Source organism: Xenopus tropicalis, chromosome 3, assembly GCF_000004195.4.
Source record: "Xenopus tropicalis strain Nigerian chromosome 3, UCB_Xtro_10.0, whole genome shotgun sequence".
Taxonomy (NCBI): Eukaryota; Metazoa; Chordata; class Amphibia; order Anura; family Pipidae; genus Xenopus; species Xenopus tropicalis.
Genome location: NC_030679.2, coordinates 125,389,412 through 125,460,156, shown reverse-complemented (window position 1 = coordinate 125,460,156; position 70,745 = coordinate 125,389,412). Strand labels below are relative to the sequence as shown.

Sequence of the window (70,745 nt, the reverse complement as noted above, 5' to 3'; positions counted from 1 at the left end):
TTAAACTATGGACTATCCATTCCCTTCACGTATACAGGTATTTCTAGTTATCAGTGAGAGTTAGGCTGGGTTCCCAGTGGAACCCGACGCAGTGGAGCTGCCGCACCGTAACTGTGCGTTACATCTCATTTAGTGAAGCATACAGTCAATGAAAAGCTTCATGGTCACTCAACGTGTTCGTTTATGCACTGCGTGCATTGGGCTTTATTCTTATAGCAGAGAAGTAATTAATTATGACTGTTTGTGAATTGGGACATTTAAACTTGCTTTATTTTTTATTTTTTTTATTCCCATTTAAATTTAGTAGGAGTCGGAGTCGGTTCATTTTTTGCCGACTCCGACTCCGGGTACCAAAATTGCCTCCGACTCCTCGACTCCGACTCCACAGCCCTGCTAAAAATCCCATTGGAATGAATAGAAAGTGGGTGTTTCTGTGGTAAAATCTCACATTTTCATAAGTTTTTTGATATGCGGGACAGATTTACTCTGATCCTCCATGCAACAGCACGAGATATTGCTCTGACCGGATGCGACAATATTGCGTTGGATGCAGGTGTAGCATGGATGAAAATGTACATGTAGTTTACACATTCGATTTTTGTATCTATCCCAAAATATTTTGACAAGCGCGACTATATGCCATTTGTTGCATGTGTTATGCCAATCTGAAAACTTTCATGCAGTTTAGCCCTAATATGAACAAATTCTGTTACAGCGCCACCTGCTGGGCAGTTTCCAAACATGAATTAGTGGCAGAAGCTGTCAGGAGAAAGAGGGCTGATCTGATGTTCTTCTGGTTGGGAAAAACATTCAAAACCTCAGATAACGTTTCTCACGTATTTGCTAACCAGAAGAACATCAGATCAGCCCTCTTTCTTTCTCCCGACAGCTTCCTATACCACTTCATATCTGGAAAGTGACCAGCAGGGGGCGCTAATGCATTCATAGTAACAGTACTTTTAACCCTTAATTTTTTGGAATTAAAAAAAAAATGAGTGTAAATTGCAAAAGTGCTTAGAATAGCACTCATCAATGTTACATCAACTGATTTTAAAGGTTTACTAATCCTTTAAAAAGAATTTTGGTGCCATGGTTGGTTTGTTATATCAAAACTCGTACCACAAGGTGCAATATTTGTGTATATTTGCTCTATGTTGCCATGTTGAAGGGTGGTTCATAACTTTTAGTATGTTATAGAATTGTTAATTCTCAGTTTCAGTTGGTCTGCATTTTTATTTGTAATAATTTTTTAATTATTTGCCTAATTCTTCTATTGCTCTGTACAATTTTATTATTATTGTTATTTTGTGTTACTGATCTTTCTGTTCAGGTTTCTACTATTCATCTTCCAGTCTCTCATTCAAACCATTCTCACTCTCCGGTTGGTGGGGTAAATAGGACCCTAGCAACCAGATAACTGCTAAATCCAAACTGGAGAACTCCTACAATTATTAATGCAAAATAATTATCACCCAAAACAAACAATAGTGGCAGCAGTGAAATGTGTCCTTCTATGAGCCAGTAGATGTCAGTGTTCACTCTTATTCTACATTCACAATATTTCTGCCTACAGGGTATAATATGAAAGGATTTAATTACATATGCAGTACTTTGCAGCTCATATCACAATTATCCTATTTAATTAAATTAGTTATATTTTTTTTCAGTATCATATTGGTGATACTGTCGTTCTCCAGCAACCCTTCCCCTAATGTCCGTCCGTACTTTCCGAGTCTTGCCCTCTTATGATTGCACCACCACCCCAGGTAAATCATGGCAGTGCCACTTACGCAGCATGTTAGGGCTCTGGCACAATAATCTCCCCGAAATACCATCCCACCGGCAAAAATGTAAATCGCCAGTGGGATGGCATACGCGGCGGCGAGATTTCAGTGAAATCATGGAAGTTGCCTTGAGAGGAAACTTCCGCGATTTCACTGAAACCGTGCTGCCGCGAATGCCATCCCACTGACAATTTACATTTTCGCCGGGATGGTATTTCGGGGAGATTAGTCGCCCGCGTATCTCCCCGTGTGTCAGAGCCCTTATGAGACAGCCCACTGTTTAAGTACAAGCCAGCAAGGCTCTAGCAGGCATTGGGTTAAAACATGTCAGTCAGTCAGTCAAACCTATCCAAACGTGCCCACTCTCCTCTTACTGTAATTGTGTTTCCCACCTCTACTCCTCATCCCTATTAGTCATTCAGTCTCCCATAATCCACCTCTCCCCATTCTATCTTCCCAGCCCAGTGGTGGGCAAACTGCGGCTCTTGAGCCACAAGCGACTCTTTAGGCCCTTGAATTTGGCTCTTCCAGGTGCGGGCTCGCACGCACGTACAGTGCAAGCACATTTTCGTTGCCCGTAGCAAAAATCAGCAGGAGGGGGTGGTCTTTGGGCTACGGGAGACGCGGCGCAGGCGGGGGGCGGGATACGCAGTGCAGGGAAGGCTCACTGGTTTCATGTACGAGTGAGCCAGTCCAGTCTGCAAAAAATTTGTCTCTCAAAAGAAATTTCAATCACTGTTTTGTTGATATTTGGCTCAGTTGAGTAATAAGTTTACCTACCACTGTCCCAGCCCGTCCTCTCCATGTAACACAGACACACACACATCTGCTGCCTTTTCCCCTTGTCACACCTGCCCTATCCTCATCTCAATCTGCCCTGACCTTTTCATGGCTGCTTTGGAAAACAGAAAGAAACAGATATAACCAGTACATCCAGCTATGACACAGTCACAAGATGTTGGTATATATAGTTTATGTATGTGAGTGTATAGATAGGTTGGTATGGATCTATATGTGTGTGTGCTGGGTTTTCTTTCTCAACTCAACTTAACTATGTAACTATATATATATATATATATTTTTTATTTTATTTTAAAGTGGCAAATACAATGTCTTCCATGATAATCAGTAAATAAGTGTGCAAAATGGAGCTCTGCCTGTTGTGCTGATATCCAGTGTTGGTCTGGCCCACCAGGATTCCAAGAAAACTGCCCAAGGGGGCAGTGGACCTTCTGCTCCTTACCATTTTCAGGGGGTTCCCTATTTCTCTATAGAGACAAAGAGGCTAAATGGATGAAGAATAGAATATAGTATGTACAGACTAGGAGAATATAGATGTCGTGTGAGGATAGGAGATATAATAGTTTGGAAAGTGGGCCCAACGTCTAAGGTTTTATGGTGGGCCCCAGGTGTGTTCCGTGTCTCATTCCCATTAGACTGAGACTCAGGAGATGCATTTGATTGGGGGCTGCAGGGGTTTCAGCACATCATGCATTACTCCATTAGCCCACCACTCCAACTGGCACTACTTCAGTGTCTAGGAGGGGAACTAAGTCTTGAGGTTTTAGTAAAGGATAAGTAAACCTTTCAAATAAGTGAATGTAAAATTGATGAGAGTGCTGTTCTAAGCACTTTTGCAATTTTCATTTTATTATTCCAAGATATTAAGGGGAATGTGTCCTGTTAAAATGAATGAATTTAGTTACAAAAGCTCCCCCTGCTGGTCAGTTTACGACTATAATCTAGTTGAGGAAGTTGTCGGGAGAAAGAAAAAAGCCTGTTGTGACGTTTTTCTGGTTGGAAAAACATTAGAAACTTCAGGCAACTTTCCTCACATCTTTCCTAACCAGAGGAACATCAGATCAACCTTCTTTCTTTCTCCCAACAACTTCTTCAACTAGATTACAGTCACAAACTGACCAGCAGGTGGTGGTGTTGTAACAAAATTCATTCATATTAACAAACCTCATTCCTCTTAATAATTCAGAACCTCAAAAAACATAATAAGGAATCTAAATTGCAAAAAAAAAAAAAAATAGAATAGCACTCTCATCAATTTTACATTCACTTATCTTAAAGATTTTACTTATCCTTTAAGTTATATATATGAGAGAAAGAGAAAAGCATCTACAGAGCAGGCAGTAAGGGCTCATTTATCACTACAGGGCAAGGTGCACAGCGCAAAGGATATTGCAAGCTCTTGTGTTTTTGGTGTTTTGCACCATGCCCTGTGGGTGAGTGTTCATAGGAAAAACAGAGTGCCTGTATTCCCCCCATAAATACAGCACTGCGTCTGTTTGCCAGTTACTGTACGTATTCATAAAGGGCAAATGTCCCCCATCACACCCCTTAACTTCCTTGTCATTCAGATGCTCAATAGGAAACGCTGGTGGATATGGTGCAAAGCACAAGGGGCAGAGCACAAATTAGACTGAGGCTTAGTGGCCCACAACTCACATTTTAACCTGCTTGGACCCGCTACCCAACCCGCAACAGCCTTGACTGTTAAGATTAGACCACCGTTAAATACAAAGTGCTTTTGCTGCAAATCGGAAGTGATATCATCAGAAGTGGGCAGGGGTAGAAAAAACATAAAAAAAAATGTTTAAAGGGGTAAAATATAGATAAGATCAGATATAGACTAGACCCGCAGCCCTACCAGTGACCCGCACACCTGCGACCCATAGAACCGCATCTATACCCTCATCCCAAAATCCAACCCGCACAGTGCCCACTTTTTTTGTGGGTACCCCCGACCCACTGTAGGACTCTAGCCTGGGCACAAGCTGTTACTGTGCTCTGGCCTTTGCCTCTGGGGCACATGAAAAAGACACCCCAAAGGGGGGGTACACCTTGTAGATATTTGTTTCTGTTGAGATTTATAGATGATGGGCCTATAGTTTGTCTGTCTATAGGGGTACCCAAAAAGGAGCCAGTGATCTGCCAGTAGGTGTTTTCCTGCTGGGCAGCTCAGCTCTATAAAACAAAGGGAATTCGAGGATGAAGCTCTTCATTATTATAATAATTATATCAGTACTGTATCCTCTGTCAGCTTGATGTAATTAAATGTAATTTTCCATGGCACTGTAACAGCGTTCTGACAGAAGAGGTGGCAGATCTTCCCAGGGCCGGGGACCTCTGGTGACGCCATTTCTGTTTGATTCACGCAGCTAGAAGGCAGACTTGGGAATGTGCAATATGTGATGGCTGAGGCATATACTGCAAGCTGACATTCTGCTGGAATCATTTGCTTTCTGTCAGCCTCAGAACCGCGCGGTACAAGCACAGACGCTCTAGTGCCTCTCACGCTGCTGTCATTAGTTCTTTGCAGATGTCACATTGTGTCCCTGATTTCCTTTCTCTTCATCTTCAGCATCAGTTCCATTGTGGTCTCGCAGTTCGCTGTAAAATTAGACTGACGCGCAGCTGTTATATTTTTCAACTCAAAACATTGTTTTCTTCTCATCAGTATGTACATTGGGATTCTCACACTTTGCTTGAAGGGGGTTCTTTTCAGCATGTGTCTGAATTGCAGTTGAGATGGAAGCACAATGGAAGTAATACTATGGGCCCTATTAAGTGTCAAAAACTGCATGTTTTTCTGTTTGGTATGGAAAATGCTATCCTCACAATTTATTAGGTTTATAAATAATTGCCTATATTTCCCCCAAAGGGATCTTTTCTCTATAATTATGTATATTCTGACTCCCAAAGTGGCTATAGCTTTTCCTTGATGCTGGTACGGTTAGAAGAACCATCCCTTAACTGTACCTGTATTCCCACTGCAGCCTGATTAGTAGATATTTTTATATTTCTTTCTCCACCCGTCTTGCTGTTTTTGGTCCATGGGTAGAACTGATAGTTTTTGAGTCCCACTGATCTTACTGCCTTAGGCACGGGCCTAACCACAGAGAAGACAGACCCTGCAGCTGCTAGGGGACCTTAATGTTATATGGGGCTCATTAGGGCACTGACTGACAGGGCCGCAATCAGGGGGGACAGGTAAAATCTTCTTCCATAAGGGGGCCTGGCTGCATCATGAAAGTTACTTAAATTTTATTACATTTCTTGTGCCAGGATCTCTATTCTGCAAAGCTGGAGTAACCAGTTCAGTGGCACATTGACCTTGAGGTTACCTTTGTACTTGCCAATGTAAAGTTGTAATCTTAAATCGTTCCACCCCCAGTCCCCTTTCTCTGCTCCACTTCTATGACCCCAAACACAGCCTACTCTCCAAATCTGATTTTTTTTGCCTATTTATGGCGCAGACTCACCCCCGCAATGGCACAACCAGGCCCATCTTTACCCCACTCCTTAAGTAATTGACAGGTTAGGTGTCCACAACCTTTTTGTGCCTGTGAACCACATTCAAATGAGCTGGGGAGCATAAAAAAGGGTTTCAAAATAAGGGCTATGACCTGGCTTTTATACAACCAAAACTTGTCTCTTACACAATTAAAAATTAAGCACCTGCTTTGAGGCCACTGGGAGCAGCATCTAAGGGGTTGGGGAGTAACATGTTGCTTATGAGCCACTGGTTGGTCCAAGAGGAAAGGTGGCAACCCTACACATGGTGCAAGTATAAACATGTACTTTATTTAACTGACTTTAGTAATCCTGTGCTTCATCTTGCTCCGTATCACTGTATCATGATTGTAAATGAGCCCTAAAATCTCTTTAAACCTCTGGTCTATCTGTTGTACTGGATACATTGTCCTTGCCTTTCTAGTTAATGATCTCAGCTTCTGTAAAAGTTTTTGGTTGCTACTTACCCTGACCTTTTCTCACACTGGGTCTGGTATCTGCTATAACTCTTGGCCCTGGGCAAAAATTGGATACTGCCAGAGCAATGGATATCCATTAGAGATAATTACAACATAAATTTGATGCATTCCTCCCCCTAATGTGATTTTTAAAGTGCCTGTTGATATCTGGGCATTTTTTATCCAGATATTGGTCAGCAGGCTGTTGGACAAGATCCTACATGGCCTAATAAGCTGCCAACTAGGTATTGAGAGGCCAAGTTGGCAGCTTTAATGGGCCCGTGTCCAATTCCAAAAATGGAAAAAAGAAACCTTGCTCTAAGCTCTATGGTTTTTCACCCAAAGTTCACTTTTATCCTGGCATTTAAACCTACTGCATTCTGCCAAAATTATTAGTCCTTGATTCTTGAGGTGCAAACATTTGCACCTGATTAGCACATTGGTGGGCACAAGTTGTGGAGGTAATAACGTAACATTGGGCATTACTGGGCGCCCTTTTGTTACTTGCCCTACAAGAGACCTTTAATTACTACAGTATCTGCCCCTTTGCTTGAAGCTCTCTGATCATCTCATGCATTTGTCATTTGGGTCAATAGGACATCTGTTCGAAATGACTGCTTCTATTTTCCAAGGTGGCTATTTGCCCTGACCAAGGAGTGGAAAAAAATTATTTGTGAGCCCTGCGACTGCAGCTTATTAAGGAACAGAGTTTTTATTGTGAGGTTTTGTTTCATAATTATTCCTTATAATCACACCCATGTGTGTGTCTGCTCTGCTTCTAAAGGGAAACAGCAAAATGATGTAAGCTTGTGTTTTTGCCTCAGTTCAACTACTGTATTCTGTCTAATTGTGTTACTGTAGGGCAGTGATCCCCAACCAGGGGCTTGAGAGCAACATGTTGCTCCCTGTGGCCTCAGAGTAGGTGCCTATTTCTAAATCTCTGGCTTGGAGGCTAGCAGTCCACCTGGGGCTACAAAATAGCCAGTGGCACCCCCAAATAACTTATTTCATGCTTGTGTGGCTCCCAACACTTTTTACATCTGAGTGTGGTTCATGGGTAAAAAAGAAAATATATTTATTAATTAGGGATGCACCAAATCCACTATTTTGGGATTCGGCAAACCCTGAATCCTTTGCAAAGGATTCGGCTGAACACTGAACCAAATCTGAATCCTAATTTGTATATGCAAACAAGGCAATGGAGGGGTTAATGAGAAACATTTTCAACTTCTGTGTTTATGTGACAAAAAATCATGTGATTTTAAGAATTTGTATTCGGTTCAGCCAGGCACAGAGGTTCAGCTGAATACTGCTGCAAAGGCCGAATCTTGGCCAAAACCCATAACTGAATCCTGGATTGGGTGCATCCCTGTTATCCATCCCTATTATCCATCCCTATTATCCATCCCTATTAACCATCCCTATTATTAATACTACTTTTATGACCCAAGAACGTGTCCAGCCCTGGCCCCAGCACACCTGCTGCACCCATGTTTCACCCTGGGGAGGGAGTTGGATCTGCATTCTGTAGGTTATGCAGAGAATGAAAAAGAAGGTTTAACTGTTGCCAAGAGGCCTATTAAAACAATATTGTAATTGGACAAACATGACTTTTCTGATTAGCTGGTCCGAAACTTTTTTCCGCATCTCAACCGAGAGCTAGTGCCTGATCATCAAATCTAACAACACTGGCGCACTTCCAGGGTATAAATATAGAGCTGGGGCTGGATTGCACCGCTCAGCGCTACCTTGATTATGTTGTGTTGCCCTGATGAATATCTTTTATTGAATCTGGCCTTCTGCCACCACATGTCTGGAATTTACCATGATGAAGAGGGCTATTACTCTTAAGCATTTTCTTCCGGCTTGATGAGATTTGGTAGTGTTCTCTTGCCTTGAATGCCTGCTTCCTTACTGGAAAGGAGAATGCTATGGAAAGTACCCAGAGAAATAGCTGGAGTACAATGAAAAGCAAAGAAAAAGTCTTTTCCCAGGAGAACAGAAATAGTAATAGGAATGAGTTCTGTAAGTGTTTATCCTTTGCTGAACATCAACAAAAAGTATCATACAAATGTCTAACACCTGAAAGCTGGCTACTGACATGCCAAAAATAACTGTACAAAGTGTATGGTGAAAAAAAGAGCAGTATGTGTGTAAACTGCATCAATTTTGAAAATAGTACAGGTATAGGACCCGTTATCCAGAATGCTCGGGACCAAGGGTATTCCGGATAAGGGGTCTTTCCGTAATTTGGATCTCCATACCTTAAGTCTACCAAAGAATCAATAAAACTGCAATTAAATCCAATAGGATTGTTTTGCATCCAATAAGGATTATTTGTATCTTAGTTGGGATCAATTACAAGGTACTGTTTTATTACTACAGAGAAAAGGGAAATCAGTTTTAAAATTCTGAATTATTTGATTAAAATGGAGTCTATGGGAGACGGGCATTCCGTAATTCGGAGCTTTCTGGATAACGGGTTTCCGGATAAGGGATCCCATACCTGTATAGCAAAAGAAATTTATATTGAAAAAATAATGATAAATATAGACTCACATAACAAACCTCAGTCCAGGTCACAGGCGAAGCCATGTAAACAGCAATTCAAGTAAAAAAGTCCCAAAAATCAAAATGTGAAAAGATAAAAAGTTACAACAGCAGCAAAATAAAAATTAACTTTTATTAGGACATATGAGGCCTAACGCGTTTTGTGCCTAAAAGGGCACTTACTCATAGGCCCACCAACCCCGGCAGATATCCAGATCTGAAAATAACATTGGCCAGTGCAATGGCAGGTAAGGCAGTCAAAGATTTGAAAGTGAAAGGTGCCCATACTGTCTGCAGTAAATGCAATAAAATCACTACAATCCAATATAATCATTTGTTTTTTATTTATTTTTTAAACAGAAACCGAAAATGCAATAAAATGGCTAAAAACTCAATAAAATGACTAAAAAGGCACTAAACTTGCCAAAAATGTAATATAATCACTAAAACAATATACAAAAGGAATTCCCAGCCACGACCATGTCCCACTTACGTATTAACAAACGGTAACCCCCCTGTGGACAGGCAGCAGTCATGTGGCAGGGGGGGTCCACAGGGCCCACCAGCTGTTCTCAGCCAGACCCTGGACAACGTGGCATCACTACCAGAAAGCTGAAACAATTCAATGTGAACAGTTTTTATTATTATTTATTTTTAATTCTGTTTTTTTCTGCTATTTACTATTCTGCAACAATTTATAGTGAAGCTAGATATCCATATCAGCCCTGGTACACCCAGTGGAGTTGGCAATCAATCATTTATTACTAGTACTAATCATTACAGTTATAGGAAATAAGATACAAACTGAGTTTCTGTCATTCTGTGGGGGTTGCCAAACAAGCAGCCATTTTCCTGATTTGGTCACAAACTCTCTGGCTGCCAAAAAGTTGCCAACTCAGCAGCCTTTACTGGCCAATGTGTGGCTGCCTTTATTTAAAGCTTAAAAAAAATCATGCTGAGCAGTGTAGGAGTCTGTTGTTCCCTACCCCACTTTTGTGCCTCCCAACCAAGCCTATTTGGTGACCTTAAGCTCCAAATCCTAGTCATTCTTGATTTGCTCAAATCTTTATGAAGATGCATAAAAACATTAACAAATGCTAATTAAGAACACTTTTATTGTAGCGATCGCCTGAGGTTCCCCCAAGGATTTGCCACTTGGCCAGGACTTTAATGGCCCATCAGCAGATCTGAAGATTACATGGGAATATTACAGGTACCGTATAATATTATCATCACCCTTTGTTTTCTGTGCCTGTATTGGTAACATGGAGAGGAAACCGTTTTATAGCCACTCCTGCTATTTAATAGAAGCTGATTGTTAGTGTGAGCTGTGGGATAATGTTCTACAAGGTGGAGCTGCCTGTCGGGAAGCTTTCCTGTACCCGTGCCATGATGTGCCCGAGGCACCAAGTTCCTATAATAGCAGCACGTGTTTTGTGGCCCTGTTTATGTGTTTGACATTTCCATACGTCAGAGACATCCTACTCAGTATTGCGACACCATTGTGCCTGGCAGAGGCTTTGCATTAGAATATGACAGTAACACGAGTCACAAAAGCCGACGTTAGATATTTAGACATTTAAAGAACACTCATGGTTATGCCTTATGGTGAATAAAATAAATTACTTCCTCTAAAATTAACTATGATTTATTTTTGGGTGAATATTTACAACCACACGTCAAAACTCTCAAAACCAGAAATGCAATGAGTAATGCAGAAAAAAGGGAAATGATAACCAGTTTATTTTCATTAGATTTCTCTATAACATTAATGTTCAGCAGATTATGGGTTAATTTAGCTGCATATTTGTATCTATGGATATAAGTGGGAGCTGACCTGCTGCCCTTTCTCTATAGGTAGCTGCCTGCCATTCATTTGAATGAGAGATCTTTTGCAGACGCCTGTCATTAGGTAGGTTTCTCCTGCCGTATTTCTAAGCAATGTAATACAGGTATGGGATCTGTTATTCAGAAACCAGTTATCAAGAAAGCTCCAAAATTATCTCCCATAGACTTTATTTTAATCATTGCTAGATATAGTTAACCCTTATTTGAGGCAAAACAAACCTATTGGGTATATTTAATCATTTTTAGCAGACTTAAGATATGGAGGTCCAAATTACGTAAATATGTTTTATCTGGAACCCCAGGTTCTGGATAACAGGTACCATACCTGTATAAGAATATAGAGAAGATCTCAGGGGTCTTCGTTGAGTGATGTCTGCATCTAGTATAAATAAATTTGAAGCAACTGGACTTGTTTAGTAATCATTGAAGACGTTTCACTACTCATCCAAGCAGCTTCTTCAGTTCTGACTGGTATGGGAAGTCCTCAGCATATGTACGCTTCCACTAATCCAATTACAATGGCACTATGTAACTCTTCAGAAAGGTGACATCTGAAACTCACAGAGGTGTGAATGCTGTGGAGTTACTTTGAAAGGATTACCAAAGTATCCTGCAACTCTTCAAACAGGTGTTACTTGTTAGAGTTGCATGAATGGATGTGTGAAGAGTTCTGAAACTGCCGGGGTACAGATGTTATAACAGCATTGTATGTAGCAGACAGATGGTGTCGAAGTCCCCCGCCTCTGTTAAGGGATGGTTTCTCCACTTTGACATGAATGGCCTCTTTTACACCTCTTTCAAACCAGCGGTCTTCTTTGTCCAAAATTTGGACATTGCTATTTTCAAAGGAGTGTCCCTTGTCTTTTAGGTGTAGAAATACAGCAGAGTCCTGGCCTGTAGTGTTCGCCCTCCTATGCTGAGCCATTCGCTTAGAGAGCAGTTGCTTTGTCTCACCAATGTAAAGGTCTGTGCACTCCTCACTACACTGGACTGCGTATACAACATTGCTTTGTTTTTCCTTTGGTGTTGGATCCCTTGGGTGTACAAGTTTTTGTCTCAGTGTGTTGCTAGGTTTGAAAAACACAGGGATGTGGTGTTTGCTGAAAATTCTCCTGAGTTTCTCCGACACTCCTGCTACATAGGGGATGACTATATTGCGCCTTCTCTCTGCCTCATCTGTGAGAATCACATGGTTTACTCTATGCACATGGTTTACTCTATGCACAAAAGGCAGCTATTACCTAAAAAACAGTATATGCATTTTGAGTGACTATGACCTTTTAGCCATCTGTCCCTGGAAGGAACTGCCATGCTGCCTAACATCTGAGGCAGGGGGTAGCTTAGCACAAACCTCTGGGAAAAATCCATAAAAAAATATTTTATGCCATTAACCTGTAGGAGGCAAGGCAAAAATGGGAGAGTTCCCCAATTCTCAGAATGTATATTAAAGTATTCCTCTTTGGTTACTCTTAAGCCAGATTCGCGACTGCCAGTAGACTCACTCACTACTGAAGTGTCTTACATTAGTATGTATGAAGCCCCCAACTCAAATGTGATACATCAGATGGTTAGTGACCTATACTAAAGCTGGCCATACACAGGCAGAGTTAAGCTAAAAATCAGCCAGATATCTTTTAGTAGGGTTACCACCTTTTTAGAAAGAATTTATCGGCTGGCAAGAGGGGGAGGAGACAAAGGGGGTGGTCTGTGATCGTAAAGGGGCGGGGTGATGATGAAGGGCCTGGGGCTATGACATCATGGACAAGTTGAGGAGGATCTGGGAAGTGAAAAAGGAAGATTAGTTTTTTGCTAGATTCTGGCAACATCAGGGGCTTAAGGGGGAGGGTCAGGAGTAGAACTTAAGGGTATTACAGACTTATTGGCTACTACATTGCTGGTAAATTTATAAAACCAGTTTGGCCTTGGCAGGTATTTTACCAGGTTGCCTGTGGCAACCCTACTGGGTGGGTCTGAGAAGCTGGCAGTCCTCTCTAGATAGGCCTGAATAGGCCTCTATTATGATCTGATTGTTGGCCTGTGGGACATATATTCTGATAAGCCTGATTTGTCCCTAGACATCGGTGGTCAAATCTGGCAAACAAGCATAACGTAATATATATATATATATCTAAAGTCCTATCCCAAATAAAATGGCTGCCTCTTCTAGCTGGTTGGGGACATGGGCACTTATGGATCTGTTAATTAAAAAAAATAATTTTTTTTTTTTTTTTTACATTTTCAGGGCTAAAGTTTTTGCTGCCTTTGGTAAAGTGGCAACCACAGTGCTGTTAGTTAGGAATATATTTCATGCCGGCAGCTACTAATCTGCCACTGGGACATAAGCCTAAGGGGCACGGAGAAGGCTGCTCCAAACAAATGCCTTACTCACTCACATAGAAATTACAATTTGTGTTCTCCTTGAAAGTGACGGCGTATTCCAGCTCAGCACCGCATACAAATGGGAGTCTGTATACCGTATACATGAGAGCAGAGCTCAGCACAGACAGTAATGAGAGAACAAGCCCCATCTGAATTATTGCTCCTGTAGCACAAAGCAGCGATGGATGCGCACTGAGCTCACACCGGGGAACCGGGAATGATTGTTCTGCTTGTGCCATACATCATAAAGCTGCATTATACCAGAACCGTGACAGGAAAGTTATTGCTGTCAAATAAATGTAACGCCCCCATGGCCCCAGCTATGATAAAGCCTTTTATTTTATTACTGAAATGAAATTCTCTCATTAATGCAGTGTATTCATTACAGTTTGTGTGTGCAGAGGCAGAGTACATTATATGGGAGGTACTATATGCATTCTAAAAACATTCCTTCCTACTCCAGACTTGGGTGGGGTTGCCACCTTTTCTGGAAAAAAATAACCAGCATTCCTATCCCTGTTATATTAATAACTGGCACCAAGTCTTATTTTTACCATCTGGATCAGTAAAATAGGGGTTTGTGATCAGTGGTTCGTTTGCCTCATTGATATTATCCCCCCCCCCCACCTCAGATGGGGACCCCAAGCTTACTGTATTGCAAGTAGAATCCTCCTAACAAGAAGGGGCCCTTATAACCTTATTATCTTCTTTATCAGTCGGTATTGGTAGGCTTCCGTATTCTGCTTGGCAGGGACCATCACCCAAGGGGTCTGGTCCTACAAAGTGCTCAAAACCCTTTGGGGTAGGGTTCCCAAAATCTAAGTAGTATTGGGCCCTGTGACTTCTGATGGGCAGGGTCCAGGAGTCCTTGTTCTGTTGGACAGGGAACGATTGTATACGCAAGAGAGATAAAGTGTGTATGTGCTGGATCATTCTGTCGCTTTCTTTAATAAAGAGGTTGAGTATAATATAGCATGAGTGCTTCCATCTTACCCTGTTACATGTGGATTTGAGCCCAGATTTCCCACCCACTCCTTTTTTCCTTCAGGGGGTGTCAGTCGCCTCTCTAAGAGCTGATGATATTCAGTTTGGAAGCAGCAAAGTGTCAATCTGAAGATCATTAGAGACATAGAGGCTCAGGGGCGGAGGCTTTGATATTTATTCTATATATAAAAGTCAGAAACTTGCAACCTTTATTCATTGACAGGCATGTAATTGGCACTTTGCGGAGTGGAGGTCTCCTGGCAATACTGGGGTTTTAATGAGGATAGCTCCTTGTTGGTCAAAGGCAGTCTTTGGTTCTGTGCTTAGTGGCGAGGCTTGTTAGTGACAGCTACGTATACTCGAGATGAATGTACAAAAGGAATTCTAGATGGAAAGATGGTGTTACTCTCAGGCATCTGACTTAGATGGATATAAAATAAATTATTCTGCATGTTTTCAAAGGGAAAAAATGTCCAGTTTTCTGTTGAGGGTTAAAGGGGTTGTTCACATTCACATTTGAATTAACTTTAACTATGAAGTAGAGAGTGAAATTATAAAAACATTTGCAATTTGTCTTCAGCTATTTATATTTGTGGTTTTTGAATGATTTAGCTTTTTCTGTTAAGCAGCTCTCCAGTTTGGAATATGAGCAGCTATCTGGTTGCTAGGGTCCAAATTAACCTAGCGACTAGGCACTGATTTGTATGAGAGACTAGAATATGAATATGTGAGGGCCAGAATACAAATATAAGTAATAAGAAATGAGAATCGCTATAATATTGCACAGCAAGAGTTTATGGGCTGCCGGGGTCAGTGACCCCAACTTGAAAGCTGGAAAGAGTTAGAAGATGAAAGCTAAAAATTTTAAAAATATAAAGGATAAAAATAAAGACCCATTAAAAAGTTGCCCATTCTATAACATACTAAATATTAACTTAAAACACATCTGTTATATTCTACTCATTTTTAAAGACCCAGGGCTGGCTCCCCTCTTTGCTGAAAACAACGCACCAACCCAGGCAGGGCTGCCCCCCTTAGTTTTTTTTTAAATAAATATATTGGAAATAGTTTTTATTTTTAATGGAGAACCTGGTACTCTTAGCTTTTGACTTTACATCCCCTTCAAAGAAAGCGCTGCAACTTCTACAGCTCTCATCTATTTATATGGGGCTCTCATCTATTTATATGGGGCTCTCATCTATTTATATGGGGCTCTCATCTATTTATATGGGGCTCTCATCTATTTATATGGGGTTTTCATCTATTTATATGGGGCTCTCATCTATTTATATGGGGTTCTCATCTATTTATATGGGGCTCTCATCTATTTATATGGGGTTCTCATCTATTTATATGGGGCTCTCATCTATTTATATGGGGCTCTCATCTATTTATATGGGGCTCTCATCTATTTATGAGGGGCTCTCATCTATTTATATGGGGCTCTCATCTATTTATATGGGGTTCTCATCTATTTATATGGGGCTCTCATCTATTTATATGGGGTTCTCATCTATTTATATGGGGTTCTCATCTATTTATATGGGGCTCTCATCTATTTATATGGGGTTCTCATCTATTTATATGGGGCTCTCATCTATTTATGAGGGGCCCTTTGGTTGGGGAGGTTGGACATGACAAAATTTGAGGGCATAAAAGGTAAGGAAATAAGGTGCTGAGAGGGGGAATGGTTGATGCGATCTGGAAATAGGCAGGGAATTGGGTGGGTTGGCGGTGATATAGGCAAAGCAGAGGCCCATAATTATAAAGAGAGATCAGCAACACAGAGGGACTGGGAATGGAAGGATTTATAGGCCAGTACATTACTAGTAAATTTGTAATACCAGTGCTGACCCTAGCTGGTGATTTACTGGATAGGCTGGTCAAATACCAGCCATGTGGCAACCCTAGGCTCAGGAGCGCAAAGGGCCCAGTGAGGTCCTAGTTATTAAGCAATATCAATATTGGCCAACTTAGCAATGTTTTCTGGTTGTAAATTAAAGTTGCTGTAGGGCCCAGTAACATCTAGTTACTCCACTGGGTATTTATATGGGATTGTGAATAAAGGGGAAGTTACATGATGACATTATCCATCTAAAACAAAATTTGACAAAATATATTTATTTTGCTAGTTACCAATATCAGATTATTATGCCCAGCCAAGTGATTCCCTACTCAGCAGCAAAGCATCATCTCTGTTTAGTCCCGTGGAGTCTCTCCAGTTAGAAATGTTAATATGCGAGTGGGAGGCCTGGAGGGACGCAAAAGTCACAGCAACTGAATACGAGATGAGCGCACTACACTCAGCGTTTAGGCACCGAACACTCCAGGAATTTGTAACCAGTAAATGAGGCTGACTGACGTTTCTCTGCGGGAGGAAAGAAACCTACTGACATTCATTAGGGAGCTTATTCTCTTCTCCCTGATACAATATTTTAAATGGAGATTGTTGAGAGAATACAAGATAATTATAACTGGAGTCATTTAGAAACGCTGAAGGAAGTGAATTATGGGAATGCTAATTGTGCTCATTTGTGTGCATATATCTCCAATGTCTCTTTGTTGGGGAAATGGCATGTTTGATGGTCACTTATATACACTCGCTACTAGTTATATTAAATAAAAACTTTTTTGCCAGTCGTTGGCAGAATTTTGTCATTGAAACTCATATTAGAGGCCCAACTTATAGTCCGAACCAGTCAAAGAGATTTTGGAAACATTGGTATATGGGTCATCCAGTTATAGCCCCAAGATCTTAGACTGCACATAGGTTTATACCCAGTATCTCACCCTAACTGACCTTCAAGCAGGGCTATTAGGTGTATCTAGAAAAGAAAATACGCTTGCCCCCTTACTGGCCTTTAGCCTGAGCCCCCTGTCACTGCACTACTCTAAGCCATGTAACTGTGTATAAAAGTGGTCATACATGAAAAGATCTGCTTCTTTGGTGAGGTTAACTACAGGATCTTTGCCATTAAACAAGTGAACTTGAATGTAAAAAAATAATGTAAAATGAATGTAAAAATGAATAAAATGTATCCACTAAATATGGCACTATATACCATCAAATCACTAGAAACGCATAAAAATAGATATGTAGAGCTCTCTCTCTATTGGTTAAAATGAAGGAGGTCTGCCACTTCTGCTCTATGTGTCTTTTAAACGTTCTACTACATGAAAGGTCTGATGGTGGGCTCCCTGTCCAGCTGTTTAACTATGGAAATTCTTTTGTATGCTGGAGCTGTTGCTCATTTTCTCCTCATTGCTGTAACTCATAGCAAATCATCAGGGGCCTGTCAGTAGAAGACAGATATATGGCTTTGTAGAACCATAATGTGCCAGTTCTGCTGCACATGTTAACATGAACCATGCCAGGAGCAAGAATACCTGTAATGTGGGTATAGAGTATGTTTGCACTTGAGCTGCTGTCTCTGTCCCAGTGGATCTTAAAATAAACATAAATTCACTATAACATATGATTTGTTGGTATAGGCCTTGGGGAGAACACACAGGGGGTCAGTTATGTAGCCCCTCAGTGCTCATTCAGAGAGCACCTCTTTCCTGGGTCTGGCTGCGTTCTGTATCTTGTGCCAGATAAAAAAATCTGTGAATCGTTGGCGTGTTGAGGCCATGCCTGTCCTTAGCGCCTGCCATGGACACGTCTGAATGACATAGGTCCAACCCAATCCCCAGTGCTAAAAAGCAGCAGAACTAAGCAGTAAGCTTATACCAGTAAAACTAGATATACTTTGATTTGTAGTGCAGATGAAAATCCACAAACCTACAAGGTTTAACTGTTTCTCATTAATACACATACAGTGTTATTCACTATCTTTCAGAGAGACCAGCCAACCACTATCATATGTCAGAAGCATGAGTAACCATCACTGATCCTGTGTGTTCATGTCTAAACCTCTCCATGATTTCTTTGGCCAAGCTAGTGCCGGTCAGCTAGGGCTCGGAGTTCACCATCAGCTGATTCAGGGCAAAAATAAGTTCACAATAATCATTCTTTGTTCCAAACAAGACAACATGCACCTTCTCCAGTGTTTATTCATGCCCCGAGGTTAAGGCATCACATGCTTCTTGCTTTCATGAGGCCTGCAGATGTTGGTTATAATATTATCAGCTGATCCTCCCAGTGCTACCTCCTTACTCCCTAAACACTGTATTGCTTAGAAGCCTTGAGTAAAAGCTGTAAGACCATAATACATTCTAAAGAATATGAGAACCACAGGCCCCCTGAGCACTTCCAGAGCTGTGTATTAAAGGGCAAGTACTAACCAGTCAGGTGCTTTTATTATTTCATCAGCATTAAACTGATCCATGCTTATTGCTCCCTGGTTGCTCTAGGCTACTATATATATATATACAGGTCCTTTTCAAAAAATTAGCATATTGTGATAAAGTTCATTATTTTCTGTAATGTACTGATAAACATTAGACTTTCATATATTTTAGATTCATTACACACAACTGAAGTAGTTCAAGCCTTTTCTTGTTTTAATATTGATGATTGTGGCATACAGCTCATGAAAACCCCAAATTCCTATCTCAAAAAATTAGCATATTTCATCCGACCAATAAAAGAAAAGTGTTTTTAATACAAAAAAAGTCAACCTTCAAATAATTATGTTCAGTTATGCACTCAATACTTGGTCGGGAATCCTTTTGCAGAAATGACTGCTTCAATGTGGCGTGGCATGGAGGCAATCAGCCTGTGGCACTGCTCAGGTGTTATGGAGGCCCAGGATGCTTCAATAGCGGCCTTAAGCTCATCCAGAGTGTTGGGTCTTGTGTCTCTCAACTTTCTCTTCACAATATCCCACAGATTCTCTATGGGGTTCAGGTCAGGAGAGTTGGCAGGCCAATTGAGCACAGTAATACCATGGTCAGTAAACCATTTACCAGTGGTTTTGGCACTGTGAGCAGGTGCCAGGTTGTGCTGAAAAATGAAATCTTCATCTCCATAAAGCTTTTCAGCAGATGGAAGCATGAAGTGCTCCAAAATCTCCTGATAGCTAGCTGCATTGACCCTGCCCTTGATAAAACACAGTGGACCAACACCAGCAGCTGACATGGCACCCCAGACCATCACTGACTGTGGGTACTTGACACTGGACTTCAGGCATTTTGGCATTTCCCTCTCCCCAGTCTTCCTCCAGACTCTGGCACCTTGATTTCCGAATGACATACTTTGGACCACTGAGCAACAGTCCAGTGCTGCTTCTCTGTAGCCCAGGTCAGGCGCTTCTGCCGCTGTTTCTGGTTCAAAAGTGGCTTGACCTGGGGAATGCGGCACCTGTAGCCCATTTCCTGCACACGCCTGTACACGGTGGCTCTGGATGTTTCTACTCCAGACTCAGTCCACTGCTTCCGCAGGTCCCCCAAGGTCAGGAATCGGTCCTTCTCCACAATCTTCCTCAGGGCCCAGTCAGCTCTTCTTGTTGTGCAGCGTTTTCTGCCACACTTTTTCCTTCCCACAGACTTCCCACTGAGGTGCCTTGATACAGCACTCTGGGAACAGCCTATTCGTTCAGAAATTTCTTTCTGTGTCTTACCCTCTTGCTTGAGGGTGTCAATGATGGCCTTCTGGACAGCAGTCAGGTCGGCAGTCTTACCCATGATTGCGGTTTTGAGTAATGAACCAGGCTGGGAGTTTCTAAAAGCCTCAGGAATCTTTTTAAGGTTTTTAGAGTTAATTAGTTGATTCAGATGATTAGGTTAATAGCTCGTTTAGAGAACCTTTTCATGATATGCTAATTTTTTGAGATAGGAATTTTGGGTTTTCATGAGCTGTATGCCACAATCATCAATATTAAAACAAGAAAAGGCTTGGACTACTTCAGTTGTGTGTAATGAATCTAAAATATATGAAAGTCTAATGTTTATCAGTACATTACAGAAAATAATGAACTTTATCACAATATGCTAATTTTTTGAAAAGGACCTGTATATATATAGAGAGAGAGAGAGAGAGAAACTGTAACATCTGTATAACTTCACAAATCAAATCATATGAAAGTCCTCTGGTTTGTTGAATAGGTACTGTCTTGTAACGCAAATATTCTTTTTGTCACTGCTATAAATCCAATATCCAATATGTATCTGACAGTTTTTATTGCAACAAAGAAATCTTAGCCACCTCTTTTCACATCTCTTTAATCAAATTCAATTCATGTAAAGCAATTTCTAAGCATCTGATCAAAAACCAGCGGGACTGATTTACTAACACAGGGGCTGACTGGATAATGTATTTCTATACTGGTGGAGAATGCGGCCCGTGTGCTGTAGCCCCAGGATAGGAAGGTTTGAGTGAAAGTTTCTACACTGTTATTTAGTAATAATAGCAATTACACTGTACAGTAGATTCCCGACACGTTATCTTTCCAAAGCAAAGAGAAAGAACCCCTATTTGCTAAAAAGTTTTGGCTTGAAGTGAGGTTTATCTCACCAGGGGGAGAGGGTTCCTGCTATGCACCATCTTACTTCCAGGCCTATAACTCCATGCTGTGTGTGTTTGTACATAGCTGCTGTGCCTGCCCAAGCGTGTATTTATTATTAGGGCAATGGAGAGTCTTCTTCTCTCAAAAGGTAGTGATGCTGACAATTGTTTGCAACTGCAGTCAGTCTTAAGCAACACACAGTAATTCAAGGAATTTTGATGACCACTCGTGCTCCTTAGCAGTGGCCATGCCCCATGTACCTAGCATCCAAGAGTTTTTTTAAGCCATCAAGGCTACCATTTGTTCTTCAAACCAGCCTAGCCTTCTTTCTCTATAGGAACGAGTCAGGCTAGACTCGATCAATCGATCGTCGCACAGTGGATGCTGCTCCTTCCTTCGCCGTATTGCCGTACTTCAATTGACAGGAAGCCAAGTTTTAACAGGTATTTTCTATTAAAGCATTTAAAATACCAAGTGGTTTGCAGGATAGGGCAGTTATTGGTGCAGGGTAGAATAGCTTTTTTACTTAAAAAATTTTAGTGTTACTTTTCCTTTAACTACTTTTAGAACAATATGCATTTACCATTCAGGTAGTTATCATAATCACATAAAGCTATTGCAGTATGTTGTGCTGTGGGTCAAGGGCTTTGAAGTGATACAAAAGTAACAGCTGATAGCCCTGGTCTTGATGCAGCTTTCAAACAGCATATATTTTGCATAGATAAATAATTATAAGAAATTCTTCTTGTCATGGTGTGAGACAGACAGACAGGAGGATATGTTCTAGATTTCCCTACTGCTAAAAGTGATGCAGTATCAGAGCAGTGATTCAGACAGCTTTGTCTATTGATCTTACTGATAAATAACTCATCATTAGTCCCCAAAATGTCTGGCCCTGCTTTGCATGTTGTCATCCTTATTTTGTACTTCAGCGGACAAAGGCATTCTTTCTTCATTGTGCCCTGGACCATGTATGACCAAGGATGACCCTGCCACACTCTAGAACAGGGACAAAAGAGGTGATTGAAGGGACTTGTCAAAGGCCATGAAATATTTAGTGCCTCAGGGCTTTTGGCCAGATTCATAGGGAAACCACTTGGGGCGAGAAGGCACTGCATGGACCATTGTATTGTGGTCTCAGTTTATCTCTTAGACTTGCTAGTGTAGAAAACAAGAACATGGCAGAACACAGTCATATAGTAGAGCAGATTCCTAGTGGGAAATGAAAGAACTGTTGGTTGTAACCTAAAAGACTACCAATGGTGTCAGCAGCAGAAAGATGAGCAATGGCGTATGCCTGGCATTATGTAACAAAAGCCACTTGGAAGCCCAATGACTGTGTAACAATGAAAGCACAGTGATTTCTCTATCCAAATGCTCAACATACATAAAATAATATGTATTTCAGATGGGTTAAATAGAATCTTTTTTTTTTGTTGTTATTTTTTTTTTAACACCTCCATATTTAATGCAGTCTCATTCTGATACCATGGCAACTAGATATTCATATCAGCTGTCTATTGATACAGGAAAAAAGAGGTATCTATTCATAGAAGCAACTGAGGCAGAACACTGGCTTATGAGTGTGGGATTGTTTCTCATCTGATCAGCTTGGAGACTTCAGATGTCTGCCACAGCACTGTCAGTTCAAAGGAAAAGAGTTTCTCACTATATATATATATATATATATATATATATACAGTGGTGTGAAAAACTATTTGCCCCCTTCCTGATTTCTTATTCTTTTGCATGTTTGTCACACAAAATGTTTCTGATCATCAAACACATTTAACTATTAGTCAAAGATAACACAAGTAAACACAAAATGCAGTTTTTAAATGAGGGTTTTTATTATTTAGGGAGAAAAAAAATCCAAACCTACATGGCCCTGTGTGAAAAAGTAATTGCCCCCTGAACCTAATAACTGGTTGGGCCACCCTTAGCAGCAATAACTGCAATCAAGCGTTTGCGATAACTTGTAACGAGTCTTTTACAGCGCTCTGGAGGAATTTTGGCCCACTCATCTTTGCAGAATTGTTGTAATTCAGCTTTATTTGAGGGTTTTCTAGCATGAACCGCCTTTTTAAGGTAATGCCACAACATCTCAATAGGATTCAGGTCAGGACCTTGACTAGGCCACTCCAAAGTCTTCATTTTGTTTTTCTTCAGCCATTCAGAGGTGGATTTGCTGGTGTGTTTTGGGTCATTGTCCTGCTGCAGCACCCAAGATCGCTTCAGCTTGAGTTGACGACCAGATGGCCGGACATTCTCCTTCAGGATTTTTTGGTAGACAGTAGAATTCATGGTTCCATCTATCACAGCAAGCCTTCCAGGTCCTGAAGCAGCAAAACAACCCCAGACCATCACACTGCCACCACCATATTTTACTGTTGGTATGATGTTCTTTTTCTGAAATGCTGTGTTACTTTTACGCCAGATGTAACAGGACACGCACCTTCCAAAAAGTTCAACTTTTGTCTCGTCGGTCCACAAGGTATTTTCCCAAAAGTTTTGGCAATCATTGAGATGTTTTTTAGCAAAATTGAGACGAGCCATAATGTTCTTTTTGCTTAAAAGTGGTTTGCGCCTTGGAAATCTGCCATGCAGGCCGTTTTTGCCCAGTCTCTTTCTTATGGTGGAGTCGTGAACACTGACCTTAATTGAGTCAAGTGAGGCCTGCAGTTCTTTAGATGTTGTCCTGGGGTCTTTTGTGGCCTCTCGGATGAGTTGTCTCTGCGCTCTTGGGGTAATTTTGGTCGGCCGGCCACTCCTGGGAAGGTTCACCACTGTTCCATGTTTTTGCCATTTGTGGATAATGGCTCTCACTGTGGTTCGCTGGAGTCCCAAAGCTTTAGAAATGGCTTTATAACCTTTACCAGACTGATAGATCTCAATTACTTTTGATCTCATTTGTTCCTGAATTTCTTTGGATCTTGGCATGATGTCTAGCTTTTGAGGTGCTTTTGGGCTACTTCTCTGTGTCAGGTAGCTCCTATTTAAGTGATTTCTTGATTGAAACAGGTGTGGCAGTAATCAGGCCTGGGGGTGACTACAGAAATTGATATTGAAATTGAAAATTGAAATTGATAAACCACAGTTAAGTTATTTTTTAACAAGGGGGCAATCACTTTTTCACACAGGGCCATGTAGATTTGGAGTTTTTTTTCTCCCTTAATAACGTAAACCTTCATTTAAAAACTGCATTTTGTGTTCAATTATGTTATCTTTGACTAATAGTTAACGGTTTTTGATGAGCAGAAACATTTAAGTGTGACAAACATGCAAAAGAATAAGAAATCAGGAAGGGGGCAAATAGTTTTTCACACCACTGTATATATATCATCGCCCAAGTATAAGACATGAAACCTTCTGATTATTAAGGAGAAAGGCATATAGAGTAGAGCATTAATATGACTGGCTGTCATCTGCAGGATATACTGTTTATATCAGAGCTGAGCTCCTTCGTATATCAACTTCATTGTCTGATAAAATGCTTGCTGACCGATCTCAGAGATGGAAGATATCCGAAAGTTGGAGTAACTGCATGCCGAATCCTACGATACAAGGAGTAAGCACTGGGCCGTTTGGCATCCCTGGTCTACATTCATGGACAATCTAACATAAATAAGACTGCTCAATCACGCAAATCTAAACAAAGTGTTATGCCAAACCAGGTAGCTAGTTAGGCTATATTTATGGATACCCCAAATATATATAAGTGTTTTAAAGTGTGCTATAATGATACAATTATACTGCAACATAGGGGAATACGCATTAATGTTGCTCTTTCCTCTTTCTCTACCACTCTTGATAGAACAAATAGAATAGGCTATTAATGGAGACAGATCTTGCCTGGAATTCTCCCCCTTCCCCTCCCCTAGAAAATTTTCCGACTTCTTACCAAACTATAGCAATTGACTGCGGACAGTAGACAGCGTACAGACAGTCTGACCTACAGGCTCCTTGTCCTTCTTATTTCCTTACGACTGATTTATAATTTGCTGATACAGATGTATAATTCTATGTACAACATTATTATCTGTTAAACTGATACTACTGTCCAAGTTGGACACCTGTTAAAATTTAATAAAAATTAAAAAAAAAAAATGCTTGCTGACCAATTGAATAGCACGTAACTTTCCATACAATTGGACAATCTGATTATATTTAGGAAAGCAATCCATCTATGGTGGTGGTTATGTAATAATAACAGGAGCTACGTTTGCCTCAGGTCTCAATACTCATACCAACCTATCAGCAGGCAGCTTTAACTGATGTGAGGTTTAAATATTGAACAGGTAATTAGTTGCTATGATCATTAGACCAGGAGCAGAAACTATTCCTTATTTACAATGTCCCACCCAGTAAGCATTTTGCCCACTGTGTGCAAATAGCTGCAGGTCTCTGCAGATTAAGCCGTGAATGGAACGCTGCCTCCATTAGGCAGATCTCCATTCAATAGGGCCAGGCATTTTGGCGCCCCCCCTTCTGCCATCTACCCACCTGTACCTTGAGCCTCATTGAAAGGTGCAAGGTATGAATAGGGTTTCCACTCTTTCAAAAGAAAGTTACCGGCCAGCAGGGGGGGCAAAGGGGGCAGACTGTGACATCACAGGGGGTGGGTTGGTGATGAAAAGGGGCTGAGGTATGATGTCACAGGCGACTTCAGAAGAATTGAGGAAGAGAAAACGCGCAGGTTTCCGCTAGATTCTGGGCGTATCAGGGACTTAAGAGGCGGTCCAGGGGCTGAACTTAAATACCGGCTGGATGGCAACTCTAACTATACAACCACAGGACATGCAAACCTGGGGGCCCTGCCATACAGAACTGATGTGGCTTTGTGCAGCTGGAAAATTCATCTGCCGCCCAGTGACAGCCATCTTTTCCAACCAACAATTGTCTGACAATCAACGGGACCCATGCTTGCTTTCTACTGTCATAGACGTGAATGGGGGTAGATTTCCCCTCCTATTCATATTCCAGTGTCTCATTCAAACCACTGCCTGGTTTCTAAGGTATACAAGACCCCAGCAACCAGGTAGATGATAAAATTCCAAACTGGAGAGCTGCTGAAAAAAAACTAAATAATTAAACCATAAAAAATACATAATTAAGACCAGATGCAAATTGTCACAGAACATCAATGTCTACATCATACTAAAAGTTAATTTAATAGTGAACTAACCCCCTGATTAAACAAAGCCTGAGAATAAACTCCACAGGACCAGTGACCGACAGACATGAATGATTCAATATTTTCTATAAACTCTATATAGCATGTCAGTAATTTATAAACAAAGAATAATAATTATACCCATTACAACCCCAAAGTACCAGTCACATTACTGGTTTATGCGTAGATTGGAAATGTGACAATAAGAGATGACTTGTATCCCTGCTGGGACATTCATTGCTGACACCGCATCTTGAATTATTTGATAACTTTGTCAATAGAATCAAGTAGGTGCATTTCTCTGGCACTTGAGCAAAATGGGAACGGAAGGGCTGTTATTGTGGGTTTATTAAATAAACACTTGTCTTTTTATAAATGTCCTTTGCTCTGTAACTGCAAGTGTATAAAGAGGAGAAAAGACACAGGTTTAACACTTGGAAAGAATTAGAAAATGTTCTAGGATAGCCATGACAACCAGCTTGGTATTATAGGTATGGAATTAGTTATCCAGAAAGTTCCGAATTACAGAAAGGCCATCTCCTTTAGACTCCATTATATACTGTACATATAATTCTAATTATTAAAAATGATTTCATTTTTCTCTGTACTAATAAAACAGTATCTTGTACTTGATCCCAACTAAGATATACAGTAGTTAATCCTTATTGGTGGTAAAACAATCCTGTTTGGTTTAATTAATGTTTAAATTATTTTTTAGTGGACTTAACGTGTGGGGGTCCAAATTATGAAAAGTTCCCTTATCCAGGAAAACCCCAGGTCCTGAGCATTCTAGATAACAGGTCCCATACCTGTATATCATTCTGTGTAGGGATGCACCAAATCCACAATTTTCAGATTTGGGCGAATCCCGAATCCTTTGTAGAAGACTCGGCCGAATACCGGACCGAATTCGCACATACAAATTAAAACACATAATAAAACAAGCTCATAAAGAATCTCATGTTGGGATTCAATGTCGCATTTTCTCTTCCCATAATACTGTCCAACAGAACCATACTGTTACTCACACCCTGATAGCAGGAGCTGTTGTACCAAGTGGAAATTGTTAGACTGAGTGTGTGTCAATCAGTAATTTGGTTTGTTTACTGGGAAAATAAACACCTAATTGGAATGAATTAGCATCATTATGCTGTTTGCAGCAGAAAACATATTTTGTCACTAAATAACTGTCAATTTTCAATTTCTGCCTGGGAAAAAGCACATTATGTGGAGTTAGGGAGGGGGGATACACTAAAGGAAGGGAGAGGGAGAGGAGTTCTGAGTAAAATACACTGGGGGGGGAGATAGAATAGAAATATAGAGGGTGAAGTTGGAAGGTGTGGTATATATTTAACTGGGCAGACTAGGCGGGCCACTTACTCTTTATCTATTTGCATTGCCATATGAATGTAAAACAGGGAGGGATGTCAGGAAAATGAAACTAAATGCAATTTGTGCAATGTTGAAGCAATTAGAGATTAGCTAATTTAATAATTAGGTGACAATTAATTTCCCTTACAATTCGTTTAATGCGAAGGTATAATTATTTTCCCTAGATATGTCACTGGCCCTGCTTGCAGATTCTGCCTTGTGCAAGTACATTCCATTATTCTCTGGCCACAGCCCTTCTCATGCAGCTCCAGTTTGGCTGGAAGCCAGCAGGTAAGTGCCACTGTATTTAATTCTATACGTTATTAGAACCCAGCTCAGTAGATTCCATACATGAAGTTCATTCTCTAATGGATATTGTAGATGGGACAAGCTGTGCATCTGCATAATGGGCAGAACAGACAATAGACTGGTAACTAATGCAGCAGCGGCATGAACAAGAACAATTATAGCAGAAGGCACATTATTACCCCCCTATTTCCTAATGGAATCTAATTGTGTCATTCAGCCCAGCTGATATGCAAATTGGTCCTTTCCGGCTGTAGTCGATTTTACCCTCATACAACTCATACATTGTGGGAATAGACACGAGTCCAACTTTCCAATCATAGGTTTGTGGTTTAAATGGATTTATAGAAAGACATTTCCCTATATAGCAAATATAGCAAATACTGTGTCCCTAAATTGTATTGTGTGAAGGGACTTGCTGTTCGTGCTTTTTTAATGCATTACTGATTTTTTCATATAAAAAAAATAACAGGGGTTTTTAGTTACAAAATTATGATAATAAAAATATAAAATATATATAAGATAGATAGATGAAAAGATTGCTGTATCAACCATAGTTCCAAGAATATACCTATATTTACAAGTATTTATACCCATATTTATAAGTGTTCATCCCTAAATCTTATTCTGTTTTGCTTTTAACCTGGGCTTCAAAGAGTATCTAGGAGAACAGTAAGAGAGCAGTAAGACACACTCCCAAATTCTCACCCTAACTGGCCATTAGGCTTGGCCCAACCGGATAAGGCCTCTCAGCCTCCATAAGGGGCCAGACCAGCCCTACAGTTTAGGAACCATTGCCTTTGGATATTATTGTTTATATAAATAGCACCAGTATGTTACACAGATTATTATGTTCCAGAAACTGTTAATCATGTACATAGGTCCCTGACTGTAAGCATCAGTCACATTTTTCTGTATTTTGCTGGAGTGTGGGAGGAAACCAGAATACCCAGAGAAGACCCATGCAGACACAGAAAGAACATACAAATGAATTGCAGATAGTTTTCTGGTTACAACTGAATGTCCTGCAAAGCAGCAATACCACCACTGCACCACTGTGCTGCTCCAGGGAGGAGACATCCCTGCAACTGCTTTTAATTCAGGATGGGACAGGTCACCAGAGAAGGTCTAAGGCCTAAGACAGGTTAGTGTACACAGTGAGCTACCCTATTGCTCTGAGCTGGGCTGCCTTAATAACAGAGTTCAGAAATAGGGCGCCTGCCTGTTTGCAGTGACTATGAATTCCAAGACTGAAGGAAACAAGATACAAATAATTTATATAGTGTAAAGATTATTTCGCTTGGCAAACACAACAGATAAGAATTTGGATTTATTTCTTAGGGTGACAGGTCCCATTAAACAGTGATATTCCTACTGTATAGTAACACAGAAGTCAACGATAATCTGCAGAGAATATAATTATAAACTAATGCTACAAGTAATGTTCTCTTATATAACTGGTGCTTACTGGTGTCACTGGTGTCAGTGGGCTCCATGAAACTATCACATTATGAGAAATATGTAACCCCTACGAAAGGCTGAGGAGTAAAAGTAAACATGGCTTATATAAAAGCACTCAATTGGCAGCTCTTTGCCTTATAGGGTCACGGACTTTTAATGTTCTTATGTTTCCCATAATTCCCTCCTCTGTCCCTAAAGAGAGAATGATGAGTGATTGTGGGTCAACGCCATATGTTGCTGGATCCCTTTAGCAAGTAAAGTGCAGAAAACTACAGTGGGCTGAATGTCCAGCATCGGGTGTTTCTCATTAGTCTCACTTTGTACATACAGGGCTCACACCCTGGGGATTATTTATTATAATTTACGGTGATTTTATGCATGCAAATATTTTCCCTATTTATGAAAAGAAAGTATATTAAAGCATTTTAACAAAACGTTAATGATCAAATTGAGGAATATTGGCCTAGAACATAATATCTGTAATTGGATAGAGAACTGGCTGAAGGATAGAGTACAAAGAGTGGTGGTAAATGGAACATTTTCTAATTGGGCCAGTGTTGTTAGTGGAGTACTGCAGGCAGGCCTGGATTTGTGGCGAGGCCACAAGGGACCGAGCCTAGGGCGACACAAATTTAGGGGCGGCATGCCCCCCAAGCCACACTGAAATTTTGCTTGCATACACAGCAATGGCGACCGGATGCGCAGAAAACTTTAGTGCGTCCTCACACCACTGCTCCGTACGTGAGTTAAATGGACGCGCATGCATGCGGGGGGGCAAGCAATGGGGGCGACCTCTGGGCACCGTGTTAACAAATCGGGCCTTGGTCCTTTGCTTTTTAACTAGTTTATTAATGTCCTGGAGGTGGGCATAGAGAGTACTATAGATAGTACTCTAGTACTATCTATAGTACTAGAGTTTCTATTTTTGCTGACAATACTAAGTGGCCCATTCATTAAAGTACGATGGGCACCATTACAAAAAATTTATATTTTTTTCTAGAACTGTTAATGAAAAAGTACGACTTTTTCTTGATACGTTCGTTATTGAACTTTCATTTGAAGCAGCGTAGAGGGCAGTGAGGTGGGGAATGCCCTTCCTAGTGATGTTAATGGCAGATTCTGTTAATGCCTATAAGAGGGGCCTGGATGAGTTCGTGAACAAGCATGGTATGCAAGGCTATTGTGATACTAATATCTATAGTTAGTATTGATGTTGGTATATATGGTTTATGTATGTGAGTGGATAGATAGGTCAGTATGGGTCTGTATGTGAGTGTATAGATAGGTCAGTATGGGTCTGTATGTGAGTGTATGGATAGGTCAGTATGGGTCTGTATGTGAGTGGATAGATAGGTCAGTATGGGTCTGTATGTGAGTGGATAGATAGGTCAGTATGGGTCTGTATGTGAGTGGATAGATAGGTCAGTATGGGTCTGTATGTGAGTGGATAGATAGGTCAGTATGGGTTTATGTATGTGAGCGGATAGATGGGTCAGTATGGGTCTGTATGTGAGTGGATAGGTCAGTATGGGTCTGTGTGTGAGTGGATAGGTCAGTATGGGTCTGTATGTGAGTGGATAGGTCAGTGTGGGTCTGTATGTGAGTGGATAGATAGGTCAGTATGGGTCTGTATGTGAGTGGATAGGTCAGTATGGGTCTGTGTGTGAGTGGATAGGTCAGTATGGGTCTGTATGTGAGTGGATAGATAGGTCAGTGTGGGTCTGTATGTGAGTGGATAGATAGGTCAGTATGGGTCTGTATGTGAGTGGATAGATAGGTCAGTATGGGTCTGTATGTGAGTGGATAGATAGGTCAGTATGGGTCTGTATGTGAGTGGATAGATAGGTCAGTATGGGTCTGTATGTGAGTGGATAGATAGGTCAGTATGGGTCTGTATATGAGCGGATAGATAGGTCAGTATGGGTCTGTATGTGAGTGGATAGATAGGACAGTATGGGTCTGTATGGGAGTGGATAGATAGGTCAGTGTGGGTCTGTATGGGAGCGGATAGATAGGTCAGTATGGGTCTGTATGTGAGTGGATAGATAGGTCAGTATGGATCTGTATGTGAGTGGATAGATAGGTCAGTATGGGTCTGTATGTGAGTGGATAGATAGGTCAGTATGGGTCTGTATGTGAGTGGATAGATGGGTCAGTGTGGGTCTGTATGTGAGTGGATAGATGGGTCAGTATGGGTCTGTATGTGAGTGGATAGATAGGTCAGTGTGGGTCTGTATGTGAGCGGATAGATAGGTCAGTATAGGTTTGTGTGTGTTGGGTTCACTTGGGTAGAACTTGATGGACTCAACACAGTTTAACTATGTAACTAAATGTAATAATAGCAAACTTAATTTTTTTAGATGACAATAAGGGAAAAAAGTTCAACACTTGGAAAAAGATTTTCCCAAACTTCAGTAAATCACAGTTAGCAGCACAGTTGATGTCGGCTCAGAGGTTTCAGAACACCCCTTAGAGCTGATTTCCTAAAGGGGAGGTTGGGAAAGCACAGCGCAGCAGCAAACTGAGAAGAACATATGTGGATCTTCCATAAGTTCCTTATTTAAAATGAGTGTCCAGGTTTATCCTGTCCCAGACTGTTCTGAGGATTCCAACTTCCCAATCTGAGAAGCAGAGGGAGCATCTGAAATTACACAATGTCAGGAACTGGGGAAGGAAATGAAGAAAAGAGTGAAATCCCATAAAGATTGGGCGTATGTGCGTCATCCAGCTGCTTTTATAAATATCCTCAAGGACTAGGAAGGTGACAGGGGCTGGGACATTACACGGGATGTGTTCCTCTGCAGAGGCATGGCCCATCTTGGGAGCAAGCAAAGTGTCAAAAGTGACTTTCCTGCAATTATTCTGCCACCGGAAAATGTCTTTCATGTCAGCAAACTCCTTAAATAAGCCCGGTAACAATAATGGGCAGAACAGGTCTTTTTAAAAAAATCACAAATTCATCATTATCATCTCTGACCCTTGTTCCAATATGATTATATATCCTATGGAGCTGCTTTTAAGGTGGGGCCAAACAGCATTCGTCTTGGGTTTCAAGCATCTTAGGGGTCTCTTGGGGGCAGAAATGTAGATAATAGTACAAAAGACAAATGATGTTGTACAGCAACTTCTGTCACAGAAAAACATGTTTTTTTACAAAACCCATCAGTTAATAGAGCTTCTCCAGCAGAATCCTGCGTTGGAATCCATTTTTCTAAAGAGCAAACAGATTTTTTTTTATATTTAATATTGAAATTTGACTTGGGGCTAGCCATATTCTTCATTTCCCAGGGTGCCCCAGCCATGTGACCTGTGCTCTGATAAACTTCAGTCACACTTTACAGCTGCACCTGCATTGCTAAACTGCTCCCATGCCTCACCTAGTGGTATATATGAGTATAGCACTCAATAGTAAAAATCCAAGTTTGGCTCAGCAAAGTCATGACTCCTCCAGTTACATGGGAGTAGGAGAAACAATAGGTTACCTGAAAGCAGTTCTAATGTGTAGCGCCGGCTCCTTCTGAAAGCTCAGACTCAGGCACAATGCACTGAAATGGTGCTTACACGCCAATATTACAGCTAAAAAATACATTTGTTGGTTCAATAATAAAAATTTAAATGGCAGAATCAATTACAGTGTAATATAGTAATAAATATATAATATAGTAAAACAGAATTTGGAAATTGCTTTTACAAAAGCTGGAGGGACAGGTTACATATCTTGGATTTATATAACTTCCCCCCTTTAGATAAGAGCCCCCTCTTCTCTAACAGACAGAATGTATAATTGTTTCCTATTAATGCTGCTATATTGAGATAATGCTATTATCATTTGTCTTTCTGCAGCAATCAGGCATTGTGATGCAAATTAGGCCTAAAATAAAGCTGAAGCAGCAGGCACGATATTCTACAAGATCCGCAACTCAGACAATAGAATCTGGAGCCGAGGGAAGATTATAAGTAACGCTCTTGTAACTGCAGGGAGAAAGACTTTTGTTATTTTCCCAAAACGCTCTATAGAAGTATTTATTGATTTGTAGAACTTAGTATATTAGAAATCCATGTGTGACCAGGAATGGACAAATAGCCTCTGGGTAGTACAGTAGCAGAAGCCCTTTTAGTAAAACTCATATTATTATAATTGCTGAGAAAGATCTTCACTTACTCCTTGATAGCCAACATTCATATGGGTGCTACAGCTTGTATTAAGGTATGGTAGTCAGCACCCCATTCAGTGTAGCCAGCAAGGGTGCCCATCCCACAGTGTTCCCTTGCAGTTATATTACTCATGCCTTCTGATCAATAATTGATAACTCTGCATTCACTTTATTGCTCCAACGAGTCCTATTCCCATCACTGTTTTTGCCAACCTTAGATGGGCATATCGTTGGAAAGATGCGCTTGTTTGGCAACCTTATAATGTATGGCCACCTTTACAAACATAATGGTTTATGTAGCAGCCTGGGCTTACTCATTTTGATTTTTCTTAGTGTTCAAATAGGAAGGTATTTCACCATAAGCACTGACTAGAGTTCTCCACTATGGGATGTCAGTATACCTAAGGAAGTGGTGTTCAGAAGTGTGAGGGATAATGGGTGTATATAAGTATGGTTTGGGCAGTAATCGATCCAGGAATTAAGAGTCAAGAAGGGGGAACTCAGTGGACTCTTTTCAACTTAACTAAATATGCTACTGTCTGTTGCTCTAAAATGATTCATTCAAAGAGCGGAAAAAAAAAATGAATTTGAAACTGCAGGAGCAGATAAGCAGCTGTTCATGGTGCAATGTGTAGCCCTGGGTAAACAACATTTAATATGAAAATGCTGAAAAAAGAAAGAATTTTCTCTTTTAACTGTAATTCCAAATCTAGAAGATGTAGTAATTCCAGCAGGCACCACTGGTTTAACTGTTGTTGCTAGCAGCTAATGAACGATTTCTCTAATTAAGCCAGAATACAAATCGATCACATTATCAATAATGAAGCTCTATCTATGAAGTGTTGGAATAAAGGCCAATACAGATAAAGGGAAGACTCGCTGGAGATTTAAGATAAGAAACAAATTCTGTTTAGCTGGATATCTCCTGCCTGCAGCAGATGCCAAAGTAACACAGTCAGGCTAATAGAGAAGGGAGGATAAACAGCTTCAATTATTTAATGTTTTGCCAAGGCTTTAACCATTTTTCTTACTGGGACATTCTGGGAAGGGGGGCAGCATCCACACAGTTGGATTTAAGTGTAAAGCAAGAGGTGCTATGAGATTCAAATACCTTTTGCCCATAACTTGTAACATAAAACCAAAGCGGGTTCAAATTCAACAGGTGTTTCTTCCATTAACCAGACTAGAAGGAAGAACAAAAGACTAAAAGGTTACAGGGACCATCAATTCCAGATTTGCTTCTCATGAGAGGATGGTATTAGTGTTTGAAGGTAATTATTTAGACACCAAAACCCCCTTTCCCCCTATTCTGTGCATATGGATCTACCCAGGGAAGCAGAAAAGATTGAAATTTCTTTCATCTTTACATACATGACGTGTCATTTTAAACTCCATCTGCTATGAAAAAACTCTCTAGTGAAAAACATTCTTCGCCATGTGAATGAACCTGCCCTTCACAATCAGATGTCTAAGCAATTTGCCTATATATATATATTTTTAGATACATCCTGAATGACTGGATCACAATGTCAGATGACCAGCTCCCCGTCATTGGCTTGAGTATTACCTTTGTCAATGGTTCCACATACTGCAATGGAAGCCCAATTTGCTCCTAGACATCAACTATTTCTCTTCAGCTGAGACCCAGAGGGGGGGGGACCACAATCTCTGCATTTTGTGCACTAGTGGAACCCTGCAGTCACATGGCCTCAATACAAAGTTGGACTTTGCTGTATTTAATAGACTGTGGAACTGTAATTAATATGGATCTGAAGGAGCCTTTTCTCTTCACTTCATTCCATTGGCTTTGGTTAGCTTGCTCCTATTTCCTGCAGGAGGAGAAACCACTTAGCCACACTCTGGGAGTTTGCAGTAAAGTAACATCCGCTCCCATTTAGGAATCATTCCAGTCAATAACAATAAAAATGTTTATTTAGCTGTACACACATTCTAACAAGGAAAAAATAAGACTCTTAAGGTGGCCATACACGTTGAGATTTCAGTCTCGCGCCGACGAACGATCGCCGATCGTTCGTATTTTGGTCGTACGTTAAACTGCAACGATCCAACATAAACAGTCCGATCACAACAGCAGGATAATAGTTGGCTAAAAACACAAATCGAACGATTTTGTAACCACAAACGCACAGACAATAGTCGTACGAACTTTATGCCCCGGAAACTGAACTGTTGTGGGTTGACCCCAGAAATGACGTACATACGTACGTACATACAGTACGGCGGTATACGAAAAGACGTGCTCATTGTACGAGCGATCTTTCGTTTGTGCACGAGGTTTCGTTGTTTGTGGTTTTATTTTGCTGTTTTTTCCGACTATGAGTCCAATATTTATGGGTGCAAAATACAGAGCAGCACTTGCAATAGTATTGGCATCAACATATCAGGAGAAGAAGAAGAAGAAGAAAAAGCGTTCATGTTGGAGTAAGCAATGGCTTTTAAAGCGTGAAACATTGTCTCATATGGCACTTCTGCAGGAGTTAAAAGCGCATAACCCTGATGATTTCAAAAATTATTTGCGGATGTCTGAATCATGCTTCCGATCCCTACTCCAGAAGGTGGGTCCACTTATTCAAAAAGATGATACGATAATGAGAAAATCTATCTCAGCAGAACAAAGGCTAATTGCTACTTTGAGGTTTCTGGCAACTGGGAGGTCATTTGAAGATCTCAAATTCTCAACAGGAATTTCTGCTCAAGCTCTAGGACATATTATACCTGAAACGTGCAATGCCATTGTCGAAACTCTAAAGGGGGAGTATTTAAAGGTAAGGTGTTAATATAATGTATAAAATAGCATAACAATGAGGTACTATGAAATCATCATCGCTAGTTAAATAACACATGCAATGTCGCGTGTAAAATAGCGCAAGTATACTTATAGTGAAATTTTGTAATAAATAGCGCATGTTAAAACGCACTTTAGTGAATCGGCCCCTATGTATCTATCATCTATCTATTAACTGTCTATCAATATATACACAGTGGATGCAACCGTACCTTTCAATGCAGTGTTTTTAAAGATAGCACTATGCAATGACCACTGCAAGGAGTGGTTTTTAATATACTTGCCTTTAATATACCACAATATATTAGTAAGTTGATGCATGTTTGGAAGTTGCTGATATATACTGTATATGTGTTGATATATTAACATATAGACACTTTTTTTAAATTTTTTTTACAGTTTCCTGAAACTTCTGAAGAGTGGCAAGTAATTGCACAGCAGTTCAATGATTATTGGAATTTCCCAAACTGTGGCGGTGCAATAGATGGGAAGCACATTCGTATAAACCCACCACCAAATTCCGGTTCATATTTTTTCAATTACAAAGGCTTTTTTAGTATTGTATTGCTTGCTATTGTGAATGCAAATTATGAATTTATTATGGTTGATATTGGCAAGAATGGAAGACTATCTGATGGTGGCGTTATTGAACAAACACATTTCAATCAAAAACTGAAGAGCAAACAATTGAATTTGCCAACTAATGCAGAGACCAAGGAAGGGCTCAATTTTGTATTTGTTGGTGATGAGGCCTTTGGTCTACATGAAAACCTTTTGAAACCGTTTCCGCAGAAAGTGTTAACGCCTGAAAGAAAGATCTTCAATTATAGACTGTCACGAGCTAGGCGAGTTGTTGAAAACGCGTTTGGAATACTGGCAAATCGTTTTCGTATTTTCCACACCTCTATAAATTTATGCCCTGAGAAAATTGATATGGTTGTTCTTTCCTGTTGTGTTCTACATAATTTCCTGCGCAAGGACAATCATGCTTCTTATGCCCCTGTTAGCATGGTGGACCATGAAGATATTCAAGCAGGGACCATAGTACCAGCTGAATGGCGTAATGAGAGCAACAGGCTTCTACAACTGCAAAGTTCACAATCAAGAAACACATCAAATGATGCTAAAACCAACAGAGAAAATTATGTACAGTACTTCAATGGTGTTGGCAAAGTTGACTGGCAATTTCGTATGGTTTAAAGAGTTTTCCGAAATGTAAATGAATGAACCAGTTATTCTATACCAATTACACAATAAAGAATTCGTTTGTTGAAACTTCAAAACTTTTATTTTAGTGCGTTAAATAAAAAACAACCTTTCATTAAAACGTAAAAGAAAAACAAGTGCAGTGTAAACACAAGTGCAAGAGCAACTTTTATAAATTTGTGTACCTGGTCAAATCATTTTCCTGTAACTGTAAACTGTTTTCAGAGTTTATTGGGGAAGGGCTACTGAAAAAGGGGATACTCCTATTTGTTGGAGAGGGGGTTGAGGAACATGGATTGTTATGATATGTATGGGGTGGGTATGGAGGGTAGTTGGCCCAATATTGTTGTGGCGGTTGTGTAACTATTGGCAAAGAATGGGTGGTTATTGCAGTGTTACTGGACAGCTCATTCTGCAGCCCTCTGTGTAGCAAATCTGTAATTAGCAGCTCACATTTGAGCCGCTGAGCTTCGTCCATCCTCCGTAATTTTGACGCCACAGAGAAAGCGAACGCATCCAGTTCATCTTCTGGTTTCTCAAGTATAGCTGCTGCGTTCTGTAAAAGTGTGTTCTTCTCTTCTCCCGGCGGTGTTTTTCTTTTTTTGGCCTTTGTCACTGGCCTATGACATTGTTCTGAGGCCTGTGCTGGCTCCTCATGGTAATTGGTAGAAAACAAACTCTGAAAGAAAACATTGACAATATGGTTATAACACATAACAACCAAAAATATGTAAGCTTTTACAATGTCACAGCTTATTTACCTGTGATGCTTGTTCTTCGCAATGTATATCATCTTCTTGTGTTGCATCAGATGCTACATCAATTTCCGGCTGCTCTCCAAAATTAGAAATAGAGCCTCGTGGGACATCCTGGTCCACTACAAATGAAAGCAGCCCATAGTACCACAATCTTGGTGTGTATATATCGTCTGTGGAGGCACCTGATTTTTTGGATGATTGCACTTTGTTGAATTCTTTTTTGAAAACAGTTCTTATGTTAGAAATTTTGTTCTTCACAAAGGCAATATTAGCAGAGGGATTGACCCTCTTACATAATTCGACCAGAACGTCGTAGGCTTCCTTTCTTTTTAGTCTGTTTGCATATTCCGCAGACTTAACTTGCCACAGACACGGTTGACCATGGTAAGCCTCAATGAACTCTTTTAAGAAATCCGGACTCATGAAATTTTCAGCCATCCTGGGGAAAAAAAAATATACTATCAAAACAATGGTTTATATAATATTGCATATTCGGGTATAGGTACCATACATATTTCACAATACAATCATGTAAGTGACAAAACACTCGGTTTCAAGTAGTAAGCAACAGTTTGTAACTGAAAAATGTAGTGGGCTGGGCCATTGTTAAAAACATTCTATACAGTTTAAAGGAGTTGCCATATTCACAGAAACGAACATTCGTACGTTCGTTCGTCCGAACGATCTTGTCAAAGATCTACGTTTTTACTTTTTAAACGAAAACCCCACCCACGATATGCTATGAATAAAGAAGTAATGGTTCCAAACACACTCACCTAAATTCCAAACCGTGGACTCCAAAGGTAAAAAAATACGGGACGAAGACGAACGATCGTTCGGACACCCGCCACACTCGCTGAACACAAAGTATTTCCGGAAAGACACGCGATACTACGTCATTTCCGCTGACGTCACACGGGTTCTGGCGCCAGTTCTTCTCGGCTTGTCCATGGAGAGGGGTGCTACAACTATGGCAAGAGCGACACCGATGAGTCGTTCAGAAATGGTATACATGGTACAAATCCTTGAGAAGCATGATTATGATGCTAAAAAAGCAGTATACCATGGGGCAAATTCCCGGAAAGATAATATTCTTAATAAGGTAATTGAAGGTCTGAAAACAAAATTTGGCGTGCTGCGCTCTAAAGACCAACTACGGAAGCGCTGGTCAGATCTGAAGTTGAGGGAGGAAGAGCAGTTAAAAAGCATACATCGGACTATAAAGAAAAGTAAGTTATAAAAGTATAACAAAATTAACGCCGCGTCAGGACGAACGTTCGTTCGTTAAAACGTCACCGTACTTTTAACGTTCTTTTATTATTTGTTGTATTGCTGTTGTCCTTTTCCCTTCTACTTTCACTCTCTCTCCTGATACAGCTTCCCTATATCCGGCTTAAATGGTTGTGTTGTGATTTCTTTGTTTCTGTCACTGTCTTTTCCTTCTCTGCAGTGCTGTCTCTGTTCCTGTAATAGCTTACCATAACTTGTGTATGATGTGTTATATTTTAATAACTGTGTTCTTGTAGAACAAATCAAGAGAGCAAGACTTCTTGCCATGAAAAGAAACAGAGGACAACCAACAGATGTTAACCAAAATACTCAGGATACAGCTATTGACCTTACAGAAGGCACTGAAGAGAATAACTCCACTACAGATGCTGCTTTGGATGTGAGTTTTGAATCTCTGAAAACAGACAACACTGAAGAGCCACACAGCTCCTCGCAAGACACGCTACCTGTATCAGGTTTGTGCATAGATGGATGGTCTATGGACTAGGGTTTGTCTAGTTGCATATATTTTAATGTATGTTTCTTATTTAAGGTTCGGATGATGAATCCAACAAGGGAACCAGTACAAAACACAACTTCCTGAGTAAACTGAGAAGCTGCGCTGATCGCTTGCAAGTGGCAAAGAAAGCCATACAGTGTGCAGGGGAAGCCATAGTATTCCTGGAACAAGAAATCGCCGAAATTATTGACGAGATTGAAAACAAATCTGAATAGTTTTCATGTTTTTCCAAATTTTAAATTTTGTGCTAATCTTCTAATTTTTTTGTGCATATCTTCTAAATAGTTTGTGTATATCTTTTGTGCAGATCTTCTACAAAGTTTGTGCAGATTTTCAAAATATTTTGTGCATATCTTCTACAAAGTTTTCTAAATATTTTGTGCATATCTTCTACAAAGTTTTCTAAATATTTTGTGCATATCTTCTACAAAGTTTTCTAAATATTTTGTGCAGATCTTCTACAAAGTTTTCTAAATATTTTGTGCAGATCTTCTTAATTTTTTGTGCATATGTTCTAAATAGTTTGTGCATATCTTTTGTGCAGATCTTCTACAAAGTTTGTGCAGATTTTCAAAATATTTTGTGCATATCTTTTATCTTTGAAATACTTCAAATTTTTGGGTGCTTGTGAAAGAAACAACATATTAGAAAATCATGCCAAAATAAACACATTCTATTTGTTGTACCTCACCAAATTTCCTTGACTTGTTTATTATAGTTGGTCAGCAACCCCTCACTTACTAAAGAAGAACAATTCATAAAGCAGGATACCATAGTTAGGTAGTGCAGGCATAACATAAATGACTTCATAATAATAATGCAGTGTCGAGCCTGTTTTGCCCCTCTCCCCTCCCCCTGATCGCAATAAAACAACGGACTACTTCTTTTGGGGAGAGAAGGCTACAGTTGTTTATTATCAATTTTTTAATATAAATCAGCAATTATATAAACAACTATAACTGTTTTTGACCTGTTTGTAAATGCAAACATTGAACAGCAGGTTGTCCTAACTAGTCAAGCCCTGCTTCCCTATCAATTTATTTGGGTGATTTGGCTCCCATAAAATAGAAACAGGGGAACTTGTGTAGCAGGAAATACAAGGTTGTTAAAGTTAAAGTCCGTGTACGAACGTACGTATAACGAACGTACGTATGTACGTTTCTATGCTCGCGCAATTTTCGTCATAGGTCACAGGTCACACATACGTCATAGGTCGCCCAAATTATCGTCAGATACAAGATACATGCACAGATTTGCTCGTCATCCGACAGAAATTTTCTAACCTGACCGATCGGCTAAACGACCGATCGTCATGGTACAACAATTGTCGGGACGATAATTCGGAGTCCACACACGGGCCGAAAATCGTACGAACATCGTACGAAGCCACCTTTCGTACGACGATATCGGTACGTGTATGGCCACCTTTAGAGACAACTGTTTGCCTTTCCTTTTATATTGGCTTTTCTGATTTGACGTTTACTCTTACAGTAACCACATGTGCACGGATTTGGTTGGGCAGTATGAGCAGTTTGCATTTTGCTTGACCGCAGAACCTGTGTGATTTTAAAGGGCCAGACTTCCATTTTAAATATAACAATAAAGGAACATAATGCCCCTCTTCAGTAGTGAAAAGCCAGTCCCCTGCTCAGCCCTCAGACCCTCCCTATAGGTGCAAGGAGAGTCGGCTGCTGGACAGTTAAGCATTAAGGGCTCTGGCACACGGGGAGATCAGTCGCCCGCGACAAATCTCCCTTGTCACGGGCGACTAATCTCCCTGAGTTACCATGACCCACCACGCGGCGGCGCGATTTCGCCAGTGGGATGGCGGGTCATGGCAACTCGGGGAGATTAGTCGCCCGCGAACATGGAGTTTTGTCGCGGGCCAGAGCCCTAAAGCAACATGGGCTGGTTGAATGGAGAAGCGAGCCACCCATGATTTCTGCTGCCCTAGGCCTGGGCCTTTGTGGCCTGCCCACAAATCCAAGCTGGAGTAGTACTCCCCGCCATGGTGAAACAATACATAGCGCATGTAAGCATGCAACACAAGATGCTGCACTCCACCTGCTTTTGGTGCTTACATGCCTGTGTTAGTACAGCTCCATAAGGAAGAATGGGGTGTGTTTGTTCCTGCGCTCCCCTGGGGTGGAAGGCAGAGGAACGCCGGGGCAGGGGAGTGCAGGAACAAACGCTTATCAGTACTAGCCCTTAGCAGCTGGATGTTTCAAATGATGTATATTGTTGGTATCAGATGCTACAATATATTTCTACTGCTGTTAGTCTGGCACTCACAGCCTGAGTGGGTTGTTGTCAGAGAAAAATGATGATGAGAAAACTCACTAATAAAACACTGAATATCACAAAATACCACTACAGCATAATAAATAAATAACAATGAATTATTGTAACTACAGTTCCCCTTAAGGGCACAAAATGCACTTAAGGGACTTAACAAAACAAAAGCACTATATGTAAGTGATAGCACCTTCCTGAAAACAATAAGTAAAGCGGGAGGTGTTATATTAGTCGACTTGAAAGTGAGCAACAATATCAGCAAGCAATAGATAAAGCCCTTGAAGTACTGAGCTATATAAATAGACTTGAGTGAGACTCCCCCCCCATAGACTCATTCATTGGCTGATGTATCCTAGCATGTATGTGTGCCTTTGGTTTGTGTGTGAGCACAGTGCCTCATACAGGTATGGGATCCCTTACCTGAAATGTCGTTATCCAGAAAGCTCCAAATTACAGGATGGTCTTCTCCCATAGGCTGTACTTTTAAAAAAGAAAATAATTCAAGTTTTAAAAATGATTCTCTTTTTCTCTGTAATAAAAAAGGACCTTGTACTTTATCCCAACTAAGATATAATTACCCCTTATTGGGGGCAGAACAGCCCTATTGGGTTTATTTAATGGTTAAATGATTCCCTTTTCTCTGTAATAATAAAACAGTACCTGTACTTGATCCCAACTAAGATATAATTACCCCTTATTGGGGCAGAACAGCCCTATTGGGTTTATTTAATGGTTAAATGATTCCCTTTTCTCTGTAATAATAAAACAGTACCTGTACTTGATCCCAACTAAGATATAATTACCCCTTATTGGGGGCAGAACAGCCCTATTGGGTTTATTTAATGGTTAAATGATTCCCTTTTCTCTGTAATAATAAAACAGTACCTGTACTTGATCCCAACTAAGATATAATTACCCCTTATTGGGGGCAGAACAATCCTATTGGGTTTATTTAACATTTAAATGATTTTTTAGGTTACTTGTTTAAGCACCTTGAATGTATTGAGTGATCCATAGGTTGCGGGCACCATCTTGACTTCACATCACTTCCTCGACCCCCTGTTCAGAAACTGCACATGTACTGAAATAATTCATCCCCCAAGGCAAGCGGGAAAATGGGGCACAGCGATGGTATTGCTATGGCAACCCAAAGCAGTTGTCCCTATTGACGCTCAGGACTAAGGGGTAGGAGAGGTCAGTGATAATGTTCTCATGTACCTGAACGTCAGACTCATTATAGTACTGTGATTCAAGATCCCGTATCTATAAAACCCTGTGATGCCCCTGTGCACGGTGTAGCAGAACTTGAAGAATCCACACAGGGATCTGAGAGTGCAGTGTAGAGTAATGGCTGTTCTCTCCAGGCACTGTGCTCCTCCCCTTCCTGTGTGCATTCTCATTCCGCCACCCAGTGCTAAACTGCTAATATTCTTGCAGGAATGGATGGAACAACATTACAAACCCCAAGTCCTGAGCATTCTGGATAACAGGTCCTGTACCTGTATAAACCAGAGGATGGACATTTTGTGAAAAGGCTTTATTTATATCAGATGCTGGTTTAAATGTGGGCTGTATATATGGGTTATATATTCTTATAGAAACCTGCAAACATACTCATTGCTCCTATATCCTTGCACCAAGCACCATGGTGTCCGACCTGCTTTCCCTGCTGAATTGCACATAATTACTATTTGTACAGTGTAACATATTTCATTCTAACTCCTCTCGCTCATATGATTCCAGCTGTTTCTAATGCAGCAGATTGGGTGGCCCCCTTTAAATTACAAATGATCACTTTGCAGGCTGGAGAGATAAGAAGAGGTAAAAGGATATGATAATCGCACGCTTTCATTTGTTTTCCTGCCCCCTCAACTCTCCTTGTATAAACAAAACATTAGGCTGATGTGTTATTATTATTATCCTTTATTTATCTAGAGCTAACATGTTACACAGAGAGTCGCAGAACAGCAGGAAACCTGGGAAGGGATCCAACTTGTGCTTCTGACTTTGCCCTTTTCATGGCATTCCCTATGGGCTGAAGCTCACCTATTAGTAAGCAAAGCCGGGGCAGCGGCAGATCAGAGCTGCCTTATTGGGGCTCCCCAGGGCAGTGAAGCACTTTTTGCTGAGCAGATGTGAAACCAGGAAAGTGGATGGACAAGCAGCAGACTGGATTAGAGGAGGCTCTCAGCTCATTTGTAAGTACTTTACAGAGATTCACATCAGTCCCTGGCCCAGCGGAACTCCCATGCAAATCCCATGCAAACATCAGCAGCCAATTCATTTTGAAATGTGGGAGGAAACCTTACATGGAGAATATACCAACTCCATACAAACTGGGCCCTGGTCAGAATAGAACTCCAGACCAGGAACTAGGGGTAGGCAGAAGCGGCACCTGCCTAGGGCGTAACGGTGGGTGGGTGGGGAGGGCAGGGAGCTGCTTGGGGCAGGCAAAACCAACCAGGTTGCCTAGGGTGCCTGGTCGACTTGGCCTGGCCCTGCCCCAGACTCTTGAGCTGTAAGGCAGCAGTGCAAATTATTGCCCTAGCCAGAGATGCCAATGTATATATTTTGAATTTTGGGAGTGTCCTGAGAGCACCATTACACTTTATAACCTCAACCGTGCCCTATTATGCCAATGCAGGCACCTGGCCCAAATCACACACTATTTTTAGCAACTTTATTTTTATGTTTTTGTTTAAAAATTCATTCTGTGCCAACATACCTTCAAATGTACAAAACAGTATAAGGGCAAAAGGAGAGGCCATGACACAAACTGCTGCATCTGGAGGTTTTATTGACATGTTAGCACCTCTTGGCATTGCCTTGTATCTCATGGAAAGAATGAAGCAGCACTAAACATTTAGTGGCATTTTAAAATGTCAGCTTGTAGGAACATCAAAGGAGGGGAGGGTTTAGGCCATATCCATAAATTAGTGCAGGTGTGGTTCTGCCTTGTGTGTGTTACCCAGACTCTGTGTGTGTATGTGTGTGTTACCCTGACTGTGTGTATGTGTGTTACCCTGACTGTGAGTACATATGTATGTTACCCTGACTCTGTGTGTGTATGTGTATGTTACCCTGACTGTGTGTATGTGTGTGTTACCCAGACTCTGTGTGTGTATGTGTATGTTACCCTGACTGTGTGTATGTGTGTTACCCTGACTGTGAGTACATATGTATGTTACCCTGACTGTGTATATGTGCATGTTACCCTGACTTTGGGTATGTTACCCTGACTGTGTATATTTGAATGTTACCCTGACTGTGTGTGTATGTGTTACCCTGAATGTGAGTACATATGTATGTTACCCTGACTGTGTATATGTGCATGTTACCCTGACTGTGGGTATGTTACCCTGACTGTGAGTACATATGTATGTTACCCTGACTGTGTATATGTGCATGTTACCCTGACTGTGGGTATGTTACCCTGACTGTGAGTACATGTGTATGTTACCCTGACTGTGTATATGTGCATGTTACCCTGACTGTGGGTATGTTACCCTGACTGTGAGTACATATGTATGTTACCCTGACTGTGTATATGTGCATGTTACCCTGACTGTGGGTATGTTACCCTGACTGTGAGTACATATGTATGTTACCCTGACTGTGTATATGTGCATGTTACCCTGACTGTGTGTATGTTACCCTGACTGTGAGTACATATGTATGTTACCCTGACTGTGGGTATGTTACCCTGACTGTGAGTACATATGTATGTTACTCTGACTGTGTATATGTGCATGTTACCCTGACTGTGTGTATGTTACCCTGACTGTGAGTACATATGTATGTTACCCTGACTGTGTATATGTGCATGTTACCCTGACTGTGTGTATGTTACCCTGACTGTGAGTACATATGTATGTTACCCTGACTGTGTATATGTGCATGTTACCCTGACTGTGTGTATGTTACCCTGACTGTGAGTACATATGTATGTTACCCTGACTGTGTATATGTGCATGTTACCCTGACTGTGTGTATGTTACCCTGACTGTGAGTACATATGTATGTTACCCTGACTGTGGGTATGTTACCCTGACTGTGAGTACATATGTATGTTACTCTGACTGTGTATATGTGCATGTTACCCTGACTGTGTGTATGTTACCCTGACTGTGAGTACATATGTATGTTACCCTGACTGTGTATATGTGCATGTTACCCTGACTGTGTGTATGTTACCCTGACTGTGAGTACATATGTATGTTACCCTGACTGTGTATATGTGCATGTTACCCTGACTGTGTGTATGTTACCCTGACTGTGAGTACATATGTATGTTACCCTGACTGTGAGTACATATGTATGTTACCCTGACTGTGTATATGTGCATGTTACCCTGACTGTGTGTATGTTACCCTGACTGTGAGTACATATGTATGTTACCCTGACTGTGGGTATGTTACCCTGACTGTGAGTACATATGTATGTTACTCTGACTGTGTATATGTGCATGTTACCCTGACTGTGTGTATGTTACCCTGACTGTGAGTACATATGTATGTTACCCTGACTGTGTATATGTGCATGTTACCCTGACTGTGTGTATGTTACCCTGACTGTGAGTACATATGTATGTTACCCTGACTGTGTATATGTGCATGTTACCCTGACTGTGTGTATGTTACCCTGACTGTGAGTACATATGTATGTTACCCTGACTGTGTATATGTGCATGTTACCCTGACTGTGGGTATGTTACCCTGACTGTGAGTACATATGTATGTTACCCTGACTGTGTATATGTGCATGTTACCCTGACTTTGGGTATGTTACCCTGACTGTGAGTGCATATGTATGTTACCCTGACTGTGAGTGCATATGTATGTTACCCTGACTGTGTATATGTGCATGTTACCCTGACTGTGGGTATGTTACCCTGACTGTGAGTACATATGTATGTTACCCTGACTGTGTATATGTGCATGTTACACTGACTGTGGGTATGTTACCCTAACTAGGAGTGCAAATGTATGTTACTCTGACTGTGAGTACATATTATTTTATCCTGAATGCATGTGCAGGCATATGCATGTAAAACGTGTTTGTCCAGTCATATTGTGTGCCAGCTGGCAGTTCTGGGTGCTTTAATGAAATATAATCCTTTATCTGTTGGTGCGTGTAAATATGCTGTATATATATTACATTCCAGTGCTGTAAATCCTGTCCTATAGCCTATGGTCTTACTTAACCCACCAGCCCACTGGCAATGGTACAAAGTGGAATTCAACAGGGGCTTGGGCTGTACCTTAGGGGCCACCTCTAAGCAGGGTCGGACTGGGGGGTGCAGGGCCCACCGGGGCCATTGCACCCCCAATGTGCCCCTGCCACGGCCTTCACACATCCCCTCCCGCAGTCGCCCCCACCACCCCTCCTACCTGCTCCCCGATCGCGGGTAAATTAAACTTACCTTCAGCATTTCAGGGGAGGGAGACCTGAGGCTCGGCAGAGCGCCCTGCGGAGATCAGGTCTGGGCCGCCGGGGACCACCAGGTTTTTTCCCGGTGCCCCCGCAGCCCAGTCTGACCCTGCCTTCAGGCATAAGGGCATGGCCTTAAGGCTAATGTCCCATGGGGAGATTAGTCACCCACGATAAATCTCTGCTACCACAGGTGACTAATCTCACCAAAAGCCTTTCTACCGGAAATAAAGGGAACTGCCTGTGGAAAGGCCTATGCATCGCTTCGGATTCCTCCTGCAGGCAAATTTGTGCAATTTCGGAAAACCGAAGCAAGGAGTAGGCCACTCCAGAGTTGCTGGTGGAAAGGCTTTTCAGGGAAATTAGTCGCAAGCTGTAGCAGAGATTTATTGCAGGCGACTTACCTTAAGGAATCGGGCCAAACAGCACAGAAAATCATTCAGGTTAATAGCAAAGTAGGATTTGTGCATTGATATTCATTTTGCACCTCCTTGATATGCAACTGTGCATGTATATGGTTAAAAACAAGTCAGAAAGCCATAACATTATAATAATAAAATATTCAGTAAGTGACAGTATGAGTAGCATTGCTCACAGCGTAGGAAATAGACTTGCTGAGCGAATATCTCTAATGGCTCATAATGATTCATCACCGCGGCCCAATGTACAGTAATCAGGTAACACCAGTTTAGCCTATTCCCAGAAAAAACAGAGTAGGAGTGGTGAGGGGTAATTGTTCCTTAAGTCAAGGCGGGGGGAGAAAAAGCTATTTTATTACAGGGTAAACTCAGGCACACACCTAAGAAATTCACACGTTGTGTAGGACAAGGCCAGTCTGCTAACCTGCTATCGTGATTAGGAAAAGCTGGGGATGAGCACAGTCAATCCGGGGTTATTTTCTAAAGGACTAGACAAAGAGATCCTAAAGCTGGCCATACACGCACGTTTCGTACGATATTCGGTGCATGTATGGCAAGTCGGTGAGTCGACTGATATCGCAGGAGGCTGCTGAAATCAGTCGACTCACCAATCAGGCGGGTTAAAAGATTTTGATCGGGCGCCTTCAGGGCTGAATCGGCAGAAGGAGGTAGAGATCCTATTGTTTCTACCTCCTTATCTGCCGTTTCAGCCCTGAAGGTTAGTGGAGAATTTAACGATCGCAAATCGCCACGTGTGTGGCCACCTTAATGCCATTTGGGACATCTAGATGAAACTCACTTCTTAAATGTCACAGTGGTCCTAGGTAGAGTTTAGTCACTGCAGAAAAGCTAAGGCATCAAGTAGAGGATTGGCCCGGAATGCACATTGTGCCTCTGTTAGTAGCCTGCTGGTATGGCTTCTGGGCATAGGGGGAGAATAATGAAGATTTAGAAAGGCATAGGTTCCCTAAAAAGAGACCAACTGCCATAAATATAAGTGCACCCATGCAAAGCTTTCTATTGGTTGAAGACACAAAGAGCAGCTGCTTAGTAGCAGCTACTTGTCATGGCTAATGAACGCCAGAAAATACCCTGCCATAGACAATACTGAGAATTGCCTCTGCTAAAACACACAGAGACAGTTATCAGTAAATGATCAGCACTGTCTATTTTAGTAGCTGCTACTAGTAGCTCTGTGTATTTTCACCTTAAGGAGCAAGTTCCTTTGATACTGTGACTTTTCCCTGGAAACAATGCAGGGAGAAATTATTACATGTTTCAGACTGCCCATACTCATACTATATTATTATTAACCCATGCTTATACTTTATTATTAACCCAACCCCGTATGAGTAACCCCAAGAACCTTGTGACCTCAGCCTGCAGAAACAGCTGTAAGCACCCTTATTACATAATCCATATGACTTATAGACTCGAGGAGGCACCATCACTGCCATAGAGTAACTGTGGAACAATAGAGGTCATTCCAGCACCAAATAGAACAGGAAACATAAATAATAATATATGAGTACAGGGTTGCACAGACAGGATCACCCTATTGGGGGGGGGGGGGGGGGGGGGATAAATACAGTCCAACAGCAGAGAAAAAAGCACAGTAGAAATATATTACAAAGTTCCTAAGTGGCTTGGGACATTCAGCTCATATTATCTATAATACAGATATACAGTACATCCTATTGATGTCAACTTGAAAACAAGTGGTGGGAAACTGCTTGCAAAATGTTGTGCTGTACCTGTGTCTGTATAAAAAGAACAACTAAAGTGAAACAAAGAAGAAATGCTGCATATAAAGTGTTTTTTCCTATTTTTTTTTCTAATGATACACAGCACATGACTGGTGCTGCTGTCAGTTTAGGACACTGGCTCATATTACTGTATTAAATATTAAAGTCTGGTGCAGTAAGTTTAGTATTGAAAATATGGCATTTCTACCCATATATGTTTTTAGGGTTTAGTTCACCTTTAAATCTATTGGTCTAGGCAGTGATCCCCAACCACTGGCTCAGAATAGCATGTTGCTCCCCAACCCCTTGGATGTTGCTCCCAGTGGCCTCAAAGCAGGTGCTTATGTTTGAATTCCTGGCTTGGAGGCAAGTTTTGGTTGCATAAAAACCAGGTGTACTGCCAAACTGAGCCTCCTGTAAGCTACCAGCCCTCACAGAGGCTCACAGTATGAAAGGTTGGGGACCCCTGGACTCTAGGGGGTATACACTGGCCGATCCACTGTGGTGTCCAACCGATGTACCCACAAGCTAAAAAGACAAATACCATATGGGTGCCTGTACACATTTACTGCCACCTTTGGACCTGCAGCACCATGCACTCACTGACGGTGAATCGGCAGATTGGATTTGGTCTGTAGAAGCACCCACCTCCCCCACACACATACCTGCATATACAGTGCCTATGCCTAAATCAGTGTTAGGGATTCATCTTACTGCTCAGCCACATTTTGGAAGCTATGGCTAGCTTTAGTCCTACAGAGAGTTGGTAGAGTTTTAGATAGATAGGACTTGCACCCCTGGGATCCATCCTATAGCACTTGCACCCTGGGATCCACCCTCTAGCACTTGAACCCTGGTGATCCATCCTCTAGCACTTGCACCCTGGGGATCCATGCTCTAGCACTTGCACCCTGGGGATCCATCCTCTAGCACTTGCACCTTGGGGATCCATCCTCTAGCACTTGCACCCGGGGGATCCATCCTCTAGCACTTGCACCCTGGGGATCCATCCTCTAGCACTTGCACCCTGGGGATCCATGCTCTAGCACTTGCACCCGGGGGATCCATCCTCTAGCACTTGCACCCGGGGGATCCATCCTCTAGCACTTGCACCCTGGGAATCCATGCTCTAGCACTTGCACCCGGGGGATCCATCCTCTAGTACCTCCACCCTGGGGATCCATCCTCTAGCACTTGCACCCGGGGGATCCATCCTCTAGCACTTGCACCCGGGGGATCCATCCTCTAGCACCTCCACCCTGGGGATCCATCCTCTAGCACTTGCACCCGGGGGATCCATCCTCTAGCACCTCCACCCTGGGGATCCATCCTCTAGCACTTGCACCTCAGGGAAACATGCTCTAGCACTTGCACCCCGGGGATCCATCCCCTAGCACTTGCACCTCAGGGATCCATCCTCTAGCACTTGCACCCCGGGGATCCATCCTCTAGCACTTGCACCTCAGGGATCCATCCTCTAGCAATTGCACCCCGGGGATCCATCCTCTAGCACTTGCACCCTGGGGATCCATCCTCTAGCACTTGCACCCTGGGGATCCATCCTCTAGCACTTGCACCCTGGGGATCCATCCTCTAGCACTTGCACCCCAGAGATCTATAAAGTGTTTGGAAAGAGTATGCAGGAACTAAGTACCACCAATAATAACTTAGTGGCCATACTGTGGTCCTCTTATATGGCATCTGTCCATTTGGTCCATGGGCTGATTGGTCAAATACCATATAGGACTGACTTGTGAATTGCCACATTCACTTTGTGAAAAAAATACAGGGCAGGGTTGTCCTTTGACTAGAATGACAAAGATAGAGTAAAGGAAAACAAAAAGCAAAATGGCACTCAGGGCTAACGGGAAATAATTCCTTGTTAGAAAGTCTTTATTTGCGAAAAAGATGCCTTTTGTTTTCCTGCTGGTTTTTGTGAGGGTGCCGATCCCTCTGGCAATGTGCACCGGGCGGTCAAACTTGGAGAACTAGGGTGTGCGGTAAGGCCTCTGTTGTAACTAAAGATAGAGTAAAGGCCAGTTATAGGGGAACTGCTAGAAAAATACCTGGACCTGAGAAAGAAAAGGGTCTTTATCCACTGTATGCCATATATGCCACATTACCATAAGGACAACAAGGGTCTCCTTGTGTGGCCATTAGTTTAACTAGACAAAAGATTTGCAGACAGAAAGTTTGCAGGTGATGCTAGCTCAGCCCTTCTGGGTAGAGTATTTAGATTTATTATGTAAAGCGCTGCTGAATAAGTGTTATATAAATAATATACTGCATTGTGCTTTCCCAACATTTCTGATATACGGATTCACCCCATGGTTTGTATACAGTATGTGCCTCTTATTGTGAGATATAGATCTGGATAGATCACTAAATCTGCAGACGCTGTGGGCACAGTGTAAAGTTAGACCTCACTAATTCTGTACTTTATATCGACAGGCAAGAGTTCTCTGAAGCAGGGCCACTGAAGTGCTACAAGATACTATGACACCACGGCTCAAAGGACTTAATATGAATAGCTTGGAGGCAAGGAGACAAAGGGGACATATGATTGAAGCTTTTAAATGCATCAAAGGGGCCGAAGTCCCAGAGGGGAGTATATTTCAGAGGAAAAAGAATAATAGAATAATAGAAGCCATACCCTGAAGCTCTCAGGTGGAAATCTCAGAGGTAATGTCAGGAAGTACTGCTTTGCTGAAAGGGTAGTGGGTGCGTGGAACTCATTTTCAGCACAATCACAGCAAACAATAACTAAGAGAATGAATTCATGCCTGGGATAGGGAGTAGCTTATTCAAGAAACAATAGTTTCAAGCTAAATCGATGTTATATGAAATAGGTAAGTTACTGGGAAGGTGGTATTACTTTATCGCCAGTCACATTGCCGTGTCTCAGTCTAGAGCTGAGCTTTTTACTCTCAATTTCTTAGAATGAATAACCTGTAACTGCCAACAGGATCTTGCAGCAGAAAGGAACCTCTGTTTAACAGATGCTGGGGGCCATGGCAGTGGAGGGGGAGGCCAAGTATAAAAGGCAGTTAGGCCCTGCCATAAAAAGGCTCAATAATGTTTAAAGGGATTCTGTCATGATTTATATGGTATACTGTTTATTTCTAAATTACACTGTTTACATAGCAAATTATTCACTCTACCATTTAAAATGTTATTCTTGAACCAACAAATTTTTTTAGTTGTAATATCGGTGTGTAGGCGCCATCTCAGTGCATTGTGCCCGAGTCTGAGCTTTCAGAAGGAGCCAGCGCTACACATTAGAACTGCTTTCAGGTAACCTATTGTTTCTCATACTCCCATGTAACTGGAGGAGTCCCAAGCCGGACTTGGATTTCTTACTATTGAGTACTATTCTGATATCTACTGGGAGCTGCTATCTTGCTCCATTCCCTTCTGGAGAAGCTCTATTAACTGATGGGTTTTGAAAAAAACATGTTTTCCCATGACAGTATTCCTTTAAAAATAAGGATTGGAGGTCCATGGATGGGGCTTGTTTCATCCTAGTGTCCATGAATCTTCTTATCAATTAACATTAAAGTGTGTAAGGAGGCTATGCTATTTGGGAAATATATTTAACAGATCCACAGGATTCCCCTGATTCTTATTTCTTGGCCATAATGTATGTGTGTTTTATTTATATAGCTCTGCTTGTGTACCCAGCACTGACCATTCAATATATTGATAGCATGGGTGGGGAAAAATAAAATATGGCAGAAAAACTATATACAATGCATACAATTCTGTTCAAGATTAAGCGCTAGGTTTTAAGAGATAGGAGGACTGACGTCCCTGTCCTGAAGAGCTTACAATCAGATATTGTGTCATTGCCCGAACAGGCAGTGTTTAAGTTCAGTACTAAAGAGAGGAATAGCAGAGCCTTATGGCTCCCGTTAGCTGGCAGGGCTTTCTGTAACTGATGCACCTCTATAAACAGCTGTGACAGGAAAGGTAAGTTCAATCTTTCTTCAAAAAGAAACCAATCCAGATGTAAGGAAAATAGCACATGATGATATATCATTTCCTTTGCTCGAATCCAGATGGTTTTTGGCTTGTTGGGCAGATGTGTATTTCCGCATTGGCGTTAGGTTTCTCACTGGCAGCCCTGCCATCAGTATAAGATTAGGAACCTATAGGTATATAGATGTGGCTGAAACTGGATGAGATGTCAGTGGAATGCCACCATAATGACTTCCAGGCATTGGACTGGTCCTGATCCCCCCTGGCCAAACTCAAACTGGCAAATTGAAAAAGTCCCTTGTTTGGCTGCACTTTTAGAGCATCAATAAAACCTGCTTAGAAACAGAATATTTCCCATAAATGAGGCTCAGAGATGTGCCTGGTTGTACAGTGCAGTAATTAGTGCACCGAGAGATTGGAAGAGTATCCCTTACTCCTACCATGGAACAAGTGAGTGAGAGATGAGTATAAATACATGGCAATTGGCTGCTATTCTCTCGTATGACGAGTGGTGCATTTTGCTGAACAATTGCTTCTGATGATGATTATGTTCTGTGCAGAAATGCTGACACCCCGCTCCTGAGTTCCGTACATGTAGCTTCCTTTATGAAGTGCAAATTGGCAGCAAAAAGGCTTAAAGGGGAAAAGCACCCTTGAAATTATATTAATAGGTTTGAGCATTTACGCAACCTAGAAGGTGATAGGGGTAATTTATTAATGGCGGGAGCCATGTAACCAGGGTCTCCATCCGGGCTGTACAGAGGGGAATGCAGTCGGAGGCCCCTGGAAGAACAGGACTAAAGGTCAACTTGAAGGTGCAAAGTGGGCAGGTCTTGCAAGGGAGAGGATAGTATTGGGGCAGATCTTGGACTGGGATTGGCATAATGGGCCATGGCCGAGGGATCAGAAGCCTGGCTATGCATGTGCAGGGCTCTTTTTTACTGGGGTGTAGGGTTGCCACATTTTAAAAAGTTTTTTACCAGCTAGATGTGGAGGGCAGTGACATAAAGGCGTGGGTGGTGCCCTAAAGGTGTGCCCTAAAGAGCATTTCAGGAAGGCATGAAATGCTTACCTACAGAATAAAGAGGTCAAATTGGGGCAGATCAGGCAATAAATAGGTGGGACGGGTGAAATGGAAGGGCATTATAAATTCACCAGTAAATACACTACTGCAATGCATAACTAAAAATGTCATTTTTGTAATGTAATTTTAATGGGATTTTCACACAAGGCATTAAAGCTATTTTTCAGGCGAGAGCTGTGTGTGTACCTGCATTTTATGGGATGCACCAGGGCCAATGCCTATTCTTTTACTGTACAAATAATCCATCTTTGTAAAGATGAAGTAAAGCATATTTGTTTTGTTTTTGTCCTTTATTCTCCTCCCAACCCTATGCAATCACGAGAGCTGCTTCAAGGGAGAAGAACTATAAACAAGCCCCCTTCTTCCTGTGTCTAAATTGCCTTGAAGAACCAGAAGGCTAGAAATGAAAAGTACATACACTGTTTAGAGCAGGAAATAACAAACACCATAGATTTGTTGTGAATTAAACAACAGACTGAAAGCATGTTCAGTACAAACCCTATTCCTTGCACTCGTGTTACACAAAGGGTTATATGTTCCATTAAACATTCAGGAAGAAAAACATTGCAGGAGGGGCCACTTATATGACTACAAGGGCCAGTGACATAAACAGAAGCTCCTGGGCCCCACGGAAACCTCTTTTTAGGCCACTCCCTAAGCTTTGTGAATATTGCATTTTTCATAAACAAATTAGTGCTCCACTGGGGTCTCTATACCTCCTACCCACCCCCAGCAGTCACAGAGGGGCACATTTACTAATCCACGAACGCTCAAAGTATTCGATCAGCATATTTTCGGTGACTTTTTCATACCTGCGCGACTTTTTCGTATTTTTCGCAACTTTTTCGTACTTTGTGACAAAATTTGTGCGACAAAATTGTATTGTTGCGCTGATTCATTCAAGCTTCGGTATTCCTGCATTTTTTGTTCGGATACGAAAATCGCCAATGCGATATTATCGTGCCTAAAACGATTTTTTCATAAGCATATTCGTGATATTTGCGATCTTAAGAAATTATCGTATCCAATCCGAATTTATCCCATTTAGGATTCAAACTCGCGTTTTCATGAATGTGCCCCATTATTCCTTTATAGTGAATCGTCTGGGTGGGTGCGGTTGGCTACACTTAATAATAAGTGGGTTACAGGAGGGCCATAAGCTGTATACCCCAATGGATATACTTAGGGGCACATTTACAAAAGCACGAACGCTCCGAGCATATTTTCGCCTAATTTTTCGGGCGTCCGCACGGAAAGGTTTTACCACTGTTTGCTCGGTACAAAAATTCCGTGACTTTCGGATCGCCAATATGATATTATCGTGACTAATACAATTTTTTTCGTAAGCATTTTCGTGATATTTGCTATCTTCAGAAATTTTCGTTTCCAATCCGAATTTTTCCCATTCGGGATTCGAACTCGTGATTTGATAAATCTGCCCCTAAGTATTCCTCGGGGCTTAGGAAAAATCCCTTTCTGCCCCACCATACAGCCAGCTCTGTGTAAAATGTGCTCCCCTCACAGGGAGCCAGTGCTCCAAGTCCTTTTCTGTATGTTAGCATGGAGACCTGTATTACATTTATTCTACATCATTGAATGGAAATCAGATCTCTTATGTAACCTGGGACCATGCATGACATGTTAAGCCAATGTGAATCGGAAATGGGATACTCATTCTGTGAAATAATAACAGATTAGTACTTTCCCTTTGCACTCTTTCTTGCCCTGTCATTTATTTCAGCCCCCTTCCCATGAGAAAGCTCCGTAAGCACGCCGTGTCCTTGTTTGTGCTGCTAGAATGCGCACCCAGCGATCAACTGCACTCATCACATTTCAGGCTTTTTAAAACGTTTCTAAAACCATTTCCTTGTGCTGGACTCGTAAAGGAAAGCTATACTCCCAGAATGAATACTTAACCAACAGATGGTTTATATCATATTAAATGGCCTATTAAAAAATCTTACCAAACTGGAACATATATATCAGGAGCTTCTGCTCTTTTACATCTTTTCCTTTGAGCCACCATTTTGGGATCCTTTTCTAGAGAGCCATTAGCTTTTGACCTTTACTTTACCATTTTATGTTGAAGAATTCTCCGGCCCCAAGTGCAGTATTGCCGCAAGTCTGCACCTCGCATTGGGACAAAAACCCGGCACAAGGAGCTGATACACAAAAGCAGCCCTGTCCTTCCTGCCCGGAGACAGAGTTGGAAGTTGGTGCTCTGTTAGATGAAGGATTTGGTAGTGCTGATTGGGGAGCAGCCCCATCTGAAAATGCTGCCGACAGGGTTATTCCTGGGCCATTGCAATAATGATAGAAGGGACAATTATCCTCTATCTCCAGGTGCTCAGAGTAGCCAGGAATCCTTTATGTGCCCTTTAATCAGGAGGTGCCTGCAAAGTTGATGGACTCAGTTGTCCTAAATGTTTCATAATTCTGTTTCACAGATAGGTGCCCTATTTCTCTTTATAGATATTATGGTATGACACTTATTATTAAAGTTGACCGATGTCTATCAGTGTGCTTCCTCGGCTTAGCCGCTGCAAGCATCTCAGTCCTTTCAGGTCTGTGCTCTGTGCCCTGTTCCACCTCAAACCACAGCCGTCCTGCCCAGGCCATGGCCCATGACCTGTTCCTTGCTTTCAGTGGTAATGACTGTTAGTTAGGGTAACAGCATGCGTGGGGGCTATTCCAGGTGTCTCCCACAAAATGAGTATGAGTCGACATGTCTGTAGGCCTCCATGTTTAGTGGAAACAGACTAGAAAACCAGGTATGCTCTATTGCAAAATGCTTCCACCTCATTTAGCAGTGATGCAGAAGAAATGTGAGCAATAAGATAACCTTATATGCACATGACATACACACAATCAAACAGTGTATACAGTGAATAATGCACCCCCTATTGTAAAATATAAGGATATTATAAGTACTTTCATGACCATAAACAAGCAAGAGGCTTTTATATAAGGATATAATTTAAAGCATACTCAAGGCTCTTGTGTAGTATAAATAAATAAGCAGAGGGTCATCAGCATTAGGACAGTAATAAAGAGGAGCCAGCACAGTATCACTCAGTACAGAAGTCCCAGCTATATGGTTATTCAAGAACGAACAGACTCTGAGCTTTATTTGTACTATTAATAACTCGCTTTTATCACCCTGATATGTTCCTATACACAGAGTGCTATAATGTATTGGTGGGACAGATGCTGTGCTATTCTATTTAAGCACCGTCTGTCTAGCAGACTCAGTGCAGACTTCAGTTGCTAGGATGTGATTACCAATATGAAGTTGAGTTTGTTTGCGGTTTTTAATAACTTCAAAAAAATGTACTTATGTATTTAAGTGGAAAGTTTACAAGAGTAGTGATACTCATAAACACAGTGGCCCCTTTCCATCTCCTGGCTAGTAAAGTGCTGCCCAGGTTCATTATACTGACCAGTCATGGGTGTATTTAAACCAGTAATGCTTTCGTATTGATTTTCTTGCTGAGGAAAAGAAGGTTATGTTTGGATCCTACAACGTTTCATTAGGCTATAGGCAAAAGCAACATGGCACCTGACACGTATTAGTAAGTATACATTGAAAAACAGACATATGTTACTACATAACTGGTTTTGTTAAAGCTATACTTGCATATAAACAGGATACATGTTCCCATAGTGTCTGGAGATCCATTCCTGGTGGCTAAACCTTTTTTCTTAACCCCACTGACAATGTCCTTAATCAGTTGAAAGATCTAATCCTGCAGAAGTTTACTGATTCTACTAAAAACACATTTTTAAAAAATAGTGGGGATACATAATTATGAGCCAGAGGCTCCCCATATGGGAAGAAGAGATTGCAGCATGTTCCAGGCGCTGGTGTTTCTCCATACCCACCCATGCGTACCTACTTGTTGCACATATTAATTTGCTGACCAGTGGGACATAAACAGGGATTTTTTGCTATTTCCTTTTTGTTTTCCATAATTTCTTGACTCGCCCTCACTATTTACTTGCTGATGCCAAACCCCTCTCTCTTGTTCCTCGGCGCTTAATCTTACCAACCAATATACTTTAGCAGTTTTTTTTTTTTTTGCTTATTCACAGCTATCCTGGACTGATGCGGTTTTCTCCTAACAGGAGCACCAACCCAGGGTATTGCAATCACTGAGGGGTGCCAAACATTTTGGATTTTACCTTTACTTCTCCTTTAATCTGTGAAGTATTTTCAGTTGGTTTCAGTGGATACCCAGTGGCACTGCTATGTCCTTGTTTTCGTGGACTACTTCTCCAAGCTTGCAGTGGTAGTCTCCAAGATCAGTCAGCACAGACTATTGCCAACTGTATATAGTAGCTATAGCTATGGTTGTCCTCCATGATTCCTCTCTGATCAGGACCAACATTTTGAGTCAAAACAAGTTATGGAATTCCCAACCAACCCATATAATCTCTGGAGCAGTGGGATGTTCAAGTATTTAATTGCACCTTTTGATATCTTCTTTATGCCATAAAGCTTTTCTGCCTGATGGCAGCAGCGTTCAAAGCACCACCATGTGACTTTAGCCAAAAGGTTTTCTAAAGGTGGCCATACTGATAAAAGCTGCCGACAGTCATCAGTTTATTGGCCCATGTATGAGGCCCTCAGGTGGGCCAACCGACCAATATCTGTCTGAAAATCAGCCAGATGTTGCTCAATACCTCAAGGTGGGCATATTGTGGATCTTTCCGTGTGTGGCCAGCTTTAGAGGCCGATATCTCTCAAAGGTGAAAAAACAACCCTGTGCTGGACTCTACATAGAACCAGGGGTTGTGTTCTAAAGCTGCTAATAATAGGAAAGTTTTAATAGGAAGAATTAATTCCAAACTGGCGGCTGGATATCCATAACACACTGACAGTGGCAGCAATTTAGGCCCCTGGGGCAGTCATGTAGGCAAGTTAGTATGGCTTTACATTTACTCACGTAAACCTTTACTAATGTAAAATAACCTGCATTGCTTTAAAACTGTCTGTACATATCACTGATGGCATGATTTGGCCATTCATTATTCCTCCTTATATGCTGCCATGGAACAGAAGATAAGGGCTGTGTCTAATACAAGTTAAATAAATAATGCATTTCCTCCCCCACCTCCACATACAAAGAGTCACTGCTTGATTGCATATCTCCCGGATGCCACCGTTCCCCTTAATAAATATTTCTCTTCCCTCCACTTTCGCTAAATATTAAAAAGCTGCTGCAGCTCAGCGGGGCCCCTTTGTACATAATGTTTCCCCACGGTTCCCTTGTACATAGCTGCCACTACTGTCTCAGCAAGCGAATGGTGCTTTAGATTGAGTGTCGCACATCTCCTCCTCCTCCTCTTTCCCTTTCTTAAAAAAAAATTATTTCTAAATCCTTCTCACCGGGGTATTATACAAGGCTACTGAAAAAATGCTTTTCCAATGCACTTCATCTGCACCTCCCACACCACCCACACTCAGAGAAGTGTAATCTCTCAGAAAGAACTTAGATGATATTTAAAACACTCAGCAACTTTAGAGCTCAGTATGGGGGTTTCACATAAGGAGAAAAGGAAGACAAGATTTTTTTTTAAATAAAGGATATATATATATATATAAAAGATAGGTCAAAATTTAACCTGCCTCGTGGCACACAGAATGCTAGAATGAAGGGCATAGAGCCCTGAGGGCTGCACAAAGAGGTTGCTAAAGGTAGGGGGCATGTAGGAGCCAATGGAACACCTTCTAGCTTGTGTGTTATTGAGATGTGCTGGCTGGTAAACATCTGCAAGGCCCTGTGCTTTCTGTCTGCTTATGGCGAGTGTACAGTTCAGGGCTCCTTTGTGCCGAACAGCCCTGAAATTTGCCCCATGTGGCAGATCTTTAAAATGGTGCAAGGTGCAGAGCATGATTTCCACTTCCAATGCTCCGTGAATAGGCTCCAATATATAAGGACTAAAATGATTGGTCCACCTAGTAGATGGCCTACAGAGTGGTTATTAAGAATCTCAAAAGCTCTGGGTGGGGGGGGGGGGTACAAGAAAATGTATCCATGTTAGCCTGGTTTGCCCTTCTCTTGTGCAATAAACCTCTGTTTATGTGTTTACCCTCAAAAGCACATTGATTCTTTTTCTCATAAATTTTACTAGTTAAAACTCTATTAAAAAGACAAAGAGATAAGGTAATAAAAGTTAAGTAATAAGTACTAAAAAGGTTCACTGAGTGACAGGAGATTCCATTTAGAGGCAAACATCTGATGTCCTGGAGCAGCCTTGCCACTAACATTACATGACCCTTTTTTGAAAAGGAGAAGGAAACTTAAGGTGGCCACACACGTGGCGATCTGACGATCTTTTGTGCGACCATCGGTCGCCACTAACCTTCAGGGCTGAAACAGGCAGATAAGGAGGTAAAAACTATAGGATTTCTACCTCCTTCTGCCGATTCAGCGCTGATGGCAGATTTTGCTCAGGCGCCTTCTATGGCGCCCGATCAAAATTTTCCAACTGGTCCGATCGGCGAGTCGGCCGATATCAGCAGCCTCCTGCGATATCGGTCGACTTGCCGACTTGCCATACACGCACCGAATATCGTACGAAACGAGGTTTCGTACGATAGTATCGGTGCGTGTATGGCCAGCTTTACTCTCTGTCTATGCCTTCCCTTTCCCCGTTAATTAGTGAGCCTCATTAGAGGCTGTAGAAGTGACACAGCCTTCAGGATAGAAGCACGGCCCATATGTGGAATATTAAGGCCTGCCCAGTGTTTAAGGATAGCAATAGCTGGGCAGTAATGTACAACCATTATTCCGCCCTGTCCATGTCCTCACTCAGGTTGCTAGATTACAAGCTCTACATGGGGCCTTCTGGCTGTCTGTTTGGATCTGTTTTCCTTGGTTGCATTGTTTCCCATATTATACAGCGCTACAGAAAATGCTAGGGCTTTTAAAGGCGTCTGTAATAACCTGTAATTATCCCATGGGCTGCATTCAATTACTGTGGATGGGTTAAACAAATCCCTTTGTGATAGTCGTTCAGTAGCTCTATTGTGTTAATCAAACCTGGTCTTTAACTTCCTCTTCACATATTATTTTTCCAAGTCTGCAAGCCAGTCGGGCAGAATGGCAGAATTTATCATGGCATTTGTTTTATATAAGTTATTTTTTATCAAAATATCTGGTGTAAAATACAATGCTACACTTGCACCCTGGGAAATCCCTTAACATTAACACTTCTCTTCACCATCTCCAAGCTAGACCTCATCTTCCGAGAGTAGAGGACCACGTCTACAGTCCCAATGTTACATTTTTCAGTCTCCCTGATCAATATCTAACGCACAAATAAGATATCCATCACGGAGGTTATTATTTTAATCCCATAAACAGGTTAACAAGCTACGCTAACCAGTAGTCAGAGTGGGTCTATGTATGGCTAAAGGTGGCCATACACGAGCAGATCTTCCCCCGATATCCCCACCTACGGGTGGGCGATATCGGGGACCATTTAGGTAAAAAAAATAATAATCCGATCGTTTGGCCCTGGGGCCAGACGATCGGATTATGTGGGCGGCAATGGGGCAGTCGGATCGGGGACCGCATCAACGAGCCGATGCGGTCCCCGATCCGACCAGATTTTCTAACCTGGCCGATCGAGATCTGGCCAATTTCAGGCCAGATATCGGTCGGCCAGGCCGCTCTGCTCTCCCCATACACGGGCCGATTAGCTGCCGAATCGGTCCAAGGGACCGATATCGGCAGCTATAGTCGGCCCGTGTATGGCCACCTTAACTCTGCCCCTGTTTTTGGGTGATAGAAACCAATACAACAGACTTATAATGGAGAGTATTAAAATGACTATTGGTTGTCACCCAGAAATATGACAAACAGCCCATGTGTCATCGTCCTAAAAAGTAAATACACAGGAACATTTAAAAAATGAATTTTGGAGGACGATAGTAGCCATTTAAATTGATGCTTGCTTATCAGTGCAGCTTTAATTATATGTATTAGTGACAAGGGACCAGAAAGCCTCAGAAATACATATTGAAATCATATTTGAAATATTCATGTAAGGAGTCACCAGGCCCAGACTGGCAATCTGTGGGTTAGGGCAAATGCCAGAGGGGCTGCTGTAAGGTGCCATAGTCACTATTTATTGAGTGCAACTGCAGCAGAGACAACTTGAAATATGGCCTCAATTACACTGGAATTATGGAGGGAAATTCTGCATTATGGATAAAAATATGGCATTTGCTTCCAAAACTGGTCTCTTTATAAACAACATAGAATTTTGTGGAAATGCATATTGGGCATTTTCCAGTTTTCCAGTCCTATTTCCCCTTTAATACCACTCGTCGTACACCGCGTGCATCCCAAGTAGTGACACCCCTGCTCTGATTTCCAGAGCCTTATGAGTAATCCCAGAGAGAAGAACAACTTCCCTCTCAGTAGATGCTGAAATCTTCTTCCAGGAATAGGAACAATCTTGGCTTTAGTGCGTGTTAAAATGCCGAGCAAGGAAGGAAGTGCCCAGTTCTGACCTTTGGGGCGCCCCATTCCAAATATAAATGTGAATGGGATGATTCATATGGCAGAGAATTAAACTCTGTGAAGTGGCATTGAGTTTAGTGCTTTTTCCTTGAGCAAAGTGCCAGGCCAGGTGGAGAGGATTATGCTGCTGCCCTCAGCATGCCATAGAAAGGATAATATGGGCTTCCTTGCCATATATCTCTCAGGAATAGTGGGTATTTTCCAGTTCACCTGTCCCCTGCTAAGGCTAATGCTAACTCTCTGCCAGTCAGAGCTGTCTGGAATGGTGGTGGGTCTGTGGCACAGGTCTGTGCAAGTCTTGGGGCAATTCAGAGTAGTGCAAGGCAGGGCACAAATTGCATTTTTTACACATTTTTTGCACTTTGCACGCTTCCCTGCAGTAATATCTATTGCAACCCTGCGGGTCTATGTCCTTCTGACGCACAATTGATCACAATTACACTATCACCTTGCAGATTCCTACCTGCCATGCTTCTCTCTAAAACATAATCCTTACTAACTTACTGGTCTAAAATGACTTGGTTCAGACCATAGGGAGCAAAAGGGTGCAATTTGCCATGTATTTGGAACTTTGCTCCTCCGACATCACCTTCCCCCCCCTCGGCCCCCTGCGCTTACCTTTAGAGCCCTGAGGGGGGCACATCACTAATGTAGAGAGCATGATTGAGCAGAGGCTAATCTCCATTTTAAAAAACGGAAATTTGTCTCTTAAAGTTACCAGGATGGCTTTTTGCCGCCTCTGGTAACTTAAGGGGCGCTGCCGTCTGAGCAGGTAACAGCGCCCCTGCTAACAGATAGTAAAATTGCTGCTGCCATGAGGCGAGTCTCAGACAGCACCACCCGGCAAGTTACCAGGGTGGCAAAAAGCCCCCTTCTGATGCAGAAAAGCAGAAAATACACCATGAATACAGCACTGCCTACATTCATTAGAGCTGTATTCATGAGGGGTCAAAGTAAATGACCCCTCACATACCATTTTAGCTTACTGTATTAGTAACTGCCTTTTTCCAATGGCGCCATGCCAGACAAGATTAAGAAATGAGTGCTTTAGTAAATGCCAGGGGGGCTGCTGTAAGATACTATAGACACTATTTATTGGGGGTGGGATGATACCCCACCAGTCGGTAGCCCCTCAGCCATCCCCCACTAGCTTCAACCTAATCTTCTTCACTGGGGAGATTTAAATGAGATCAAAATCTCCTGCCCAGTGAAACTGTGGCCCCCACAGATCTTTCCCACCCTGGATTTTGCGCCTACCCACAAATATGGACCTGTAAGCACCATCTTTCAAAAGAGAAATATGGACGCATTGGCAACAATGTGAAAGTGCAGGAGTGTCTTTGGACACAAGTACCTTAAAGAATGACATCAATATGTACTCTCCGTTGCATCTGATCAATGAATTACTTCCCCGCATTATGTAACGTTTCGTTTTAACAAATGGGCCGGTATATCAGAGAGATTTTCTAGACAGAATGAATCTGCTTTGTGGTTGTCGGGTTACAGGAATCAGATACCATCCTAAATATTGAGTCTGGAGAGATCTACAATAGACCTGGTGAAATCCCACACAAATATAATATAGAATATTCCCATGTACATCATACAAGAGCACAGGCAGGTAATGGCTGTGCTATTCGCTTAGCCCTTTGTTTGGAACAGCTCAGAATTCTCTCCCTGCCTGGAAAGGGTTACTCTCCATTTGGAAGATCCACGCTTCAAAGAAATCTATTATTATGAATGTAATGCCGGGCATTTAATGGGTTATTACACCTTCTCATTAGTAGCTGTCGCTTTTCTTTCAGCATCTTTTCTTTGCACAGGGAACTCGTTCCACTTTCTTTCATCGCAGTCTCTTCTCTCCTGTCTAATTCCCCCCTCTCCCTCACACACTGTTCCCTCAGCTGCTAAATGTCAGTGGAAATGGTGCCAGGGAGAGAGGCTTGGCTCTATCCAGGGAAGCTGCGCGTTTGTAATGTGACTCCGGGCAGCCCAAACAGCACTGCTGAAATTGCATGCTATGAGAGCCATCGCCCTGCCACTGACCTAGCTGCCTTGGCAAGGTGTGGCCGCTGCTTTAGCAAAGAAACTCTTCATCTACAAAGAAGAATAATATTTATAAGTGGGACATCTGCCCTTTTGTCTTATAGGGAAAGAAAAGTACATACCGTCCACAAACAATCAGTAGTGGGAAACTACAGTGCAGGCATAAATTTCATCTAAAAAGGTTTTAGTTATCATGAAAGTGCATGATATTGATATGCAGATTATATAGTATCCATTTAATTATCCAAAATAATAAATAACACCTAAACATCACTTACAGCCCACCATGGTACCCTTCATGCTGTAAGATGCCACAGACAGTCACTATTTATTGGGCTGGTGTGAATTAAACATTCCAGGGGAGGCCCACATGCTGCCACCTTCCCTCCCTCCCGTATATATCACTGCCAGACAAAGAAGGCGCTGCATAATGAGAGAGATACATCTATACACCTTACATAACATAATAACAGTGGCTAAGTTAATACAGATTTAGAACATAACATACATAAGCGCTGCAAAGAGCTGACAATCTGTAAGGGAGAGGATACATACACAAACAGAAAAGGAGGGGGAGATAAAGGGGTTGTTTACCTTTAAATTAAGCAATGGCTATTGGTAGGTAGCAGAAGGTTTGGAATAATCCATTTGAAAGGGCTTTTCAAGTGTGCCTTGGTTTACTCCAAAAAAATAACACAGTATCATATCACTTATTGTACATCGCTGCCACTTAGTGTACAGCGCTGCGGAATATGTTGGCGCTTTATAAATAAATGTTAATAATAATAATAATAATCTAAAAAAATGACCACATACTGATATAAAAAAATTAAATTATGGAACTTTTACAAATTCCAGAGGCTTTGCAACAGGTGTCATTAAATATTATATACCTTCCCTAGATCCCCTTCCCTGGCTTTTGTTAAAGGAGTGGTTCCTTTCATCCTGTTCAAAACATGTGCTATAAAGAGAATGGCAGTATAGAATACTGACTTGATTATTACCATGGTAATCCATATATCCGATGTCCTGTAAGGGAATCACTTCCTGCTGAGATAGAAATAGAAGTAGGATATCGTTCCATGGGTCATATCTTCTAAGAATTCTATCCTTTTGTAAAAAAAAACAACAACAGGGAATTCAGGATATTGTTAAGGCAAAAGCCAACCACTCTGGGCTGCTGCCAACTGACATAGAAGGACGATTTCTGAGATGGAGACAAAAGGAATCCACGGCTGCAGACAGTCATTTACCTTGTTCCAGTTCTGTATATTTGTGGAAAGCTGAGAATGGCTTATTAATATGGGACACATGGAAATCCACTTCAGTGTCCAACTGGCACTCTTTACTTAGTCTTCAGCTCTAAAGAAAAGGAATTCTATAAATATTTCAGATTTCTTTGCTAGTCTTTCGCAGTGATGCTTTTATAGAATACTTTTGTATCTCTGTTAAACCTAAAGGAGCAGCAGTGATCATATAAACTGCATTTAAATGACCATAGCAACATGTAGTGAAACACCACCCTTCATTTCAATGTTTGTGTCTCCAAAGAGAAAGTCACTGCCATATTTTTGGTTCTTGGTACCTGTAATTCTTGGGAAAGTGGCCACAAATTGTTTCTAGTGTTCTAACCTTTGGGTACTTCGTGTCTCAGTGGCCTCAGTGACTGACTGGGATACATTGAGTCAGAGGGCACTCTTTCGATTGCTTGCTGCTACCGTCACCATACTAAAATAAGGGTAGGAGACGATGCTCATTAATGCAATATCAGTACATACTGGGGTCATCTTTCTCAGTACAGTACAATCTGAAGCATATAAGCCTGTGGTCTAACTATAGTTGTAATTAAATAGTTGTATTTGGGTTCAGTGCAGCGTAGGTGGTTTTTCACTCTGCCTTTAAGAAGCTTGAATGAGTTCTTGAGCCCATAGTATCCAAGGCTACTGTAACTCTAAAATCTACAATAAGTGCTGATGTTGGTACATATTGTTGCGTATAGTAGTAGTTATGTATGTGAGTGTATAGATAGGATGGTATGGGTATATGTGTGTGCGCTGGAGTTACCTAGTTACATACACAGTTGTATGTAGTCCATCAAGTTCAACCCTTCCAAGTAAACCCAGCACACACAACCTATACTTACCAATCTATACACTCACATACATAAACTATATGTACAAACATTAATACTAACTGTAGATATTAGTATCACAATAGCCTTGGATACTATGCTTGTTTGCTTGGAAGGGTTGAACTTGATAGACTTTGTCCTTTTTTCAACCCTATGTAACTATTCTGCCCTATACACTGGCCTCTTATTGTCCCTTGCTTGCTGATCAGTCTACACATATGTCAGTCATGGAAAACATATTCCATACCCTGGGCATAGGCTCTTGGTTCCTATATTGAATATATTGCCCCAACAATAGCCATTGCTCCCCAATCCCCATCAGCCACTAACTGCTCCTATTGTTACACCCCTTATTAAATAACCCTGAAATAATCAGGTGGTCAGAGGTGGGTGTTTCATACAGGGGAACTTTGTCTTTTTAGTGTAACATATAGCACCTTGCATTAGAATCCTAATAGTAAGTGCTAAGGCATAGGTGTGCCAGGTAATACAATACTGATGGCAAACATTACAATGGAATGGCGCAAATGCTTTGTGCAAGGTGGTTTTATGGATGCATAATGGTTTTGTGCTTTGCATCATGGAGCATCATGGAACTGCCCCTTCTGAGTCCTCAGCTTTAGTGAAACATCTTGTGGCTTGCATGTGTATATAATGTGTGTTATTGTGTGTGTATATCTCCAACCAGTAGCCCCCAGCATACCACCTACAGACAATTTAGGTCCTGCTTCCAAGGTCTGTCTCAATACTGGTATATTCAGGACTGGCATGTTGTGCCATTGAGCCATTGATGAAAGACTTTATACTGAGAAAATGGTTGTCATTCTAAGCTAAGTGGAAAAGGAAAGAGAAGAAGAAGCGCTATAGATGAATTGATGATGGGAAGATGAGCCCACTCATGCATCTGTAGCATTATTGACATCATATATAACTGGCAACTGTTCCCCGGCAACATCACTTTGACTGAAAGCCTCACTCATTAACTGAGCAGAAAGTCTTCGTTTTTAATAGGCAGCAGCTCTTTGAAATGAAGCAGTAAAGGCCGAGGCCGGGCCTTGGTAATGTTTAATAAAGCAAAACGTAAAAACCCATCATTTGTGTCATTTCCAGCAAGCTCGGGCTTGCAAAAGTGCTGGAAATGAATGTTCCACTAATGTGCACACAGTGGATTCTCCTTACCAGCAAATCTTCCATGATTGCCGCTTGGAGTATATTATTACAGCAGTGCTGGTATCTATCAGCGGAGAAGCAGCAAAAGTGGGCTAGGCTAGCGCGCAGGTGAAGGCACACGTTTCTGGAGAAATGTTCTAGTTAGATAAAAAGATATTCTGCCTTATATAAGCAATAAGATTAGTGTCATCGTGGTTCCCTAATTGCTGAGGTTGAAAGACGAATGCATCAAGCACAAAAGTATGGGGACACCTGCTTGTCTATATCTATTACCCAAACCAAGGGAATTAATATGAAGGTGGCCCTCCATTTGCTGCTGTAACATTCTCTACCCTTCTAGAAAGGCTTTCCACTAAATGTTGGAACTTTTTGGGGAATTTGCTTTCATTCAGCCACAAGAGCATTTGTGAGGTTGGCAGAGATGTTGGGGATCAGGCCTGGCTTGCAGTCGGTATTCCAATTCATGCCACAGGGGTTCAGTTGGGTTAAAATCAGGGTTCTGTGCAGGCGAGGTAAGTTCTTCCACTCTCGTCTCTGCAAACCCATCCTGTACAGAGCTGCTTTGTGGATAGGGCCATTACTGTGCTGAGCCTAAAATGAACCTTCCAAAATGAAAAAAACACTAATGAATGTCTTTGTATAATATAGTGGCACCTGTGTGGCAATGATGGGTGTTGCCAACACATAATAATTGTCTGATTTGCCAAAACAAATCCTTCCTTCCCTGGTGGGCTGTGATGCAGAATGTATCATAATTTAAACAGAGCCATTTATTTGTATTGGGCTAATCATAAATATAATTACTTGTTTAGAAGGTTTATTTATGAAAGCTGACGTGATGTGTCGGCCTTTCCATGGGCAGCTCCTATTGTTGTCGGTGCAAAGGCATTTCAGAGCGGTTAGTCGCCCGCGGTAGAAGCGATTTATTACAGGCAACTAACTTGCTATGTGGGTCCTTAGCCTTATGACTTATCTTTCTATTTAGGCCCACTCCTATTCATATCCCTATCTCTCCCTAGATTAAATAGAATCTTAGAAACCAAATAACTGCTGAAATTCCAAACTGGAGAGCTGCTGAGCTAAAAGCGAAATAATTAAAAAAAAACACAAAAAACAAAGACGAATTGCAAATTGTCTCAGATTAGCACTCTACATCATACTATAAGGTATTTTAAAGGAGAACAACCCCTTTGATTGAAGTTATTGAAGTTATTTGAACCAAATTCAGTTTGTAGTAAATGTTGCCTTAAATACATACTGACACAAGAAATGAAATCTTTTTTTTTTGTCTTTGCATGCTATTTATCATTTTTACCCAATGTGTTTATATTACCTATCTGTTCCCTTATGAGGAGGCTGCCATATTGGTGCAGCAGTAGGCCATTAGCAATAGAAGCTAGGTTGAGAAGGAACAGTCAGGTTGGTAAAACAAAAAGTTGTTCAAGTTACAATTACTATAAACATGACTTATAGGGAACTTTTAATGTACATATTTTAAAAGTAGTTTTTTAGTGTCAGTGTCACTTTAAGTGTGTTGTATGCCCTCCACTTTATTATATAGTATATTTCATTGTGATTGATCCTCTGGGACAACACTACAGCCATATAAACAAGGCCAAATCATTTCTTAACTAAGCCCTTTGTCAAGCTTTATCTGCCCTTTCAGACTTAAACCTTATGAAATAAGCATGCCCATGCATCCATTTAAAAATCCAGTCACAGTCAGGGCTGCTTTAAGGTACCAGCAGGCCCAGGTCAAAATTTAAATGGTAGCCCCCACTGCCCCAAGTAGGTTATGATAAAATAACCCTCAAGCAGGTGAAGTTCAGTACAGTACAGCAGGCAGTGAATGAATGGTCTGCGCTTACTGAAGCAGGCATGATGCCCGAGTGTGCCACCCTGAACCAACAGCCCTGGGAGCAGGGAAATGTCAACATGGTGATGCCACCAGAAAAAGGCAAAGAAATTAAAAATAAATATGCTGTAGAGCTCATCCAGTTGATTCAAATGAGGGGTTCGCTATCTCTGCAGAATGTTTCTTCCAAAAGGTTTCTCAGATGAAATATGTGCTGCTGGGCCCCCTATCCTATCCCCTATCCTGGTGGGCCCTGGGCAAATGCTCCTTTTGCCAATTT

The 70,745-nt window shown here is 41.5% G+C and overlaps 1 long non-coding RNA gene across 1 annotated transcript; it reads left to right on the top strand.

Moving 5' to 3' along the window:
- The first annotated feature begins 10,160 nt into the window (after positions 1-10,160).
- Positions 10,161-35,189, top strand: LOC116409492. Its single transcript, XR_004221880.1, has 4 exons — positions 10,161-10,310; positions 10,955-11,009; positions 27,484-27,589; positions 34,721-35,189. It is a non-coding gene; the product is annotated as an uncharacterized LOC116409492 (long non-coding RNA).
- The last annotated feature ends 35,556 nt before the right edge of the window (positions 35,190-70,745 follow it).